Source organism: Phyllobates terribilis, unplaced genomic scaffold (assembly GCF_046119375.1).
Source record: "Phyllobates terribilis strain yellow unplaced genomic scaffold, ASM4611937v1 Scaffold_11__3_contigs__length_659146591, whole genome shotgun sequence".
NCBI classification, from domain to species: domain Eukaryota; kingdom Metazoa; phylum Chordata; class Amphibia; order Anura; family Dendrobatidae; genus Phyllobates; species Phyllobates terribilis.
Window position 1 is genome coordinate 326,385,195 of NW_027362771.1, and position 72,089 is coordinate 326,457,283.

The window sequence follows — 72,089 nt, forward strand, 5'->3', positions numbered from 1 at the left end:
TTATGGTCACCCTAGTTGTTTTAGTGGGGTCATGTGGATTAAGGTACCTGTCTTTAGGACTTGTGTTGATGATGAACCGCAAACATGCACTCCAGACTCGAGCGCAGACGTCATTTCTGGAAATTGAACCACAGATTACATACCAGGCACTTCTGGTATAGTGCTATTCATATACCTGTGATCTGTGTTGGTACAAGTGTGCGCTCCACAATGAAGCGCGCAAGTCACTTCCGTGTGCGCTATCGTTTTGATGCATGCGCTCACTGATCTATCTCAGCTGGGAGGGGCGATTCGAACTTCGGATCCCCGGTGACGTCACCGCAATTGCGCGAAGGCTCTGTATGACTGACCTCTAGGATCTTAAGTATCAGGCATGCGCAATAATGCCTGTGGGACAAGGGAACACAATAGGTAATATAGGACTCTCTATCATAGAGGCGTATGTGATTTATCTACACATTAACAAAGGGGGATATTTAAACCTGGTCTTGGACATTGTTCCACAGCCAGCTATCCTGCAGCAGCTTACATCATGCAGCTTCATTTATCCTGGGCATAGAATTCAGGCATCGGCCTACTGATGAACCTAAACAATTTTGGAAACGTGTCGAGGCAAAGCTTAAATGCAAGATAAGTTCATCAATTTTCTCTTGAGTATTTATATCTATATTTAATATTATCTTTATGCTAGGAATATCTTTGTACTAGACTAGGCAGTCACCTTTCCTATGTGCTTAGTTCACCTCTTAGGGCACAACAGGGACAGGAAGGGACAGCGGCCTTCGAGCGGGGGTGCCAAATACGCTATTAGGGTGCCAACCTCTGCGCTAGGCAGGATCAGACTAGAGCTGTATCAGGGCAATATAAGCCCATATCATTAATCCTCCTTAGGGAGGTTTGTCATTAATGAATACTGACAATAATAGTATTGGTTTTTAATACACGGGTATTGGTGTGTTTTAACTGAAAGAAATAAAAATATTGTTTTAGAGGATTTATATGTTCACATCATTACAATTCCTTCTTAGTATATCATTTATGTTAACTTTTAGAACATTCTCGGACACTCTGTGGCTGTTTATTTACTGTGGACTGGCTCCGTACCGTCCCTGGCCACATTCACTTGTCCACGTGTTTGTGGTTAGGCGGTCCTTCCCAGTAAATGAACTGGGGAGGGCACTGGTAATGTTCTGGGATTCACACTTGTGGAAGGACACTAGGAGAAATAGTGTTGGCTGGGGACCAAGTATAGACACCGGCCGCTGCCGTCATGAGGTTGTGGAAAGCTTCCGCCTCCATGAGCCTAAAAGGTAACATTTCAAGTGCAAGCAGTCCAGAAATGTGTCAGTTTAGAATTGCGGCCTGTGGTTGGGTGGGTGGTTGGCTGCATACTTGTGCTTGCATTCCAAGTAACAGAAAACTAAGGCGATGGATGGCCTCATCATCATCACAACCTGCAAAGGTTGGCGTTATGAACTCTCCTGATAGAGAAGCCAGGGCCCACCGGAGGGTTCTCCGGTTCTCTGGTGGGCCTGTCCAACCCTGCCAAGAAGCTGCCCTGACTAAGAAAAGTGTGTGGGAAGGTTCCTGGACACTGTATGTCTGTTTTTTTTACTGTGGACTGGCTCCATACCGTCCCTGGCCACATTCACTTGTCCACATGTTTGTGGTTTGGTGGTCCTTCCCAGTAAATGCACTGGTAATGTTCTGGGACCCACGCATGTGGAAGGCGGAGACGATACCGGGAGAAATAGTGTTGGCTGGGGACCGAGTATGAACACCCGACTGCCACCATGAGGATGTGGAAAGCTTCCGCCTCCACGAGCCCAAAAGGCAACATTTTAAGAGAAAGCAGTCCAAAAATGTGGCAGTTTAGTTTTGCGACCTGTGGGTGGGTGGTGGGCTGCATACTTGCGCTTGCATTCCAAAGACTATGGTAGGGACAACTGAATGCTGTGAAGGGACAAGGACGTGGATGGTGATGGTTGCAAGTCTGCAATGACAGGTGCAGGGGAGGAGGCATCTTCACATGCACCATGGACAGGGGATTGGCATGCACGCACAACAGCGGAAGAGGCAGTGGTTTCACCCGCAAACACTGTTTCTGCACCTTGGTGTTTGCCCCTGACCTGGTTGTGGTCAGGCTGGTAGTTTTGGTGCTCTTGCTGATGCGGGCCTAGCGGATGTTGCAAATGGCCTTTTGGGGGTTATCTGAACAATCTTTAAAAAAGGAGCAGTTGCCTGCCTTGTGTCTGTGGCCACCACACTGCTTGTTCCTGCCTGTTGTCGGGTGACCATGGCTGCTCAAATCGCTACATGAGATCTTCTGTTGCCCTGCTCGAAGCTGGCAGGTCGAGAGGCCCAAATCTAACTATGGAAAAGTGAACAACTCTTGGGGTAAACCTGGACCACATATCCAAGCTCTTTCCACTTCCGAGTGGACCGATCGAGAGGCCAGAATCTATAAATGGAAAGATTAACAAACCAGCTCTTCGGAGTATCCAAGTGTGGGATCAGTTGTCTTAGGGCACTCGGAATGGTGGGAGGGAGGAGGATCAGGGTGAGAAAGATGCCGACTCAGAGTAAAAATATCTCCCGGTTCCACACATTCCTCAACCACGAATCTACAAAAACACTAGTGCATGCTCTCATCATCTCCCTTCTCGACGACTGCAACCTCCTGCTCTGTGGCCTCCCTTCTAACACTCTTGCATTCCTCAAATCTATTCTAAACTTTGTTGCCCGACTAATCCACCTGTCCCCTCGCTATTCCTTGGCCTCTCCTCTTTGTCAATCCCTTCACTGGCTCCCCAATGCCCAGAGACTCTAGTTCAAAACCCTAACCTTGGCATGCAAAGCCATCCACAACCTGTCTCCTCCATACATCTGTGACCTAGTCTCTCGGTACTTACCTGCACGCAACCTCTGATCCTCACAAGATCTCCTTCTCTACTCCCCTCTTATCTTCTCTTCCCATAATCGCATACAAGATTTCTCCCATGCATCCCCCCTTCTCTGGAACTCTCTACCCCACCATTTTGGACTCTCACCTACTGTTGAAACCTTCAAAAAGCACCTGAAGACCCACTTCTTGCTACATGCGTACAACCTGCAGCAACCCTCACTCCACCATACCACTGCACGACCAGCTGTATCCTCACCTACTGTATCCTCACCCTTCCCTTGTAGAGTGTGAGCCCTCCTGGGCAGGGTCCTCTCCTCTCCTGTACCAGTCGCTGTCACATTTTTCTTCAAGATTATTGTAATTGTTTTTACGATGTATACCCTTTTTTCACATGTAAAGCGCCATGGAATAAATGGCGATAAAGTAATAATAATAATGTGGTCTAGATTCACATCTACTGAGACTGGATCATGTAGAACACAGGGTGGTGGTGGTGGCAAACTGACTGTAAGCTTTATCTGCTATCTAACCAACAACCTTTTCACACTGCTCTAGCTTCAATAGTGGTGTTCCGCGGCCCCCTAGAAATTGGGACAGGAAGGTAATTCGACATGACATGGGTGTTTGTTGTGCTCCCTCAACAGGTACAGTTTCATCTTGCCCACGGCCTCTGCATGCACTATCACCATCACCATACCGTCCACTTCCTGGTCCCTTGACACACTGCTTGCCCATTTTAAATGGAGTTTAAGATGTGTCACTTTGCCAAAAATGTCTGTATTATTACTGCAGTAATATAGGATCACGTCTGATGAGATAACCACAGTTTTAGGAAGTGTCCTGGGAGTCAGAGATACTTTCAGGGGTCTTCCCCATGCTGTTCCCATGTTTTTTCAGCACTGTATGAATGTGTCTGATCATGTCTCACACACCACATGGCCAGATAAGGTAGTAAAATGTTAAAATGACATTTCCCAGTGAATGCATTTTTCACAGTTGAAAGCAATGCAAAAGTGCAAAAACGCATCAAAAACGCTAAGTGTGAACATAGCCCAAGGTGTGGATGAGCATTTTTGTTTTTGGTTATTTATTTGCCTTATATACAAGTCATTACCCTGGAAAGGATGTTCCTTAACAATTTTCCCAGGAAAATCCATTTTGGTTTCATTTTTGTATGTTTTATCGTGAGTCCGTACAAGTGGCGTAATACCCCTGACAACATTGTTGACAGCAGTGACCTGGGAGTCAGAGATGCTTCCAGGGGTCTTCCCCATGCTGTTCCCATGTCATATGAGCACTGTTCCCATCGATTTGGGCAAGTGTTAGACACTCTGCAAACCGTCGGGGGGTGGGGGGAGGGGCGCAGAAATGCTCGAGTTTTTCATAGACTTACATTGGGCTTGTTGCTCGGACTGAGCACTTTAGCATTTCAATTTGCTCGACCCGAGCAACGAGTACGAGAAGATTTTAGTGCTCGCTCATCACTAATACTTTTATGTTCAGTTATCTAAATTAAAATTCATTGGTAATCTTAGAAGATATCTTTTTTTCTTAATGCTTTCACCCTTTTTTTTTTAATTCCAGCTCATAACCAATATGTGTTCTAGTGAAGATTATTACTCCCTTGTCAAGGGCATCAGAAATCTAGATTTCTCTGGGAGCAGTGTACCATGCAGTCTTCTTCTAACTGGTGATACCGCATTCCCCGTGGTAGTGAGTCCTGGTGGTAAGCATGTCCTTATTGCTGCCGCTAAGTACGGAAAAGGCCGAATCATAGTCATGGGTCATGAAACATATATGAATCATCCTCAATTCATGGATTTCCTGAAGAATGCAATATCCTGGCTGAAACCTTCCTCAGAAGCAGTAATTGGTGTTGACACGAATTTCAGCAGTTTGGAAAAGACACTCTCTGCATCTGGCCACAAAGTTGAAAAGACCACTGGTCTGAAGAAAGACTTAGGAGTTCATTGTACAGCTGGTTATGACGAGGCTCAGGCAGAGCACATTATCACATTTTTAAAAAAAGGAGGAGGTCTTCTTATTGGAGCTCAAGCCTGGCATTGGGCCTACAAGCACAAACCAGATAATGTCTTGTTTCATTTTCCTGGAAATAAGATAACTTCTGTTGCTGGAGTGTATTTTACAGATAGTTATGGAGAAAGAGGAAATGTTAATATTAGTGATCAAATGCCATTAACACCATGGTATAACGAGTGAGTACATACAGTTCAGAATGTTTCTAATAATGTAAAAATTGCAGTCTAATTTTAAATATCCTATTAAGGAATTGCTGTCTTGCTGTCTCACTTTCTCTCCACCTTCAGTCAGTCCGTGAAAATTGGACCACACTTGGATGCCATCGGATAGCACTCTTCTGATTTAAACTGTCATGTGCATGAGCCCTTACTGTCGTTCATTCTTACACACTTTCTCTTACTTTTTCCTTTGATCTCATTTTTTAGTTAAAGTGTCTGAGGAGCTCAGTGATTTCTCCCTCCTCCCCCTTATCGCCAGTTATCACATTAACTCAAAGTTAATGGAAATGGCCACTTTCGACTATAATGACCAATCATCGGATGGATTGATGAAATGAACTATTGATTATTTCAACCAACGAATTATCATAATCATTCAGAATCATGGTCAGACATGTTGAATTTTTTTTGGGCAATGATTCGCATTGACTACATCGAACAATGCCTTTGACCGATGTAATCAGAAGTGTGCACGGGCCGATAGCTGACCAACGATGGTCCGATTGACGATCGTTCATTCATCATTCTATTTCCTATGATCCTATTCGTTTTGTATATGTCAGTTTACAAAAACTGTTATAGCTACTAGTCTGTAGATATCTCACTAAATAGAAAAAAGAAATCAGGGGATATGAACATCTTATTCAAGATTGGTGCCTGTTTATGTACCAGATATATTGAGTTTAAATTTCTCATGTAAATGTGTTAAATATCTCATATTCCCTGCTGAAGTTTATTGTGATTTTCTTTTGATAGTGTGAACTTTTCAACTGACCTAAAGATTTTTCTGCAAGGCATAACCAGTTTGGACATCAGTGGAAGAAGTATTCCTTCAGAACTTTTGCTTCATGGACCTCTGACTTTTCCAGTTGGAATGACTGATGACTATCGATGCTTTATTGGTGCCGCCTTTTATGGCAGGGGACGTGTTGTTGTTGGGGGACATGAAGCATTTTTAGATAAACCTGAACTTAAGACTTTAGCAATAAATACAATTTCTTGGTTAGAGATGGGTAGAAAGGGAAAGATTGGTGTGAATAAAGAATTGGGAGCCCTTGCTGACATCTTACAGAAAGAAGGCTTACCTTGTGTAGTATCTGATTTGGTTCCTGGACTCAGTGTCTACTGCTGTGCATCTTACAGTGATGGGGAAGCAGAACAAATCCAGCAGTTTGTGGCAGAGGGAGGAAGTCTTCTTATCGCTGGTCAATCTTGGTATTGGTCTTACTCCAATCCAGATGTGGTTTCGCAATATCCAGGAAATAAAATCCTTAACAAATTTGGAATAAGTATTCTACCCAGTACAATTGATAGAAAATTGTATAAAGCACTTGATTTTGAGGCAGCAGCTAACACTTATCATTTCCTTCGAGCATTGTGTCATCTTTTGAGTGAACTTAAAAATGGGTCTGAGTTAAAACCACCTTTGAGTTACTGGCTGTCCCAGCTCAGAAAGGACGTGGCAAGTTTTTTGAAGTTATCAGCAAATCCTCTAATTTCATCAATAAGGCAAGAGCTTGCATATCTGGTTCAAGAAGTTAATTTACCAAATGTTGGTAAAGAACATCCAGTGAAAAATTGCTCCAAAGAAGCTTTTATCATGTGCTTGGCCCAAGAAGTCAGCTGTCTAGATGATCCAGCATTCTGCAATATTCCTTGCTTAGACAAAAACTGTTTAACAGTAGAAATTGATGCTACAAATTATGGTAATGTATCCTTCTAAGTCAAGTCATAAAAGCAAAAAAATATAGTTAACAATGTTGTAGCCTAGATTTGGCTTAAAGGTTACCATACACATTAGATGAAACTGGGCCACTGAGTGATCATTCATCAATGGCCCAAAATACATGATAGACTACATCAGCCAATATTGGATTTTTCCAGCCAATAATGCAGCTAGCATTGTTCACTGGCCAAAAAATACCAAAATGCCCAACTGGTGTTTTAAACAATTTCAAAGTTTGTTGGTCAGTTGCTGGCTGAGACGAATGATCATTTTACAGAAAAAAAGCTAATGATCATTTGCTATGGTCAAAATAAGTCAATTCATTCAATTTTATTCTAATGTGTATTGCCTCCATTAAGGTAAGTTCAGACCGCGCTTTGAAAACTTGATCCAGTCATGTCTGCAATCTGTGGACATGACTGTCTCTGTGTACCCGTCTGCACAAAGAACAAGCATAGAAGCTACACTAGTCTCAGTTGTAAAATAGACCGGACTAACATACCGTGCAATTTATTCCACATGGGCTAGGAGCCTGTGTGACCAATAACCCATGCACATTAGCACATAGGTTAACATTGGGTCCGTGTACTGTCTGTTTCACCACTGAAGTATACAGAGCAAAAAAACAGTTATATGAATGCAACCTTAGAGTGTAAAAATGATTTGTAAAATGTGCCAAATTTACTAAAGATGTTACACTTACATTTTGAAACAAGCAGAAAGTACCACGCACGTTGTGCATGGACATGACGTTCACTTAAGAAGACCGTGGTGCTCAGTAAAAAATTTCAGTCCCTTTTATCTTGTTCAAAAGAAGGAAACATGGCACTCACAGAATAGTCAATGAAATAGTCAGTAAGTGTTGTGGTTTCCTTCTTTTGATTAACAATTTTGATGTAAGTGTAAACCAGTCATAGGTGTCATAAGAGAGAGAAGCGTAGCTTGCCTAGTGAGTTACACAAAAAAATTTATCTCGCAATCCACTATTAAATGTCTGACTTATTTTCACTGATTTACAAATTCATGCATTCAATAGGGCTACAATTGCCTCAATGTTCTTGCAAAGCACAGAAAGACTATGGGCACACGTTGTCTTTAAGAAGCCCGGTGCACTTGCTGTGGTTTTCCTAGGTAAAATCACTTCAGGAAAAAGCAGGCAGTCTTTTTTTTCTGAAGCTGGCGGTCTTGCCATTAGTTTTGCAATGGCACTGCTGCTGGCATCTTCTTCTGTCGTCAGTAATTATCTTGGAGAAGCAAGTGTTGCTGCCTATTTATTTGGGAATGTATATAACACTATTTCCAAAAAACGTGGAGTTGATCATTCTAAAGTGAGAAAGATTATTCACCAGTGAAATACATTCAAGACAGTTGACAATCTCTTCCCAAGTCAACAAGATAAGACTGTGCAATGCTCAGAGAAAGGCTGTGTGCCCACGATGCGTTTTTGGTGCGTATTTGCAGCGCGTAAACGCTCCAGAAAAGCATTGCATACCTTATCCCATGACTTCCTATGACATTCTGCAAGTTCTGTGCACATGGTCCGTATTTTTTCTGCGCAGATTTTACTCACAGAAAAAATACGGACATGACCAATTCTTGTGCGTTTCTGCATGTGTATTTGCCTATACAATGCATTGGAAAAACGCATGGCAAATACGCGTCAAATACGCATGCGTTTTTCTGCCAAGGAGATGCTGAAATGCTCAGGAAAATTTCTGCTTCATTTCTGCATCGTGGGCACTAAGCCAAATTGCAAAAAAAACAACAAGAACTACAGGTTACATTCTCTGGATACACAGCCTTGGGCTTAGTGCCCATGATGCAGAAATTAAGCAGAAATTTTCCTGAGCATTTCTGCATCTCCTAGGCAGAAAAACGCATGCGTTTTTTACATGCGTTTTTGACGCGTATTTGCATGCACACAGTCTTAGCCTCAGTTAGCATGGCAAATATTTACGTTCATAACAGTACAATTGTACAAACATTGAACAGGTATGGCTTGTTTGGTAGGGTTGTTAGGAGAAACCCTCTTCTTTCTGTGAAAGAACAGAAGAGCATGGCTCAGGTTTGTAAAGTTGCTTTTGAACAAACCACAAGACTTCTGAAACAATGTGTCTTGGACAGATAAGAACAAAGTGGAGCTGTTTGGCAATATTGTCCGGCATCACGTTTTCGAAAACCAAGCACAGCATATCAGCACAAACTCCTCATACTAATTGTTCTGCATAGTGGTGGATGGGTGATGATTTGAGCTTATTTTTCAACTTCAGAAAACTGGAGAAACACAAGTGTTGAATATGGGCCATTTGAGTCAACCATAAACTGTATACCAAAGTGTTCTAGAGTCAAATGTTGAGGCCATTTATTCAAAAGCTAAAGCTTGGATTAAACTGGGTCATGAAACTGGACAATTATTCCAAGCACACCAGCAAATCTTCATCAGAATGGCTGAAAAATACCCAGTAAAGTGTAGGCCTCAATCTAACTGAAATGCTGTGGCGGGACCTTAAGAGAGCTGTGTAGAAGCAAATGCCCACAAACCTCAATGAACGTAAGTAACTTTGTTCTGGAGGAACTTTTGCTCTCACTTTACAATGTGAGAGACTGATAAGTCATACAGAAACTTCGCATTTTTGCTGTTAAAGCTAATTCTACAAGCTATTTATTCATAGGAAGTACTTCATTTTTCACACACTGCTTCAGTGTTTTAGTTTAGTTTTTTTTTGTAAATGAATAATGGCACTGTAATTTGACATGTACTGTTATTCATCAGAGTTTGTATTTACCTACTTTTAAGAACTTCAAAAGACTAGATTTTTGTGTATGACCAGATGGGTAAATCCATAGAATTTAATGAGGGTGTGCTTGGTTTCCCATAACTGTACTTTTCATTAAACTTATTATCATGACACTTTGTGTATATAGCTCCTAAATCAGTGCAGAAGATATTTCAGGACCAATAAGATTGTACTTAGTCTTTTCATATACAGTACAGACCAAAAGTTTGGACACACCATCTCATTTAAAGATTTTTCTGTATTTTCATGACTATGAAAATTGTACATTCACACTGAAGGCATCAAAACTATGACTGCTTTGCACACTCTTGGCATTCTCTTGATGAGCTTCAAGAGGTAGTCACCGGAAATGGTCTTCCAACAATCTTGAAGGAGTTCCCAGAGATGCTTAGCACTTGTTGGCCCTTTTGCCTTCACTCTGCGGTCCAGCTCACCCCAAACCATCTCGATTAGGTTTAGGTCTGGTGACTGTGGAGGCCAGGTCATCTGGCGTAGCACCCCATCACTCTCCTTCTTGGTCAAATAGCCCTTACACAGCCTGGAGGCATGTTTGGGGTCATTGTCCTGTTGAAAAATAAATGATGGTCCAACTAAACGCAAACCGGATGGAATAGCATGCCGCTGCAAGATGCTGTGGTAGCCATACTGGTTCAGTATGCTTTCAATTTTGAATAAATCCCCAACAGTGTCACCAGCAAAGCACCCCCACACCATCACACCTCCTCCTCCATGCTTCACGGTGGGAACCAGGCATGTAGAGTCCATCCGTTCACCTTTTCTGCGTCGCACAAAGACACTGTGGTTGGAACCAAAGATCTCAAATTTGGACTCATCAGACCAAAGCAAAGATTTCCACTGGTCTAATGTCCATTCCTTGTGTTCTTTAGCCCAAACAAGTCTCTTCTGCTTGTTGCCTATCCTTAGCAGTGGTTTCCTAGCAGCTATTTTACCATGAAGGCCTGCTGCACAAAGTCTCCTCTTAACAGTTGTTGAAGAGATGTGTGTGCTGCTAGAACTCTGTGTGGCATTGACCTGGTCTCTAATCTGAGCTGCTGTTAACCTGCGATTTCTGAGGCTGGTGACTCGGATAAACGTATCCTCAGAAGCGGAGGTGACTCTTGGTCTTCCTTTTCTGGGGCGGTCCTCATGTGAGCCACTTTCTTTGTAGCGCTTGATGGTTTTTGCAACTGCACTTGGGGACACTTTCAAAGTTTTCCCAATTTTTCGCACTGACTGACCTTCATTTCTTAAAGTAATGATGGCCACTCGTTTTTCTTAACTTAGCTGCTTTTTTCTTGCCATAATACAAATTCTAACAGTCTATTCAGTAGGAATATCAGCTGTTTATCCACCTGACTTCTGCACAACACAACTGATGGTCCCAACCCCATTTATAAGGCTGGAAATCCCACTTATTAAACCTGACAGGGCACACCTGTGAAGTGAAAACCACTTCCGGTGACTACCTCTTGAAGCTCATCAAGAGAATGCCAAGAGTGTGCAAAGCAGTCATCAAAGCAAAAGGTGGCTACTTTGAAGAACCTAGAATATAAGACATATTTTCAGTTGTTTCACACTTTTTTGTTAAGTATATAATTCCACATGTGTTAATTCATAGTGTTGATGCTTTCAGTGTGAATGTACAATTTTCATAGTCATGAAAATACAGAAAAATCTTTAAATGAGAAGGTATGTCCAAACTTTCGGTCTGTACTGTATATGTAGGGGTTCTTATTTTTTATTTAAAATTATTGCAAGCAATAAAAATGGTTTGTGATGATGGACATAGTCTTTAATCCCCAAAATTTTTTCTCATTTTGCCGCTCTGATTTTTAACAGCCATAATATTTTTTGATTTTTTCACTAAGCTGTATGAGGCTTTGTGCTATGCAGAACAAATTGTATTTTTTTTTAGCACGATTTTGAGGTACTACTTATTCATTAATATGTAATTTATATATTTTTTTGTGAATATAGAAAAAAATACTTTTAGATTACTGTTTCTTGTTTAGATTTTTTTAAAGTCCATGTCTTATACCAGATATAATTATTTACACTGTAACTGGGGCAATCATGCAAGCCCCACTTACAGAGGGAAAACAGCCCTCAGCGGTGACAAACACCACTTGCAGAGCTGATCTGGGTCTGAAACCAGCATCATGTGATCACAAGGTTCTATAGAATGCTGATGATTCTGTTCACTGCATAGCTCTAATTGAGTGCTATGTAGCCAACGAAGGACAAGGACAGAGCTGGTAATAAAATGAGTAAAATGTAAATGAATGAAATGAAAATGAGTGAAATGTAAACAACATCAAGCCCTTGCCCCTGGTCTTGTCACAACAACCATTAAGACATTGATTGATTTTGTTCCCGCATAGAGCAGTACATGTACAGTGCAGTGATCGGGCGAGCTCGCGCTGAACGCCGTCGCGATCACATGCATGTGTCAGCTCTACATGAGAGCTGACACCCCTCAGCACCGCCCAGCCCCTCAGCACCTGATGCCGCTGTCAATAGTGACAGTGACATCGCAGGGCATCGCAGAGGGAGTGGGTTCCCTCTGATTCCATCAACACAACGCGATGCGATCGCATTGTGTTGATGATCTCCATAGTTACCTCCGGTCTCAAGATGGCCATGGGGTCCTTCAGGGTCCTGCAGGAAGGTGGCCACTCAGCGCAGGAGCTGAGATGCCTCCTTCCTGCCTGTCAGATGCTGCTCTGATGCGCTGCAGTGCCGATGCATTGCAGAGCAACAGATCCGCGATCTGACAGTTTGAAAATGATTTCCCATCATGGGGCAATGTAAAAAAAGTTAATAAAAATTATAAAAAAATAAAAAAAATCACTAAATGAAGAAAAAATATTAATCCAATAAATATATTTATCTGTGTAAAAAAAAAAAGTACACATATTTGGTATCGCCGCTTCCGTAACAACCTGACCTATAAAACTGTTCCACTAGTTAACCCCTTCAGTGAAAACTGTAATAAAATAAAGGAAAAACAAGGCAAAAAACAATGCTTTATCATCATACCGCCAAACAAAAAGTGGAATAAAACACGATAAAAAATACTGCTGTAAATAAAAATGGTACCACTGAAAACGTCAACTTGTCCCGTAAAACACAAGCTGCCATACAGCTCTGTCAGCATAAAAATAAGAACGTTACAGCTGTCAGACTAAAGCAATGCCAAAATAATTATTTTTTCTATAAAATAATTTTTATTGTGAAAAAGTGGCAAAACATAAAAAAAGATATAAAAGTAATATCGCTGTAATTATACTGACCCGAAGAATAAAGCTGCCTTATCAATTTTACCACACGCGGAACGGCATAAAAAAAATCCCCAAAAAAACATTCCTGATTTGCTGTTTTTTGTTGTTCATTCTGCCTCCCAAAAAAACGCAATGGAAAGTGATCAAAAAATGTCACGTGCCCGAAAATGGTACCAAAAAAAAAAAAAACAAGCCCTCACATGACTCGTCGGCAGAAATATGGAGAAATTATAGCTATCAAAATATGGCGATGCAAAAACTTGTTTTAACAATAAAAAGCATCTTTTAGCGTGTGACAGCTGCCAAACATAAAAACCCAATATAAATCTGGTATTGCTATAATCGCACCGACCCGAAGAATGAAGTCGTCTAATCAATTACACTGCAAGAGGAACGGCGTAAAAAATAAATAAAACCAATTCTTCACCAGCTGTTGATCGGTTCTTTCTGCCTCCCAAATATCGCAGTAAGGCTCCGCTCACATTTATCCTGCACTCTGTGCTGAGCGCTTAAACCGTGGTTTCCGTGTAAATCTGGGAAATACGTGATTCAGACGGAACCCTATAATGAGGCAGATGGAGACACTGTGGACGCCATCTGGTCTATGTTCCGGCGGTGGATGTCTTCTTATTAGGTGTGCATAAAATTGCCGTCGGCCACAGTTTTGTGCACTTCTGAAAAGAAGGACACCGCTGAACGGAGGCCCGATGGAGTCTAGAGTAACTCTGCTGCTTCATTATAGTGAATAGATCCCTTTTCATTTTAACTATTATTTCACCTGAATAACGGCACTCGTAGATTTAGATGGAAACCCCCATATAAGTGCTTAGCTTACAGTGCAGGATAAACGTGATTTAAAATGTTATATAAAATGTCCCCAACAAAAGTTTCAACTCCATTCACAAAAAAGCAAGGCCCCACTCAAGCCGTGATCTGTTATCAAAAATATAGGGGCTTCCACATCACTGGTAGCACAAAGGCTATGGAAAAACTAAATAGCTCCTCGTCTTCCAAAAGAAATCCAGTGAATTCTGTGCTCCCAAATCCAAATGTCCCCCTGCCTTCTGAGCTCCAGTATGTGTCTAAATCACATTTAGCATCCACATGTTTGGTATTCCTGTAGCGATAAAAGCCTGCCTAATTTATGGGTGCATGTCTCCAGAAGAACGAGCTGGGCATAACTTACTGTTCACTACAACGTACTGGTCGCTATAGCGTAATGGTCACTACAACAGCAGTTTGTAATCTTCACTCAGCAACATCCACTGCTGCTTGTTTCTGGAAAACACCCATGGAGTCAAAATCATCACTAGACCTGTAGATTCACAAAGGGGTATAATTTTCAAAATAGGATCACTTGAGGGGGATTCTGCTCTGATATCACATAGGGGCTCTGTATACGGAGTCCGCAAACTATTATAGGAAAATCTGTGCTTCAGGAGGCAAAAAGTGCTCTGTACCCTCCGAGTCTTTCCATGTGGCTAAGTGGTACTTTACAGCCACATATGGGGTATTTCTACATTCAGCAGAAACTGTGGGACAAATTTTGGTGCCATTTTTATCCATTTCCCAGTGTGAAAATGTAAAATCTGGGGCTACGAGTAAAACAAAATTTTCGTGGTAAAAATGTAATTATTTTTCCTTCCCTGCCCAATGGTATAAAATTCTGTGACACACCTGTGGTGTCAATATGATCACTGCACCCCTAGATGAATTTATTGAGAGGTGTAGTTTGTAAAATGGGGTCACGTATGGGGGATTCAGCTGATCTGGCACCTCAGGGGCTGTACCAATGTGACATGGCACCCTGGAACCAGTCCAGCAAAATCTGAACTCCAATATGGCGCTTCTTCCCTTCCGAACTTTGCACTATGCCTCAAAATTAGTTTTCAACCACATATGGGGTATCTGCGTACTCAAAAGAAATTTTGGGGTCCATTTTCTCCTGTTACCCTTGTGAAAATGAAAAATTTTGTGCTAAAAAACATTCTTGCGGGAAAAAAGGTTTTGTTTTTGTTTATTTTTACGACTCAATGTTATAAACTTTTGTGAAGAACCTGAGGGTTCAAAGTACTCACAACACATCTAGATAAGTTCCCTGAGTGGTCTTGTTTCCAAAACGGTGACACTTGTTTGAGGTTTCCACTTACATTCAAAAAGTCAAATGGCACTTCTTCACTACCAAGCTCTGCCGGGCGCCCAAACAGTAGTTTTCCTCCACATATTGGGTATCTGCGTACTCAGGAGAAATTGCCAAATAAATTGTATGGTGCAATTTTTCCTGTTACCCTAGTAAAAATGCAAAATTTGGGGCTAAAAAAAACATTTTTGTGGAAAAATGTGATTTCTCAATTTTTACGGCTCAACGTCATAAACTTCTGTGAAGCACCTGGGGGTTCAAGGTGCTCACCACACATCTAGATAAGTTCCCTCCCTAAGGGGTCTAGTTTCCAAAATGGTGTCACTTGTGGGGGTTTTCCACTGTTTAGGCATATCAGGGGCTCTCCAAACGCGACATAGTGTCCGCTAATTTTTCAGCAAATTTTACATTCAAAAAGTCAAATGGCACGCCTTTAGTTCCAAGCCCTTCTGCGTGCCCAAACAGTAGTTTTCCCCCACCTGAAGGTTCAAGGTGCTCACTACACATCTAGATAAGTTCCCTGAGGGGTCTAGTTTCCAAAATCGTGTCACTTGTGGGGGGGTTTCCACTGTTTAGACACATCAGTGGCCTTCCAAACGCGACATGGCATCCGTTAATTATGCCAACAAATTTTACATTCAAAAAGTAAAATGGCGCTCATTCCCTTCCAAGCCCTGCCATACACCCAGTGGTTTACCCCCACATATTGGATATTGGTGTGCTCAGGAGAAGTTACACAACAAATTTTGGGGTCCATTTTCTCCTGTTTCTCTTGTGAAAGTAAAAAAAAAATCTGTCTAAAGTAAAATGTCTGTGAAAAAAAAAGTTAAATGTTTATTTTTTCCTTCCACATTCCATTAATTCCTGTGAAGCACCTGAAGAGTTAATAAACATCTTGAATGTGGTTTTGCGCACCTTTGGGGATGCAGTATTTAGAATGGTGTCACTTTTTGGTATTTTCTGTCATATAGACCCCTCAAAGTCACTTCAAATGTGATGTGGTCCCTAAAAAAATGGTTTTGCAAACTTTGTTGAAAAAACGAGAAATTGCTGGTCAACTTTTAACCCTTATAACTTCCTCACAAAAAAAATTTGGGTTCCAAAATTGCGCACGTGAGAAATGTTATTTATGAACTATTTTTTGTGACATGATTCTCTGATTTAAGGGCATAAAGATTTAAAGTTTCAAAATTGCATAATTTTAACAATTGTCTCCAAATTTCCAATTTTTTCACAAATAAACTTTAGATATATCAAAGATTTTTTTACCACTATCATGAAGTACAATATATCATGAAAAAACAATCTCAGAATCACCGGGGTCCGTTGAAGCATTCCAGAGTTATTACCTCATAAAGTGACACTGGTCAGAATTCAAAAATTGGCCTGGTCAGGAAGGTGAAAACAGGCTTCGGGGCAAAGGGGTTAAAGCAAGTACACCAGCCTCATTGGGTCTAAGAAATCAATTTAATAATTTATGAAGTTTTTATTGTGAAATCATATGACTAATTTACTTTAATTTTTCTAGAATTAAAATTTAGACCTTACATACAGCTTGCGAAGTATCCACGTTTGGTGAAGCATGCATCTTCACCATGAACCACAGAAAAGTTAAAATACTTGTATGCTTGCATGCATTATATTAAAGAGCAGAACATTTTAATTGAGTGTTTGTGGTGTTTAAATATTTTGTATCTAGGTGACGATGCATGGAGGAGTACAGGACTCTACCTGCCTCCTGGAAAACCAGGAACATTTATATTTCCAGCCTCAACTGTGGGAAAAGGTCTCCAGGTATCTGCCAACGCAGTTCTGTTTGTGCCCCAGCTTGAGAAGGTCATATTTAATTTTCAGTCCAGATTTTGTCCTGTCAAAGCAACATTTTTTTTGTAAAAATAAAACTGCTTGCAATGGACTTGCAAGCGTAGGTATAACGGCTTAACCCCATGGCCCAAGCTGATGCAGGAGAAATGGACTGTCACATCACATTTATTCAATTGAATAGACAACTATGTAATACCTTTATATTTACCTTTTGGTGTTAGAAAAAAAAGTGGCACTGCCCATTATATTAGGAAATATATATATATTTTTAACCAGACTAAGTTGGTAAATATCCCATTCAATATTGTGCTAAAATAACTTGTTTCAAAGCCATACTGGTTTACTTATTAGGTAAAACATTAGGAACATTACTTGTGTTATATCTGATAAAGAAGCAAGTACAACTATGAAATTCATTATTTTTAGGCTATGTGCCCACGTTGCATTTATGAAACAGAAAATTTCTGCTGCATAAATGCAAGTCCTCTCCCAGAAAAACGCATGCGGAATTCCGCACGCGTTTATCGCGCATTTTTCGCGCGTTTATCACGCGTTTTCCACATGCGGAATTGCCTTGCGTTTTTTATGCATTGGACAAAGGCAATTCCGCTTGCGGAAACGCAAAATTAAATGACATGCTGCGGATTTTTGAACGCGGCATAAACGCTGCGGAAAAATCCGCAGCATGTGCATAGAACTTGCGGAATCCCATTGGGGACCATGGGGTGCGGATATACATGCGTTTTTCAAGCGTTTACGCTGCGGAAATTCCGCAGCATATACGCTTGAAAAATGCTACGTGGGCACACAGCCTAACACAATAAAAGACAACTTTTTAATGAAATTGTTGCAGTCTAAATGGGGAAAAAAATCTCCAAATTCCCAGTCTTCTGATCACACCACGTCTGATTTAGAGCTGCTCTTTGTTACATAAAGTTATTGTTGTTATATAAAGTATATAGGGAGGCTATGGGGGCTCATACTGTATATACGGAGGCTATGGGGGTCTCATACTGTATATAGGGAGGCATGTAGTAGATACATCTGCAGGGTTATTGTGCCCTTAGTACACACTAGGGGCACAACTAATACTAATAGGTGTGTGTACTAAACTTTTTAACATCTAAACACAGTAACTTAATTGTTTTCCTCCAAACACAGTTAAAAACCTTTAATAATGTAAAGAATTAAGTAGAGTCTGTAAATTAGTGGAAAGTACAGTTTTATTCTCACCTATAGTCTTGTTTCAGGTGCAGGTTGGCTGCCATTCTGATGATCTGAGCTCAGCAAAAGACTTGTGTCGTGCTCCAGTGGTTGTACGTAGAAAAAATGTCGTTGATGAAAAGGTTGTGGTATCCAGTGTCTGGGGAGGACTCCTGTATATTATTGTCAAGGGGAAAAGTCAGCTAGGAATAGTTCCCATTACAGTCTATGGAGCAGAACCAGCACCAACATTTATAAAAGGTAAGTAATTTTAGTCTGCTTTACTTGTTATTTATGCTGCTTGTAATTACATGAGAGCCAGTGTTCTTACATTTTTCTTAAATATGATGATGGTTAGTAAAAGGCTATAAATAATAAGATAATTGCAATGAATATAATTATTTCTTACTTCTGGTAAATCATTCCACATGTTGCTATGTACACTGCTATTTATATGAATAAGAATAGGGTATCTGCGCTGGTCTTGGTAGGTTAGAGGTACTAAAAAGGTGATGTAGGCAAATAGATAAATAGATAAATATTTTATTAGATAATGAAAGGTTTTTATGAAAATCAATTAAATGGCATAAGAAATTTTTAAAGCAATATCTAAACTCATTTCAACAAATGCAATACATCTTTCTAGCCCCATAAACAATAATAATGTGAAATATTACTTTTCCATAGTCAGTTTTATTCAGTGGATAGCCACTTGGTGTGTATGCAAGTCAGAAATAAATAGAAATGTGCTCAAAGTTACCACAATGATCCAGTGACTCAATTTTTCCAGAGGAGAAATGCCAACCGTTGATAAAAAATGGCTCCTGGTGTCAATCATAAGCAAGAAACAGAACAAAAAAACATAGAAATGCATTCAACATACTAACAACGTGAGTTGTTTACACAAAGACATTTAATTTAAAGAGGACCTGTCAGGTTAAAAGTGACCCGTTTTTTTGACCCTTTTTTTTTCTATTATTTTATTCCGACTGCTCACCTGAGTATTCCCCCTTTTTTTTTTTTATTCCACCGTATGGTTCCAGAGATAAAGGCCTTTTTGTTTAGTGCTAATTTTTATGGTCTTTACTAAGGGGGCGTGCACTGCATCATTACCCTGTAAATAATAATTATTCTAAGTAGTGAAAATAATATTGCCATTTTAAATTTAAGTAAATAATTATTTTTTTCTTTCAGGCCAGACGAACCTTTCTAACTGGTTGGATACAATTTGCAAATACCCAGCTCCTTGGGCTGAACTAATAACAGACAATATTGTTTTGACTGTTCCCTCTGATGTGATCCGATCTTTGGATGATCCAGAAGCTTTGCTGTCCGAATGGGACAACATAATGAATGCAGTAGCTGAACTTGCTGCTATTCCTAAAAAATTTGCACGTCCTGAGAGAATTGTTGCAGATGTGCAAATTTCAGCAGGTAAGAGGATCTTTCTTTTAGGAACACATTCAAATGACATTTTGTAGCCTTGGTAAAGGTTAGTTCTAGTGATGAGCGAGCACTAAAATGCTCGGGTGCTCGAAGCTCGGGTCAAGCACATTGGAATACTCGGGTGCTCGACCCGAGCAACGAGCCCAATGTAAGTCTATGGGAAACTCGAGCATTTTTCTGGCGGTCCCCCCCGGCGGTCTGCAGAAGGTCAAAAATTGCCCAAATCGATGGGAACGGTGCTCAATTAAACGTCAGGCAGGCAGAATATATAGGCAGACAGGCAGGCAGGGTATATAGGAGGGTGCATAAAAAACATAGCAGGGCAATTGGAACACACTAGAGCCCTCCGATTTTCATGCACCCGTCTCTTTAAAAAAGCCGGCAATTCATCAGTGGCATACATCGGTACCCGACAATTTAGAACAGAAAGAATAGAGCATCACATAGATAGATATAAACATGTCAGTCACATAAATAATAAGTAGGGTGACTTTTCATCCTTCAGAGACACTGCAGAGCGCAAGCATGCCTGCGCTCTGCAGTGTCTATGAAGGATGACAAGCTGGATGGCAGCGTTCAGCTGCGATCCAGCCTGTCATCTCAATGCCATCCCAGCGTGGGAGAATTCTCCTGCGCTCAGCGCTTGAGCAGGAGAATTCTCCCACGCTGTCAATGACGTGCATGAGGTGAGCTGTGTTCATTGGACATGAGCTCACCTCATGCACGTCACTGACAGCGTGGGAGAATTCTCCTGCGCTCACCGCATGCGCAGGAGAATTCTCTCACGCTCACCGCATGCGCAGGAGAATTCTCCCACACTGTCAGTGACGTACATGAGGTGAGCTGATTTCATTGGACATGAACTTGGCTCATCTGGATGCCGTCACAGCCAGACACTGAGGAGCGCAAGCATGCCTGCGCTTCTCAGTGTCTGCGGCATGGCAAGCTGGATGGCAGCTTTCGGCTGCGATCCAGCCTGTCATGTGAATGTAGCAGAGCTGGAGCCGTCCTGGGAACCATGGAAAGGTAAGGATGAGGTTGGCTTCAGCTGGAATGGGCGTGATGGTAAGTATGGTTTAATTTAGAACATTAAAGGAATGTGTGTTTATTTCAATTAAAGGACTTTATTCTGGGTGTTTGTGTTTTTTTTAACTTTGACTATGGGGTTAGTAATGGGGGTGTCTTATAGACGCCTCTCCATTACTAACCTGGGCTTGATGTCAGCTGGCATTATAAGCTGACATTAACCCTAGCCCTATTACCCCACTGCCACCGCTACAGGGCAGTGGGAAGAGAGAGGTTAAGTGCCAGAATTGGCGCATCCTATGGATGCGCCATTTCTGGGGCAGCTGACGACTGGTGTTTCTAGCCTGGGAGGGGGCCAATATTCACGGCACCCTTCCTGGACTATTAATATCAGCCCCCTGCTGTCTGCCTAGCCTTTGCTTGGTTAGCCATTTTTTTGGGGGGTTTCCCATTTTAATAGCTGGTAAAGGCTAGGTATTCAGCTGGGGGCTGCTATTAGTAGCCTGGGAAGCTCCGTGGGTATTACCCCCTTCCCATGCTTCAAACATCTGACCCAGCCGTCTGCTTAACCTCCGCTAGAGACTAAAATTATGGGGAACCCCACGCCAATTTTTTTTTTAATAAATCCTTTATTTTAACACTAAATGACAAGTACAGTAACCAACACTGTCACTCTACTTATTATATATGTGACTGACAATGTTTCTATCTATCTAATCTATGTGTGATGCTCTATTGTTTCTGCACTAAATTGTCGGGTACCGATGTATGCCGCTGCTGAATTGCCGGCCGGCTTTTTTAAAGAGGCGGGTGCATGAAAACACTATTATTTTTTTTTTTAATAAATCCTTTATTTTAACACTAAATAACAAGTACAGTAACCAACACTGCCACTGTATTTATTATATATGTGACTGACATGTTTCTATCTATCTAATCTATGTGTGATGCTCTATTCTTTCTGTTCTAAATTGTCGGGTACCGGTGTATGCCGCTGCTGAATTGCCGGCTTTTCATGTTTCACTGTGAGCACTGTTCCCATCGATTTGGGCAACCACTGTAATGCCACAACCACCATGGCTGTGACATTACAGTGAGTGGCAGACAATCCCTGCATGATTGGTGCTCTAAATAGCGCCAAACATGCAGGACGGGGACCCGAGCTCCCGCCCGAGCATCTTGAAAGTACTCGGCGAGCTCCAAGCATCTCGAGTACTGAGATGCTCGGGCGAGTACCGAGCAGTGGCAAGCATGCTCGCTCATCACTAGTTAGTTCATATTAAACATAAAATTGATGCAAAACTTGTCGCCGTGGTGCCATTTTGTGCATCTCCCAAATATTAAAACACAGTTATACTTGCTTGTGTAAAGTCAAATTCTTTTAAAAGCAACAATAACTATCTGATTCAGTACTTCTTAAGAGGCGACAAGCTGAAGAAGTGGCGGTAAATATTTATGGCCCTATCCATTGAAGGTTGTGAATGTTGTGGAACTCTTAGTTGCTTCTGTAACTCCCTTAAAACACAATAGTGATAGCTGCCCACATATGCCATCACCTTGTCCCCTTTTGTCGGAGTGCTGAATATTGGAGCAGAAGATCTACATGAATGGGAGCACCAGAAGTCAAATCATCATCAATCAGCTGTACATATGTCAGAGGGAATAACGACTAACCCTTTTACCTAAGGTTATGTTCATGTTGCGTTTAATCCACATGTGACGTGGCTCCATCATGTTTTACATCTGACGCCCTGGAAAATGGGATTCAGGCATATGCAGCGATTGGGCCATTAACTGTAATGATGCAGATGCAGTCACTGTATGCTCAACAACATTTTTCGTGTATATCCCCCCTATTTTAGATGGACTCCTAGACGCAATAAACTACATTTTGGTGCCAGCCTTATATAGTTGTTTACTGCCAAAAATGATATTTGACAGAAAACAGTGACTCCCTCTGCATCATTGTACTATTTATCAGGAGGACTGTACTTCCTGCTGGGTTAAGCAAGTGACATTTAATGGAGAACTTTTGTTATCGCTGTTTTCTGTCATGCGATTTTCTTGTGTAAATACTGTTGAAAAAAAATCATTTAGCACATTGGCTTTTTCCTCATTCTCATCCACCATTTCATCCAGGCTATTTTTAAGGGGACCCACACATTTTTTAGTTTCTTACTATTTATGTAGTTAAAGAATATTTTGGGATTATTTTTACTTTCTCTGGCAATGAGTCTCTCTGTCTCAATCTTTGCTGCCTTGATTTGGTTTTTACAGAATTTATTTAATTTTCTGTATTTATTTAATGCCTCATCACTACCTGCTTGCTTTAGTTCTCTAAATGCTTTCTTTTTGTCACTTATTGCGCCCCTTACAGCTCTATTTAGCCATAGTGGTTTCCTCCTATTTCTAGCATGTTTATTCCCATGGGGTATATATTGTGCACAGGTCCTATTCAGGATGCTAATAAATGTCGCCAATTTGCTTTGTGTAGTTTTATGTCTCAGGTTATCGTCCCAGTTTATTGCACTAAGATCATCTCTCAACCGTTGGAAATTTGCCTTCCTGAAGTTTAGTGTCCTTGTAACCCCTCTACTACACATCTTATTAAAGGATACATGAAAACTTATTATTTTGTGATCACTATTACCCAAGTGACCCCCAACTCGTATATTTGATATGCGGTCTGGCCTGTTGGTTAATATTAGGTCTAGCAGTGCCCCCCTTCTTGTTGGGTCCTGAACCAGTTGTGAAAGGTAATTGTCTCTCATAGTTGTCAAAAACCTATTACCTTTGCTTGAACTACAGGTTTCTGTTCCCCTATGTATTTCAGGGTAGTTAAAGTCCCCCATAATAATGCCTTCTCCTTGAGTTGCTGCTTCATCTATTTGCTTTATGAGGATATTCTCGGCTGCTTCCATTATTTTTGGAAAATTATAACAAACCCCTATCAGTAAATTATGATCTTTTCCCCCTCCCCTTATGTCCACCCACAGGGACTCTAGATTTTCATTAGATTCACATATATTCTCACGCAAGATGGGTTTTAAGGATGATTTTACAAATAAACACACCCCCCCCCCCTCGCTTGTTTGTATGGTCATTTCTGAACAGACTATAGCCCTGTAAACCATGCCCCTTCTAAAAAGGACTCCTTCATACATAATACCCAAAAATCAGAAAAAAAAACAATTAAAAGGATAAATAGTCTTGAAAGATTGTATATAGTGATAGGATGATACATTTGACGCGCCCCCTGGGACATATTCCTTTTTGAGGGGAATACCCGGCACCGGATCAGATGGGGGGTTGTAGTCTCCGAGCGGCTGTGACCCGGCCCGTGCCCAGGGCGTCAAACTCAGTGTTATGTGGCAGTCCTACAGATGTTATTAAGAGTTCTTTTGTGTCGACTACGCCACCCGTTGTGATGCGGTCACTGTGGCCGCCGCTGCAGCAGGGTCCTCTGAGGCTGATGGTGGGTGCGCAGCTTGGTGAGATAACCCCCAACGGGAGGGGTATAGCCTCAGGGGGGACAGGTGCAGAGGATGGGGGTTGTGGTGGTGCGGTGCAGACGGCAATGAAGACAGAGTCGGGTTGTGCAGTTAAGGGTGTTTACTTACTGCAGATGTTGTACTGGTCACTCCAGCTTCGAGTGACCACCCGAGCCGTGCTGCGTCCACCAGGTCCTGGATCCAGCCAACCCCCAAACAAGTCCGGAGCGTGGCCCTGAGCTCTCCTTCTGTCCCGTTCTCTGGCCGTCCCCACCAGTGATCCACCTAGGTCCAGCTCCCTCGGGCCTTCTGTTGGGACACCCTTGGCCTTGGGTTCCCTGACCCTTCATGTGGTGTGCCTTCGGGATGGATGTGATGGGTGGCCGTGGCAGATGCTGCCCACGGCCTCCGGTCTCTGGCTAGGGTGTGTTTTCTGCCCCCGCCAGTTTGGGATCCGGTACCCTGTGCCGACTCTTCACCCGGGGATTTAAGTTGGGTTCTTGGAGTCCTCTTTTCTGTTTCCCCCTCTGGGTCTCTCTTCTCCTCTCTCACTCTGGGTCTCTCTTCTCCTCTGCTTGCTGACTTGTTCTCTGCATCTGACCCTGTTCTTAGTTGGTGCCCACCTTATATACACCCTCTATGTGTGAGCTCAGGTGACCAGCACCCAATGAGCTCCTATCTTTACCCAGGCTGCTCCCCCTATCTGCCCCTACACTACTTGGGATGTACCACCCCCCTCCCACTCCAGCCAGGAACAGACTCGGTCGTACCTGCACATTTCTAAGTGGGAGTACCGTCGGCCTGTTCCTCGGAAATGGGATGTATGTAGTGCATGCAGCCTACCGAGCTCAGTTCCACACTCCTTCCTTACCCGGGAGTGGAATATCACACCTCTGGGTTGAGGTGCAATACCCCTGTAGAAGCCGAATCCTCAGGGTGCTACATTCCCCCCTGGTAAATCACAGCACGTCCTCGGGCTGTAAGACATAAATAACACCAAAACATACATTTTTTTTTTTTTTCATGAACATATAAAACAACATATATTAGCAAATAAAACATTCTCGTCGCCTCTGGCTCCTCCTCCGGTCACTGTGCAACGTGTGACTGGGTAAAGTGCGACAGTCTCTCTGGAAAACTGGTTTTCCTATAAAACCGGTAGGGGGCGCTTTAGGACGCGCAACTATTTACAGGGGAAGTTGGCCGCTCTCAGTCCTCGGCCAGGTAAAGGGAAGGGAATGGCTGCTCACAGTCCTCAGCCTGTGGGATTACGGAATAACGGGTAAATAGTTCACTCATGCTGGTCCCAACGGGGACTATATATATGTAGCAACAGTTTCTTTGGTACCCGGTCGGGTAACTATTTACATCTACTGCTCTGCCGCACTCAACGGCGTCTTCCTCCTGCTCTTTGCTTGTAGCTGGTTGTAACTTCAGACCCGTCCGGGTCCTCTTGCTCCTCCTCCTCGCACCGCAACTCCTCCTCCGTCAGGCGGTGTACGTGGAGGGCGTAAGGTCCTTTGGCACACTTGTGCCGGGTGAAGGTGACCTCGTCTCCGATGTAGAGGTCACGACCTCTGTGCCCCTCCGGCAGATGGGACTCCACGTCTCTGCGCGTGACAAAGACGTCGCCGGGGGTGTTGTTGTCTCGGATGAAGCCCCACCCATGCTGCTGGTTGAACTTGATCACTGTCCCGATGGTGCGGGGACAATGCGCTGCACGGGGGTCCCTCCTGGTCCGGCTCTTCTGCTCGGCACTCCGTACTTGGGCCTGCTGTTCCCGGACCCGCCTCTCTCTCCGCTCCCTCGCAAACTCTTCGAGCTGCTGTCGGCAACACTCAGCACGCTCCGCTGCAGCTGCCCTGGTTTCCTGAGTGAACCCCATTAGGTCTTCTCCGGTGGGGTCCCACTCAAATTGGGCCTCTTCAAGCGGGGGCGAGATCCGTGCCACGGGCGTCGGAGCCGGAATCAGGGGCTCACACAAGGGCCCTAGTCTCTGCTGCCGTTCCAGCTCATGGAATTCTTCGGGCCAGATGAAGGGCCGCCCGTCCGGCCATGTGAGCTGGCTGAACAAGTCCTCCCCCAGGTGTGGCACCCTTGGTTTTACGGGCGCGGGCGCGGTGGTGGTGGCGCCCGGGTTGCCCAGGCCTTGCGGCCAGGCCTGGGGCACCTGGAAGGTGAAGGGCACCGTTAGGACGGCGGCGCCCTGGGCTACCTGGCCTTGCGGCCAGGCCGGAGGCTCCGCGGAGGTAGGGGGCGCTGTTGGTGATGCGGCGCCCGGGGGTACTAGGCCTTGCGACCAGGCTGGTGGTATTTCCTGCTTTGTCACGCTCCGGGTCGAGGCGCGTGACGTCACAGGGGTCGCTGCGGCGGCTTCCGGTCGGGGCTTAGTCCATAGCGGTGACATGGCGGCTACGGGCACAGCAGGGGGACTTTCGGGCTCTGCGACGGGGAGCTGGGGCAGGTGGGCGGTTTCCCGGCTTGGGGTATAGGCGTCCCCTTTACCTGCCTCCATGCGTTCGGCTCCCTTCTCGGCGCCGTCTCCGGCCTTGGGTCCTCCCGCGCCATCCTCAGAGGCGGTCTGTCTCCTCATCTTAGCTGGCGTGCTCCGGGTCTTGATTTGCTGGGCCATCTCTCGGCTCCACTCCGCCAATGTCTCTCGCTGTACCCGGGCCATCCTCCGTGCGAGGCCCTCCAGGGCAGTCTGTGCACACTCCCGGTCTCGGGGGAGCTGTGCAAGGACCTCCACTAGGCCTAGTGGGGTCGTGGTGTCCAGCAGGCTCCTGACCAACGGGTCGGTGCTGCTCTGCTCTTCTTCCAGCAGGCTCCTGGCCAGCGGGCCGGTGCTGCTCTGCTCTCTGGACATCTCCGGGTGAGCTTCTCTGCTACTCCTTGTTAGACTTCTTGCCTCCGGGTGCGCTCGCTCCAGACTGCTCCAGGCGGCACCCATCTTCGTTCTTTTCTTTCGTCTCCTCCCACTTTGAGGGCGGTCCCGGGGCAACTCGGTGACTGTCAGCTCCAGGGGTAGTTCTTTCACGCTGACAGACACCTCCAGCATCACAGTCTCTGTTGGTGGGGGCGGTTTCCACTTTTGGCGCCATTTTCTGTCCTGGCCCACGATGGGAGGCGGCCTCTTGCCCTCCTTTGGCACGCCCATAATGGCGTCCGCTGCTCTTCCAAGGCGGGAAATCTTCGGATTTGGCGGGAAGCGTCGCCCAGTGGCGGGAAACTCTGCAGATGGCGGGAACAAGCTGGAAATGGCGGACAATCGGCGGGAAACGACCTGTGATGGGGTCCGATGGCGTGGACCCTCCGGAACCGGCGGGAGACTTCTTTCTGAGGTAAACTTGCACTTTTCTTCAGGCACGCAGTACCCGGGTGTTGCGGTCACGTAATCCTGCCGACTACGCCAAAGTTGACGCGCCCCCTGGGACATATTCCTTTTTGAGGGGAATACCCGGCACCGGATCAGATGGGGGGTTGTAGTCTCCGAGCGGCTGTGACCCGGCCCGTGCCCAGGGCGTCAAACTCAGTGTTATGTGGCAGTCCTACAGATGTTATTAAGAGTTCTTTTGTGTCGACTACGCCACCCGTTGTGATGCGGTCACTGTGGCCGCCGCTGCAGCAGGGTCCGCTGAGGCTGATGGTGGGTGCGCAGCTTGGTGAGATAACCCCCAACGGGAGGGGTATAGCCTCAGGGGGGACAGGTGCAGAGGATGGGGGTTGTGGTGGTGCGGTGCAGACGGCAATGAAGACAGAGTCGGGTTGTGCAGTTAAGGGTGTTTACTTACTGCAGATGTTGTACTGGTCACTCCAGCTTCGAGTGACCACCCGAGCCGTGCTGCGTCCACCAGGTCCTGGATCCAGCCAACCCCCAAACAAGTCCGGAGCGTGGCCCTGAGCTCTCCTTCTGTCCCGTTCTCTGGCCGTCCCCACCAGTGATCCACCTAGGTCCAGCTCCCTCGGGCCTTCTGTTGGGACACCCTTGGCCTTGGGTTCCCTGACCCTTCATGTGGTGTGCCTTCGGGATGGATGTGATGGGTGGCCGTGGCAGATGCTGCCCACGGCCTCCGGTCTCTGGCTAGGGTGTGTTTTCTGCCCCCGCCAGTTTGGGATCCGGTACCCTGTGCCGACTCTTCACCCGGGGATTTAAGTTGGGTTCTTGGAGTCCTCTTTTCTGTTTCCCCCTCTGGGTCTCTCTTCTCCTCTCTCACTCTGGGTCTCTCTTCTCCTCTGCTTGCTGACTTGTTCTCTGCATCTGACCCTGTTCTTAGTTGGTGCCCACCTTATATACACCCTCTATGTGTGAGCTCAGGTGACCAGCACCCAATGAGCTCCTATCTTTACCCAGGCTGCTCCCCCTATCTGCCCCTACACTACTTGGGATGTACCACCCCCCTCCCACTCCAGCCAGGAACAGACTCGGTCGTACCTGCACATTTCTAAGTGGGAGTACCGTCGGCCTGTTCCTCGGAAATGGGATGTATGTAGTGCATGCAGCCTACCGAGCTCAGTTCCACACTCCTTCCTTACCCGGGAGTGGAATATCACACCTCTGGGTTGAGGTGCAATACCCCTGTAGCAGCCGAATCCTCAGGGTGCTACACATTCACTGTGAGGTATTCTATGAAGTTGTATATAGATATTGTTGCAGCAGCTTTGTATGTGAATGCAGTATAAGGCATGATGTGACATAAGAATATTGACGACAGCTCTGGGTGTGGCAGTAGTATAAGGAATGGCGCTGGGCTGGAGCCTGGAGGAATGAGGACTAGGAAGATAGTGTGGTAGTGCCGAGTGTAGATGTGGTGATTGGTTGACAATCACTGCTCCTTCCACCTCCTCCTCATAATATACTCCTTCCTTTCCTAGGCGAATTGGTTCCCATGTCTTACTGAGGCTGTGTTTCTGTGTTTGTACTGCATATGTCAATTCATGTGCGGTACAAGCTTGAGGGGGAGAAAAAATCGTGGATGGGGATTTTTTTTTCTGACAGACACCATGGACTGCTGAAGTACTGTCTGTAAATTTATGGATGTTGGCAATCCAGCCACAGTTTATTGCTACTTCCATTTAAATCAGTTTTCTTTCTGTTATTACATTATTTTATTATAGGATGGATGCACGCTGGGTACCCAGTCATGTGCCATATACCATCAGCAACTCCTATAACAGATCTTCAGCATATGAAGAATGGACTATGGGGGCCCATACACGAACTAGGGCACAATCAGCAACAGCGTGCTTGGGAATTCCCTCCTAACACTACAGAAGCAACATGCAACCTGTGGTCGGTATATTTACATGAAAATGTGCTGGGAATCCCAAGGGATAAGGCTCATCCTGATCTGGAACCAGAAAAAAGAGAAGCCCGTATTAGAGAGTATATGAAGAATGGGGCAAACTTGGCAGACTGGAATGTGTGGACCGCACTGGAGACTTATCTGCAGGTAGGACACAAAACCTACTACACTGTATGTGGATAATATCTTAATAAAATGTTTTTCCTTTCCCAATCATAAGATATGTCAAATAGTCCAACTTGAAAATGTAGGATGAGACTACAGAGTTTAATGTCTGTTAACATAGAGACATATTGGTCTGCAATTTTTTAATCAAGGCTATTGCAAAGTTGTAATTATTTTTTATTTTTTATTATGGCTACAATGGGACAAAAACAATTGGATGCAAAGGTTAAAAGCAATTTACCAACAATAAAACAAAGAATCTTTATTTCACCCTATTTCTTAATATGTTACCTCTTGGTCATGACATACTTAATACAGTAACATTGTATTTAATATGTCTCATGGAAAACCAATAAGTTGTGCTTTTGATGATGCTTGAGAACAGGAGCCTAAACTTCTTCAGTATTTGGTCATTATTTTACATCAGTATTTGCAAGCCAAAACCAGGAGAACAATCAGAGGAAAAGTAATAGAAACACGTCACCACTTCTGTATTTATCACCCACTCCTGGTTTTGGTTTACAAATACTGATGTAAAATAATGACCAAATATTGAACCTGTGAACATGGCCTTATTTTTCTCCAGCTTGAACAGGTCCTCCTTAAATCGGTCAACAGGTATTGCTACCCCATCTGAGAGCAGCATGATGTAGGAGCAGAGACCCTGATTCCAGAAATCCATCACTTACTTTACTGGTTGCTGCAGTTTTGATTAAAAACTGTTTTATCTGCTGCAAATTTACCAATTCTTTGAATGTTGAGCTCTGTATAACCCCACCACCACCACTGATTGGCAGCTTTCTGTGTACACTGTGCTTAAGTAGAAAGCTACCTATCAGTGGTGGGGGTGACTCGCCCCCTGGGCCGTGGGGCACCCGGAACCGGGCTTCAGTGCGATGATGGGGGTAGTAGTGGCAACCCGATTCTGTGGCTCAGGGTGGTCAGACCAAATGCTGTGGCAGTCTATTTGTAGAGTTATGAATGTCCGACTACGCCACCCGTGGATTGCAGTCCGGGATGACCGCCGCTGCTAGGCAGACCGCTGAGGCTGATGTTGGTGTGCAGCACAGGGGTAGGATAACTCCCCATGGGAAGAGTGTAGCCTCAGGGCAGTGTAGGTGAATGCTGGGGGTGATAGTGCAGGCTGCAATAGTAAGAGTTCAGAGTCCGCTTCAAACAGTCCAGGGTCTTTATTGTAGGTATTACTACTGACCCAACAGGAGTACCGGGTAGGAATGGGCCTGGGTGTCTGAGAGCATTCGGGCGAGCCCCACTGGTCAGGGTGAGTGTGAAGGCCTACCGTTCTCTCTCTGCCCTTGCTGACTATCCTCCTTTTCGTGGTGCAATAGCCCACATCCCTGAGCTGGCCGTGTACTTCGCCTGTATGGCTTGCGACTCGGGCCTTAAGTACCTTTTGCTTCTCCGTGCTGTACTGGTCCCTCTGTGTGGCGGAGCCTCCAGGCTTCTTAGGCCAAGGGACCTGAAATCCCTCACGGGTTGGTTCTCTGCTGCTGGGCTTGCAACCCTGACAGCCTCGGACCCCAATGTCCGTTAGTGTAGTTCTCTCAGCCAGGACCGGCTCTCGTCGTCCTCTGTCCCTGGCTCGCAGCTTCTCCTCTGCCTCACGGACTCCTCGGCTACAGCTGAACTGTCCCTCCTCTCTGGGACTAGTCTCAGTCCTGAGCTAGGTCGTCCAGTTCTCCCTAACCCTGCCCCCAGTACCAGCTTTTATAGGGGCAGCCAGCTCCCCCTGCTGGCCTGGGACAGGAGGTGCTGTATGCTAATTGTCCCTGACCAGGGAACCTCCCTCCTGCTCTCAGACACAGCCTTTAATATTTGTGGCATCCAGGCCTGGGGTGACACACGGGCATAGCTGGACAACCTGGCAGCAGGCCAAGTAGTCTTCAAGTGATAATCTCCCGCTAATAAAACAAAGTAGGAAGGTTTCTCTGTAAGGAGAAAAAGGAGACCAGCGACGCCGATCTAAGAGTAGCTGTTAAGGATAACAGAATCAATTCACCAAGTGTTTTGCTCACCTGGTATTCAGTATAATGAGGCTTCAATTGAAATCTTATGTCATAGGAAAATTTGGGGGCTCCAGTAATAGATTTTTATATTTCACGGGTATGCAGCACACAGTGGATAATTAGGAGAGATTTGAACAGCTCTCCTAAGGCAACATCAAGGATCACAGGTATCCAACTGAAAAATCAATGTGGCGCTTCCCAAAAAAATCTTTCAGATGTTTTCATCATATATATAAAAATAATTGTTATTCTAGGCAATCAATGAAGCACAACACGTTTCGGCTAATTTTTCACAATAGCCTTCTTCAACAGAAAAGAATCCTATTGGATTTACTGCCTGCAATGCCTTTACCCAGATGGGTTGAATGATGTGGTGGAGAAAATATAAGTTTTTAGTACTCATGATTTTATCTGATATTAATATAGTGAAACAATGCAGTGAATTTTAGATATTTTAATCTTATTTATATGCAAGTTTTTAAACAAAATAGGAAAAAAAACAACTTTTGGATGGGTGTGGTTATAGCAATTCTCTTTCTGTGAACAACCACTCCTACTAAACTTGATTGCCTTTATAATGGAAGAACTGTTGTTGTGTGTTGACCATGTTTTTTTGTGCTCTTGATTTTATTTTTTATATAACTGAAGAAGGCTATTGTGAAAAATTAGCTGAAATGCGTTGTTCTTTATTGATTGCCTAGAATAAAAAAATATTTTCATATATATATGATGAAAACACCTGAAAGATTTTTTGGGAAAGTGCCACATTGATTTTTCAGTTGGATACCTGTGATCCTTGCTAATAAAACAAAGATTTTATAAAAACTACACTAAGACCAGTAAGTAGCACAATAGAAGCTGTGGTCCTTCCTTGGAGTGGGGAATCTTCAGTGTATTCTTTAATAAACCAATTATCAATTCAGTTGTGTATATTTCATTCTTTGCAATCTTTTACTTTATTTGGAATAATTTGTGTTTTCTATTTCTTAGCTACAAGAGGGATTTGGTTGGGATCCCTTCAAGCGACTTTTCTTTGACTATCAGACCATGTCCAGTGTTGGCTCTGAGAAGACAGACAAGATGAATCTCTGGGCAGAAAAGTTCTCTCAAGTAATCAATAAAAACTTGTCCCCATTCTTCAAGACCTGGGGATGGCCCATTAATGAAACAACCAGTCAGAAATTGTCCACACTTCCTGCATGGAAAGAAGACCCCATGAAGACCTATCTATGTTGAGTCAAAGTAAATTCCTAAATAAAATTAGCATACTCACTTCATAACAAAATATTGCTTGAATTTCCAGGATTATTGTAGAAACTCATGATTACTGGAATAAAGGTTCCTTAACATTTTAAAGCAAGTGTATATGAGTACTTTTGATTTTAACAGGGATGAAATCATCATTACTCAGGCCCTTCAGTTATTTTTTATTTTAATTCTTTATTTATTGAAGATTACACAACATGCAAAACAGTAACCAAGTTGTGAAAGAAAGCTGTAGATAAATGCCATATAGACAAGGTCAGAAGACTAACAAGAATAATGTTACCAACAGAGTACCTTTGAGAATTTATAGGATATTTCAGAGAATACAGTCTGGAATGTCCAAAATGGTGTGAAAGAGGTTGGAACTGAATGAGACTAATAAGGAGGATCAGAAAAAAAATAACTGGAGTATAAGTTGGTATGCATGCAAAATAGGATCATGTTCACACTGGCCATTAAAGGGGTTGTCCACTACTATTGAAAATAGCCCAATGTATTTTTATGATGAAAAGAAGCTTCTTTGTAAATACCTTCCTCTGCTGTTTCTGCCTGTGAGTGGCGCTATCGCTGGCTGCTCACAGGCTGCATGTGACCCCCCGCTGACGTCACGTCAAGTGAGGCGTGACTCAGCGCTGGGGTCCCCGCGGTGGCTACTGGGTTGTGGGTGGGGTTACCCCCCGGGGCACACCCGGCATCCACCGCGCGCTTTCCCAGTGAATGAGGAGAGGGAGAGCGCACAGTGGATGCTGGGTGTGACGTGGGGAGTAACTCCGCCCACAACCCAGCATCCACCGTGGAACCCAGAAGAGGACACCCCCGGCTGCATCCGAAACCATGACGTGACATCAGCCGATGTCAGAGCCGGCTGCAGCCGGGGGTCACGTGATGCCTGGTGAGCGGTCAGCGATAGCGCCTCTCACAGACAGCAACAGCAGAGGAAGGTAATTACAATGAAGCTTCTATTCATCATAAAAATACATTGGGCTATTTTCAATAGTAGTGGTCAACCCCTTTAAACAGACAAAACCTAAGACAGAAGCAAAATAAACATATACCATGCTGTAAGTAAATAAGTAAAAGCAATAATGCATATAAATAACCTTGGGTACATAGTAAACACCGTTTTTGATTAACCCCTTAAGGACCGAGCCACTTTGTAGGTTAATGACCGGGCCAATTTTTTCAATTCTGACCAGTGTCACTTTATGAGGTAATACCTCTGGAACGCTTCAACGGATCCACCTGATTCTGAGACTGTTTTTTCAAGACATATTGACGCGCCCCCTGGGCCGTGGGGTACTTGGTAGCCGGGCTGGTCGATGCTGGGGGACGTCACAGTGGCAGTGACCCGGTCCGTGACCCAGGGCGGTCAATAAAAGGGGAAAAGTAAAAGGGGAATAAAGTTTTTAGGATAATAATGTTCGTGACGCCACTTGTGGTATGCGGCTATATGGGGCCGCCACTGCGGTGCAGATCCTCTGGCACTGATATTGACGCAGCAGAGTTGGTTCAGCTCTCCATAGGCAGAGCTTAGCTCCAGGGCAGTGTAAGATGATGTTATGAGGTAGATGTTGCTGGTGCTGTGTAGTACAAGGCTGGTGATGGCGCAGCAATAATTCCAGGACACAGTGGGGTTCAGTCTTCAGGTTTACTTACAGTTGTTCAAGACTCCAGGTTACCAAGGCCAGTGTGTAACCTCCCACGTTGTCCTGTGTTCACCAGGGAAGGGATTCAGCAAACTCTCAAGTCTCTCAGGAGTACTTAAACGGGACCCTGATCTATGTTCCTTTCTCGGTCATCTCCCCTGCTCTGGCACTCACCCTCCTGCCCTGCGCCTCTCAATTAGTGTCCCAAGCCGGTAGCCTCGGATTTTGTCGGGCGACGTGCAGTCCCCTGGACCCGCTGTGGCCACCTTTTCGGCGATGTAATTGTGGTGCTTGGCAGCTGCACCTTGCAAGTACAGTAGCCTCCGGTTATCTAGCTGAGCCTGATTATTCTCCACTAGTTTAGGGGCCGGTCCCCTCTGCGGCCTGATCCCTCTATGTCCGTGTAGATTAGGGCGAACGGGTGGCTTCCTGCACTCCCCGTGCCCCTGGGATCCCCTCTGTCTCTGGAGCCTTCCCTCTGCTCCCATCCTCTCTCTCTTTTTCTGTGGCCTCTTAGACTAGGCCCGCTCTCCTCTCTCCTCTCAACTCCTGCTCCAAGCACTGGAGCCAGGAGCCTGGACCTCCTACACTGCTCTCCTGAGCAGGACTGGCTCTTTCAAGATGGTTTCCTTTCTTCTTATACTCTTACTGAAGGTGCTCCCCTGATCTACTTCTGTGGCGCCCTGCTGTGCATGCTGCCACAGAACCCGGAAGGGTGCATGAATGGATTTCTCCACAAGAGGCCCTCACTACATGCAAACACCTCCACCTTCCACCTCATACCAGCAGAGGGAGCCCTGATAGGGATATAAAAAGGGAAGGTGGAGCCAGGCAGCTCAGTCTTAGATAGGGTTTAGTCTACAGTTAGTGTTCAGAGAGCAGCACGCCGGCTGCTGTGTGAGGCAAGCTAGGCCTCCAGCAGTACTGAAGCCTAGTGAGGGCCCCGAGCGTGGCCGAAGGCGAGAGGAAGGAAAAGAGTGGAACTAAGGGGGCAGAGGAGCATACCAGGCTCACCCCAGTATATTTACCGGACACCGGGTCCGAGCCTACAGGGACCCTTTACACCCAGTAGGGTTAACCGGAATTCCAGGAGGACTACAAGTCCCTGGCAAACCTGAAGCTAGACACGTACAGGACCAGGTACCACGAAGGCCCCGACGTCCAGGGAAAGTGGTCACCAACCAGAGGTCCTACTTCAGAGCAACAGGTAGAGAAAAAGCAAGACACATAAGCTAGGCCCAGTTGCAGGCTGGCCAGGAGCTTACACAGAGGCAGACATGGATCAGGAGGCCTTATACCCGCTCCCTGGGGAGAAGTCCAAAAGTGCGCCCTTCACCTAGAGTACCCTGGACCGTAATTAACAGCTGTACCAGTAAAGGTCACGAAGCAAAACCCCCTGTCTCCGTCCGTTACTCCTGCTGCGCCATCGTTCTCTACCTGCACCACAACGCCCAGCGCACCCACCATCTATCTATCTACACTGCCCTGAGGCCCGCTCCACCTGTGGGGAGCTGTACCATCTTAAGCTGTCTTGACACCTGCCTCAGAGGACTGCTGCAGTGCTGGTGACCTTCACCAGACACCACAGGTGGTGTCACGAATTTCTCTGAACTTTTATTAGTAATCGCTACCCCTTTTGTGCACTGTCCGCCCTGGGCCAGCTACTGTGATATATATATAGACTGTCCCCAAACAGTAAGGCCCACGGGGGCACGACACTTCCTCCACCCACATCCCACTACATGGTTCCCCCTCTCTTGGTTCCCCCCTTTCCAACCAGGGACAGGGCTCAGCAGTGGATTCGTGCATCTTGCCTCTCCTGCTGGTCTGGAATGGTGTAGTGTTGGATGCAGGTGGGTGGGTCTAGGGCAGTACTCCTTCCTTGCCTGAGAGTGGGGTACCACACCTCTGGGTGAGATCCAGTACCTCTGTGGTGACTGAACCCACAGGGGCACCACAATATTGTGCTTCATGATAGTGGTAAAATTTATTTAATATCACTTGCGTTTATTTGTAAAATAAACAGAAATTTGGCGAAAATTTTGCAATTTTCAAACTTTGAATTGTTATGCCCTGAAATCAGAGAGATATGTGCAGTGGCCGTAAGGGCCTAGGGTACTCGGTAGCCGGGCTGGCAGTCTTCCAGGCAGGTCATGGTGGCAGTGGCCCAGCTCCGTGGCCCTGGCCGAGCAGATGAAGGGAGTATTTACAGGGGATTCGTAGTCTTTCTGACGCCACTTGTGGTGCCTGGTCAGGGATGACCAGCGCTGCTGTTTGGACCCTTGAGGATAGATGGTATAGCAGCTGGGATGAAACACTTCCCATGGGTGAAGCGGGCCCCCAGGGATTGAGAAAGCTTATGATGACAGCAGTGATGATAGTCGCGGTGGTAGCACAGCTGCGCAGAAGAAGAAGACAGACACCAGGAATGCAGTCCGGTAACCTTTACTGCAGAGAAAGCTGTGGAGTCTGGGGCACTGGTCACTAGATCCAGGAGGGTCCGGTCAGCCTGGAAGCAATCGGAGTCCACCCCCTCAGGTGGGTTTGGAGGCCTGCATACTGAACTTTTCTGTTGCGGGCCCCTCTACCTGTGAGCTATCAGGTGGTCCCTTTTCTTCACTCCTGCCCTAAGCTCCGTACTAGCAGGCGGTGCGAACCTATAATGGGTACTTGGGTGCAGCTCCGGGCTCTAGTTATGCCGCTGTGGTGCCAGGTCTCTGCTTGTGGCCAGAAAACTTGCAGTCTCCTGTCCCCCAGATTCGGTTGCCGGGACATGCAATGCCCGTACAACCCAGGACTCTAGCATCCTTTACTCTGCTGCCTGGGGTGAGCTCTTCACTTGCTCTGCTCCCCAGAACTTTCTTCTTCTCTCTCTGCTGCTTTCTCCCCTTCTCCCTTCCCTCTCACACTCATTGACTAACTCATCCCCCCAGCCGGAAAAGGCAACTCCCCACAATAGGGTGTAGAGCTCCCCCTTCAGGTCAGGGATCAGAACCTGTGTGTGCATGTGGGGTTTACCTGATGTGGGGAGCTCCTCCTGCTTCCAAGCGTAATATCACCTCAGGTGAAGGAGGCAACACTAGTGTGGCAACCAGCCCATGGGGCGCAACATATGTCACACAAAATAGTTGATAAATAACATTTCCCACATGTTTACTTTACATCAGCACAATTTTGGAAGCAAAATTTTTTTTTGTTAGGAAGTTATAAGGGTTAAAAGTTGACCAGCGATTTCTCATTTTACCAACAAAATTTACAAAACCTTTTTTTTAGGGACCACATCACATTTGAAGTGACTTTGAGGTGTCTATATGACAGAAAATACCCCCAAAAGTGACACCATTCCAAAGACTTCACCCCTCAAGGAGCTCAAAACCACATTCAAGAAGTTTATTAACCCTTCAGATGCTTCACAGGAACTGAAGCAATGAGGAAGAAAAAAATTAACATTTAACTTTTTTTAACAAAAAAGTTAATTTAGACCAATTTTTTTTTATTTTCACAAGGGTAACAGGAGAAAATGGACCCCAAAAGTTGTTGTGAAATTTCTCCTGGGCACGCCGATACCCTATATGTGACGGAAAACCACTGTTTGGGCAGATGACAGGGTTCAGAAGGGAAGGAGCGCCATTTGACTTTTTTTTTCAAAATTTGCTGGAATAATTAGCGGACCCCATGTTGCGTTTGGGGAGCCCCTGATGTGTCTAAACAGCAGAAACCCCCCACAAGTGACCCCATTTTGGAAACAAGACCCCTCAATGAACTTATCTAGATGTGTGGTGAGCACTTTGAACCCCCAGGTGCTTCACAGAAGTTTATAACGTGAAAATAATCACAAAAAATTTCTTTTAGCCCCAAATTTTTTATTTTCACAAGGGTAACAGGAGAAAATTGACCTCTCATTTTGTTGTGCAATTTCTCCTGAGTACGAAAATACCCTACATGTAATTGGCAACTACTTTTGAGGCACAGTGCAAAGGTCAGAAAGGAAGGAGCACCATAGTATAGTACAGATTTTACTGTGAGGCTGCGTGCCCACGATGCGTTTTTCTTGCGTTTCCGCTGCGGAATTTCCACAGCGGAAATGCATCAAAAACGCTTGGTAATCCGCACCCCATGGTCCCCAATGGCATTCCGCAATGTCAATCCACATGCTGTGGATTTTTCCCAGCGTTTCTGCAGCGCTCATAAATCCGCAGCATGTTCATTAATTTTGCGGAAGCGCCGCCATTGACTTGCATTGAGACGCATATAATCCGTGTCTGTACATTTGTACACGCGGATTATATGCGTTTCAATGTGTGTATGGTACCCAGTTCTGGAGGAGAGAAGACTCTCATCCAGACCTGGGTACCATTGTACATGCAAAAAAAAGAATAAAATAATAAATAAAGTTTATATTCACCTGTCCGGCGGCTCCTGCAGCGCTTATCTTCCAGGACCTGAGATGACGTCGTGGTCATGTGACCGCAGGCTGTCTCGCGATAGCCCGGCAACCAGGAAGAAGCCAGGACGAGCGCGACAGTACACGCGGCGGCATCGGGGGTGAGTATAGCTTTATTTTTTTATTTTTACGATCACACTATATAAATCCATGCCGTTTGCATGGATTTATATAGTGTGACCTAGTTGTCAAGCACTTTCCAAGTGATGCTAATCGCCTGGAAAGTGTTTGTTAGTCCGCATGCGGAAACGCATGCGTTAACGCATGTGAATCCGCAAGTGGATCCGCATGTATTCTGCAGGAAAAACGCATGAACAATCCGCATGCATTTTTTCTGGCAAGGGAGATGCAGAAACGCTGCAGAAATGTTCTGCTTCATTTCTGCATCGTGGGCACATAGCCTTATGGTTTGAGGGTGCCATGACCCACTAGGAGATCCCCTGAGGTGCCAGAACAGCATATTCCCCCATAAATGACCCCATTTTACAAACTACACCTCTCAATGAACTCATCTAGGGGTGCAGTGATCATACTGACACCAAGGGCGTATCACAGAATTTTATTCCATTGGGCAGTGAGGAAAAAATAATTACATTTTTACAGCAAAAATTTTGTTTTAGCCCCAGATTTTACATTTTCACACTGGGATAATGGATAAAAATGGCACCAAAATTTGTCCCAGAATTTCTGCTGAATGTGGCAATACCTCATATGTGGCTGTACAGTACTGCTTAGCCATACTTCGACACTCGCTATTTGCCTCCTGGAGCGCAGATTTTCCTAGAATAGTTTGCGGACTTGATATACTGAGCCCCTAAATGCTAGAAGACCCAATCCCCCCTCAAGTGACCCCATTTTGGAAATTATACCCCTGCCAAACATGTGGGCACTAAATGTGGTTTAGACACACTGAGGTGCTCCAAAGGGAGGGAGGATTGGATTTGGGAGCGGAGAATTTTCTGAATTTCTTTTGGGGGGTGAGGAGCCATTTAGGTTTTCCAGAGGCTTTGTACTACAAGTAAAGTGGAAGCCCCCTATATTTCCATTAACACATGACAGACCTGAGTGGGGGCTTTTATGTGAAGCTTTTATTGGGAACATTTTACATAACATTTTAGATCACATTTATCCAGCGCTCTACGCTGAGCACTTTGGGGTTTCCATCTATCTCCGAATGACGTGATTCAGATGAAACCCCTGAGGGATCCATTCACTATAATGAGGCAGCAGAGTTACTCTGGACTCCGTCTGGCCTTCTGTTCAGCGCTATCTTTCTTTTAACCCTAGAACGCATACCTGGGGCCTCGCAGGCCCGCCCTGTTAATTGTTTTCTATTTTCTGCAAGATTACTTTAGTTAGAATTTTGAAACTCTAGGTATTCCTCAGGTATATAGTTGTTTGTCATTTTTGTTTGAGTTATTCCATGTTATTTGCACACGGGCCTAAAAGGCCCCAGGTATGTGAAAAAGTAGATTTTTATGGTCATGCGTTCTAGAGTTAAGAGGTGCACAAAACTGTGGCTGACCACGCTTTTATCCACTCCTGAAAATATGGACTCTGCCGAATCATAGGTCAGACGGCGTCCACAGTGCTTCCATCTGCCTCATTACAGGGAATCTTCCGTCAGGGGTTTCCATCTGAATCACTTATTTCCGAGATTTACACGGAAACCCCGGTGTAATGCAATACATTATACCTATATTGAAAGCTCCTGAGACCATGCTGTGTATTGGTCTCAGGAGCGTTCCGTAGCTTGGTGACCCGGGGGTTGTCATTATGACCCCAGGTCACCATGGCAACGGTCGGACCCCCGCGATGACGTCACAGGGGCGCCGACCTGAAAACAGAGGGAGCTCCCGTCCCTCTGCCTGCCTCCTGAACACACGTCTATGGTTTTAATACTAGAATACAATGTTTTCTAAGTACCCAATGTTATTTACATGCACTATTGCTTTTACTTATTTACTTACAGCAAGGTATATGTTTATTTTGTTTCTGTCTTAGGGTTTGTCTGTTTAATTTGGCCAATGTGAACATGCTCCTATTTTGCATCCATACCAACTTATACTTCAGTTCATTACTTTTTCTGTTTAATCTAAGGTTTCTACATTTAGTGCAGGTAAGGGTGTGGCCTCCCTTTCTTTGAGCTGGACATGACATTCAAATAGCTTCCCATTTTCTCTGTGTCCATGTTCTGGACCCGGTCCTGCTCAGCCCTTATTCACACAGACGTCAATATGACGCATGGTAAGGTTTTAATACTAGAGTTTAGGACCATCCCGAATTTGGGTACACCTTGATGCCGGTGGGATGGCTTCTACGCTTTTTTTGATCAAAAACTGTGTTTACTAAGTACCCAATGTTATTTATATGCATTACTGTTTTTCCTTATTTACTTACAGCAGGGTATATGTTTATTTTGTTTCTGTCTTAGTTTTTTTTTAATAAGGAGAAAGGTAGGGTGGAGATCAAAAGAAGATCAAAGGAAGGAACTGTGGCGCCCCTGAGGGTTCAGTCGCCACAGAGGTACTGCACCTCACCCAGAGGTGTGGTGTCTCCTTCTCTCAGGTAAGGATGGAGTACTGCCCGGAACCCCAACACCCACATTCAACACTACACTGCTCCAGGCCGGCTGGAAGGGCAAGATGCATGTGCACAGTGCTGAGCCCTGTCCCTGGCTGGAGTGGGGGAAACCCAGAGGTAGGGGGAACCAGTGGTGGGTGTGGGTGGAGGAAGTAGATTAGGGGAGCACCATAGAAGGAGGTATATAAAAAGGGAAGCGATCTTAGGGTGGCAGATCAGTCAGTGAGAGGAGAGAGTGAAGACAGTCAGGGAGCAGAGTCTCTTTAGGAGCTCTGCTCCACAAGTAGGGCCTAGTGCTAGAGGCCCAGGAGGGGAGCAAAGGAGGAAGGCTCTGTTCTATTGAAGGGATCCCAGGGTGTACGGCGAGTGCAGGACGGCACCCGTATGCCCCGAATCTGTCAGAAGACAGAGGGATCAGGCCGCAAGAAGGGGACCGGCCCCTGGACCAGCCGTGTTACTCCAGGTCTCGGCTGGAAAAACCGGAGGCTTCTGGCTTTTATAGTTCAGTTGCCAAAGCCTCATTCTAGTCTCTGTGAGGGTCAAGCAGGTCTGGGAACTCCAGTTAGACAGGAGGGACTTCAGAGCACCCGAGTGGGACAGTGAGTGGGGAAGCGCAGGGCAGGAGGGAGAAGACCTAGCGTGAAGTCGGTCTAGAGAGGAACACAAGAAAGCGGGGTTCCGTCAAGTGCTCCTAACCTACCTGAGGAAGAGCTGAACCCCTGGTCTGGTGAATGCAACGCGACGTGGGAGGCTGGCACCCGCGCAGTGTATCAGTGGAACGTACATGAGAACTGTGAGTAAAGACTCGGATGACTGCACCGCACTGCCTCCATCCATTAATTCAACTGCGCCATCTTTCCCCCTGCACTACAACGCCCAGCGCAACAAACAATACCTACACTGCCCTGGAGCTAGCTCTTCCTGTGGAGAGCCACACCATCCCTGCTGCAGTAACATCAGCTTCAGAGGACTGCTCCGCAGCGGCGGCTCCCTTTAGCCGCATTCCACAGGTGGCGTCATGAACACTTCCTAAAACTACAAACCCCTTGCAAATAACATTCCCCTTTTTGTTGACCGCCCTGGGCCATGGACCGGGCCAGCCACCGTGATATCCCCCACCAGCATCCATAGGCCCGGTTGCCGAGTACCCCACGGCTCTGGGGGCGCGTCAGAACCATCTGGTGGCGAGAGAAAGATAGATGAGGGGGAAAATTAGAATGCAAAGTAAATTAGGATGGCAGTGAAGTGGAATGTGCATTTTGAAAAGGAGGGGTTTGGGCTTTGTTACACCAAGGTGACCATATTTTAAAGAACTGTGAGTAAGTGTGAGATTATCAGCCAGAAAGATCCCAGCAAGAAAGTCGATGTAAGAAGTGGACTTTATTTATCCAGCCTGAATGAGTAGGGGGTGTTACTTGTTTCCAGTGTATGGGGATTAGGTGTTTTGCAGCTCCCAGCAAAAGTGCTAGCAAGTCATGTTTTTAGAAGTGTTTTGTAGGCTTAGATAGTAGGACTTTTGTGGGTGTCAGGGTATATATGTTTAATCAGTCCGAGCTCTCTCAAGGTCGATTAAATCTCAGTCCAGAATATTATTTTAGGCCACGTCTGCAAAACATGCGGGTCACATGCAGCCCGCTGAAGAATTTTGTGCGGCCCCCAGAGCTGTCCAGAAGATGCCACTCCATTCTTCCTCTAGCATCTTTTAGATGCAAATACATTTGAACACTTGGGTGCCGGGACAGGGGCAGATCAGCGCTTGTCAGTCCCGACCTGATGTACAACGGTGTGATGATGTAAGCAACGCTGCTGACGTTATCACACTGCTGCCAGCATCGCAGAGGCAATGGAGCAGAGATGTTGGGCACCAGTAAGCACTCCATGGGGGAGCTGAAGAGTAAATGTACTATTATTGTAGATGAGGGAGGAGGGGAGGGATGTGATACTATGAAGGACAAAAGGCTAATCCCTTCTGCAGTAGAGTCATTTCTGGATGGGGGAGAGGCTGTAGTACAAGATATTATAAACTATGTCAGAGGTCCTACCTGCAACTTGTAAGAACTTGGACCTCTTCTTTAGATGCAAGTTGTTGCAGAATTCTGTGATGATTTTATCCATTTTTGGTTTGATGGTATTCAATTCTTCTGTTGAAACAGTATTGGTAAGTTGTTGTTCAATTATACCAATGTGTGAGCTGATCTCTGAGATCCGCTTTTGTAAGAATTCGATGTGGAGGTATAAAGTAACAACGGCGTCTGAAGAAAAAAAAAAAGAGAACAGCTTAAATCAAAGAACACATTTATAAGGTTCCTGGATGTACAGTGGCAATAAAAACTTTGGGCACCCTTGGTCAAAATTACTGTTATTGTGAACAGTTAAGCAAATTGAAGAAGAAATGATCTCTAAAAGGGTGACAAATTTCCTTAGTATTTTAGGCAAAAAAAAATATATTTTCATGTTTTACATTTTAAAAATTACAAAAAGGAAAATGGGCTGATGCAAAAGTTTTGAGTGAGACAAGAATATTTCAATTCTTGTTGGAGGGATTTTCATCTTCCAGTTCTGTGAGGTTTCTGGGTCGTCTTGCATGCACTGCTATTTTCAGGTTTAGCAACAGATTTTAAATGATGTTCAGATCAGGGGACTGTGAGGGCCATTGTAAAACCTTCACCCTGCGCCACTTGAGGTAGTCTATTGTGGATTTTGGTTCATTATCCACTTGTAGAAAACATCCTCTTTTCAACTTCAACTTTTTTGCAGATGGTGTCAGGTTTGCATCAAGAATTAGTTGAAATCCAATTGAATCTATTCTCCCATCTACCCGTGAGATGTTCCCTGTGCCAAAGCATGATTGATCCACCCCCATGCTTCTGTGCCCTTTCTTCTCCACACATACCTTTTGATCATTGTGGCCAAAGAGTTCTATCTTAACCTCATCGGTCCACAGGACTTGCTTCCAAAATGCATCAGGCTTATTTAGATGTTCTTTTGCATACTTCTGATGCTGAATTTTATGGTGAGGATGCAGAAGAGGTTTTTTTCTGATGAATCTTCCATGAAGACCATATTTGTGCAGGTGTCTCTGAACAGTAGAACAATGTACCACAACTCCAGAGTCTGCTAAATCTTTCTGAAGGTCTTTTGGAGTCAAGCTGGGGTTCTGATTTGCCTCTCTAGCAATCCTACGAGCAGCTCTCACTGAAATTTTACTTGGTCTTCGAGACCTTATCTTGACCTCCACTGTTTCTGTTAACTGCCATTTCTTAATTGCATTTCAAACTGAGGAAAGGGCAACTTAAAAACGCTTTGCTATCTTCTTATAGCCTCCTGCTTTGTGGGTCTCCACCATTTTCATTTTCAGAGCGCTAGTCAGCTGCTTAGAAGAAACCTTGACTGCTGTTTTTTGGTACAAGGTTAGATGAGGCTGGGTTTTTTATAAATTACAGAACACATGACCAGACCCGTGGAGTCAGGGGTCCGCCTATACCTGCCTTGTCTGCAGCTGAATGTACTCTGGTGACCGCTGGCCTATCAGAGGTGGTAGCTGACATCGGCATGCCTGTTGCATAATGAGCATGACATCCCTGCAATGTGCCGCTTGCCCCCCCTACAATAATAACCATGGAGGAGAAAGAAGATGCTGCTTGCCACAGGAATGAGGAAAAGTGAGAGGAAATGTTTATTTTTTTGTGTTTAATTATGTTTGAGGAAAGCGCCAGAACGGGGATGTTATTACATACAGGGCCCACGACGGTGACATTTTTATGGGGCAGGTGTAGGTGGACTCTTGACTCCACAGGCCTGGTCGTGGTCACACACTCTGTGACTGCTATCATTGTGCCCCTGCAGGTGTTATATACAGGATAATATATGGCCAGTCGGTATAAGATCTGATGCGCGACAGTCATCACATATCATATATCAATACTGATGACCGAATCAATTCGCAGGATCCTGGTTCATCTTCCACATGGGTAGTCCATGGTCCCAGTCTGGGACCCTGCGGTCCTCATGACCTCCTCCCCCTTTTGATTTGCAGCCTGGAGCAACAACATTTTTGAAGCATGACACATACATGACATCAGGCCAGGCTACAAATTAAAGGAAAAGCTAAGTATGCCAGCAGGTAGGAGGAGGTTTGCAGGGCTCTAGTTCAGCAGCCACATAATACTGACCTGAACCTCCAAATCAGGGCCCAGCGAGTTGATTTACATTTTCCTATATTCTGTATGTGGTATACTATATGCACAGCCATTTGATGATTGTATATAGGATAATATGTGACTGGTATATCATATACTATGACCTTCTTCATTGTTGTGGAGTTTGTGTACATTGGTGACTTAGTTGAGCAAATATGTTTGAAAAAACCCCCCACAAAAAGACTATTTAGAGGTATAGTAACTATGTAGTATTGTGTCACCCTGGCCTGGATGCCACAAATGTATAATAAAGCTGTGTCTGAGAGCAAGGGGGAGGTTCTCTGGTCGAGGACCATTAGCATGCAATACCTCCTGTCCCAGGCCAGTAGGGGGAGCAGGCTGCCCCTATAAAAGCTGGAACTGGGGGCAGGGTTAGAGAGAACTGGACAACCTGTCTCTGGATTGAGAGGTGTCCCAGAGCAGGGACAGACAGTTGTGTTGCAGCCTAAGAGGCCGTGTGGCAGTAGGAGAGCCACGAGCCAGGGACAAGAGGCGAAGCGAGCCTGTACTGGCAGATAGAGAAACTAATCTACCAGACTTTGGTGTCTGAGGCTGTGAGGATTCCAAGTCCTACAGAAAATAACCAGTCCGCAGGGGATTGTATGTTCCCTGGCCTAAGAAGCCTGGAGGTTCCGCCACAGCAGAAGGGACCAGCAAAACCGTACCAGGCCGGGAGTAGAAAGGGACCCAAGTTGCAAGCCATACGGGCGAGAAGACACAGCAAGCTCAGGAACGTGGGCTATTACACCACGAGGGGGGAAATAGCCAGAGAGATTGCAGAGAGCACGGTAGGCCTACACCCTCACCCTGATCAGGGCCAGCTTCCCACTTGTTCTCAGACATCCAGGCCCCCCCCCTAGCCGGGACTGTTTTTGGGTCGTCTCACCTGTCCTAATAAAGACCCTGAACTGTTTAAGAGGCCTCCGTTTCCTGGCTATTGCGGTCGGAATCATCCCCTCCATCATCTATTATATACTGCCCTGGGGCCATACTCCTCCCGTGGGGAGTGGTACTATTCAGTGCTGCACATTTACATCTGCCCCAGCGGTCTGCACTGCAGCGGCGGTTAGCCCTGACCGCAATCCACGGGTGGTGTAGTCGGACATTGCAAAACATATAGAAGACTGCCACTGGTCTGACCACCCTGAGCCATTGACCGAGTTGCCACTACTACCCCCATTATTGCCCTGTTGCCCGGATCCGAGTGCCCCACGGCCCAGGGGGCGAGTCAGCTTTGGCGTAGTCGGCAGGATTGTGACCAACCCGCCACAAACGGGTATTGCGTACCTGAAAAAGACTGTACACGTACCTTAAAAGGACGTTTCCCGCCATCCGGAGCCGTTTCCCGCCATTTTCAGCCATCTCCCGCCATCTTCAGCAGCTTCCCGCCATCTTCAGCCGTTTTCCCGCCATCGGACGCCATCTGCAGGACGCCGCGTGGGAAGAAGAGGGGCGTGGACTTCCAAACCGCGCGAGACCTGAAGCTCTGCCCTACGCACCGACGCTGCGCAAGGTCCTGGAATGGAGCGAGAGCAACGCTGACGTCATCAGGACGCGACGCAAGGTCCTCGTCCGGAGCAGCACCAGCGGAGCTGCGGCCTACAGAAGAGGATCGTCGGAAGGTAGGCCACGCTTAACTAGGGGGGAGGAAGATGTCGGACGCGGAGGCGCCCACTACCACCAGCGCAGCTGCAGCAGCGGTGATGCCATTCTCCTTGCCTTACATCCCTGGAGCGGCCTGGCTGCCCAAGTATTCAGGGGAGCCCCATGCACTAACTGACTTTAAGGAAAGGCTGTATAGTTTATTCCAAGTTTACCCCCTGACAGAGGAACAGAAGATCAGCATACTGACAGGGCAGTTAACTGGCGCAGCCCAGCGGGAGGTAAAGTCATGGCCCGCTGAGGAGAAAAGAACTGTAAAGGACATTCTGGCCCGGCTGCGAGGTACCTTTCATACACGTACCTCCGCTGAAATTAAAATGCGGTTCTACGGATGTAAGCAGCGGGCACAGGACAGCATCAGAGACTATGCCCTAAATATGCAGGAAGCTTTGAGAGCCATCAAACAAGCTGACCCTGCCAGCGTGCAGGATACGGATAAGCTACTGACAGAACAGTTCATAGAAGGTCTGCTGTCTAGCGCCCACAGGACCCAGCTGTGCCTCATGTTCTTTCAGAACCCTGATCTGACCTTTGCCCGATTCAAGGACAGGGCCATAAGGGTGCTCCGTGAACCCGCAACAAGTGGCGCTATAAACCCCCGGCGCCCTGCTCTCACCTATCACCAGGAGGCAGCGCCCTCCTCTATGGACTCTGTGGGGGCCGATGCACAGGCCCTGAACCAAACCCTGTTGAAAGATCTGCACCACCAAGTCCAGGAGCTGACCAGGAGCGTCGCGGCGTTGACCAGGACCGTCCAGGCGTTACAAGTGGACCCGTCAAGACCCATCGAGTTGGCTTCAAGTCCGGAGGATGTCCCATGGCGTCGACAGAGGAGGACCCCGTCGTTCCGAGGGAGGCCCACAGACCGCTACGCAGAGGATGGACAGCCCATTTGCCGTCGATGCAACCAGCCCGGACACATTTCCAGGTACTGTAATTTAAACAGGTCCAACCTGGGGCAGAGGGCCAACCCCCAGGCATAAGATCACCAGGCCCTTACAATTGCCGTAATAAGTACGTTGGGGGGCGCCCGGTTTTACCCGTGGTGCTGGACGGTATCCCCATGAGCGCCTTGCTGGATACCGGGTCGCAAGTAACTACTATCCCTTATGTACTTTTTAAGCAGTATTGGACTGATGCTGATATAACACGGTATCCAAACAGTAACTTGAGCATCATCACCAGTAATGGCTTGCCCGTGTCGCAGATGGGGTTCAAGGAGATGACTAGAGATGAGCGTTGTTCGACTCGAACTGTTCGCCAATCTCAAATTCGAGCTGTTTTGGGCGGTGTTCGAGCCGTTCGGCGAACACGAACGATTTGAAAAAAATTCGGCTGTTCGAGGTTATGTTCGATAACTGTTCGTGCACCAAAATCATAACTGGATTTTTTCTCAGTAATGCTGAAAATTAATGTTAATACGCAGTTTGAGTGTACAGTGGGGCGGGGGGAGGGGCAGGGGATGGATCTCTGCAGGAATAATGAAGATCTCCATTTTTTTTTCTCTTTCCCGCATTTACAGTGGGGAGGTGCAATATGTCAGCTTATCAGCAGAGCACACACGGAGCGAACTGCTTTTTTTTCACACAAGCAAGGGCATGTGTCATTGGCAGTGTATGTCACATGTCCTTGCCCTATAAGACCCAGCCATTTTCCCCGTCGCCACCATTTTCTCACTGCTGCAGCTGCGTGTTAGACGGCACCGCTGTTGCTGTGTGCGCTATACCTTGTTAATTTAAAGCCAATTTTTCGCACAAATCTACAGATAGCTTGGGAGTAGGGAATAGTTGTGATTGCAGTCCTTTTAAGGACTAGGTTACAGCATTTCCTATGACTTTTATCAGGCAGGTCTGTGCTCTTAAATAGATAGGTTGGGAGTAAAGACTAATTGTAATTGCAGTCCTTTTCAGGACTAAGTTACATCAGTTCCTATCAGTTTTTGCCAGGCAGGTCTGTGCCAGAGCTGTGCAAGTTTTTTTCACAGCATTTGGCTAAATCTAGCAAAGCTAATCCTTTTTGGCCTATTGCAGAGTGTGTTAGTCAGTGGAGTAGCCTATCTGTGTTGCAAGCTGCACCACCCGTGTATAGAATACCAATTTTTTTACTGCACCTAGTGAAGTAAAACCTTTTGGGCATAGCATCATTCTATTAGTCCATCTATACTGACCTCCATAAGGTTGCAAATTGAATATATTTTTTTTCTGCATCTAGCTCTGAAAAAATATTTGGGTTTCAAGCAGTGTGTGGGACTTGTTCTATTAGTCCATCTATACTGACCTCCATCAGGTTGCAAAGTGAATATAATTTTTTTCTGCATCTAGCTCTGAAAAAATATTTGGGCTTCTAGCAGTGTGTGGGACTTGGTCTATTAGTCCATCTATACTGACCTCCATCAGGTTGCAAATTGAATATAATTTTTTTCTGCATCTAGCTCTGAAAAAATATTTGGGCTTCTAGCAGTGTGTGGGACTTGTTCTATTAGTCCATCTATACTGACCTCCATCAGGTTGCAAATTGAATATAATTTTTTCTGCATCTAGCTCTGAAAAAATATTTGCGCTTCTAGCAGTGTGTGGGACTTGTTCTATTAGTCCATCTATACTGACCTCCATCAGGTTGCAAATTGAATATTATTTTTTCTGCATCTAGCTCTGAAAAAATATTTGGGCTTCTAGCAGTGTGTGGAACTTGTTCTATTAGTCCATCTATACTGACCTCCATCAGGTTTAAAATTGAATCTAATTTTTTTCTGCATCTAGCTCTGAAAAAATATTTGGCCTTCTAGCAGTGTGTGGGACTTGTTCTATTAGTCCATCTATACTGACCTCCATCAGGTTGCAAATTGAATAAAAAAAAATTATGCATCTAGCTCTGAAAAAATATTTGGCCTTCTAGCAGTGTGTGGGACTTGTTCTATTAGTCCATCTATACTGACCTCCATCAGGTTGCAAATTGAATATAATTTTTTTCTGCATCTAGCTCTGAAAAATTATTTGGGCTTCTAGCAGTGTGTGGGACTCGGTCTATTAGTCCATCTATACTGACCTCCATCAGGTTGCAAATTGAATATAATTTTTTTCTGCATCTAGCTCTGAAAAAATATTTGAGCTTCTAGCAGTGTGTGGGACTTGTTCTATTAGTCCATCTATACTGACCTCCATCAGGTTTCAAATTGAATATAATTTTTTTCTGCATCTAGCTCTGAAAAAATATTTGGCCTTCTAGCAGTGTGTGGGACTTGTTCTATTAGTCCATCTATACTGACCTCCATCAGGTTGCAAATTGAATAAAAAAAATTTCTGCATCTAGCTCTGAAAAAATATTTGGCCTTCTAGCAGTGTGTGGGACTTGTTCTATTAGTCCATCTATACTGACCTCGATCAGGTTGCAAATTGAATATAATTTTTTTCTGCATCTAACCTAGACAATAGTTTTGGCCTAATACCACAGTTTGGCCACTCAGCTCTGCTCGGTCCCCATCCATTGTTTTGTTGTGCAAACAACTCCAGAGTTGTGAATTAGTTAACCACCAAAATGAGTGGAAAAAGGCCTGCTGCTGGTGGAAAGGGGAATAGGCGTGTTGGGAAGGGGAAAAAAGGTTGTGTCCGTGGGGTAGGTGTTAAAGCAGCAGTAACATCTGCAGAAGAAAGACCATCTTCCAGCCAAACTAAAATGTCTACTTCTTTTAGCGGACAATGTGATAAGATCCCTTTCTTACGGCCACGCCAATCGCTACAAATTCCAGATGAGGCACAAAAACAGCAGGTGCTTCAACGGATATCAAGTGCTCCTTTAAGTGGGCTCTCCTCCACATCAACTTCAACATCACAAATACTCCAGTCCTCAGAGGTGTCACCCCAATCGCACTTGCTTCCTCACAGCTCCCAAATCTCCAGCTGCCCGTCTGAGTATGAGGTAGAACAGATGGTTGAGTCTTCAGAGCTGTTTACTCATACTTTAGCCTGGGAATCAGAGGTCGGCTCCAGCGCTTCTGTGAATCCAGACGAGGAAATGATCTGCACTGATGCCCAGAATCTTTATGAGTCGGATCCAGGACCAGACGCAGAAGGTTCTGACCATAATGTAGACCATCATTCCCAAACTGTAACTCCTGTTGGTGGAGACAATGAGGAAGACGATGATGAGACTCAAATACCTGATTGGAGCGACAACTTTAGTTTTTTGTCAGGGCAGGAACAGGTTGGCTCTGAGGACGATGGGTGTGATAACACACAGGGTGATGATGATGAGGTTGGAGATCCCACTTACTGTCAACCCACAGTCAGCCAAGAGATGAGGTCAGCAGAGGAGCTGGAGGAGGATGCTAGTGACGACGAGGTCAGGTTGCGCCTTCCTGGACAGAGACGTAGTACTGGAAGCACGTCAACAACTGCATCCTCAAACACAACTCTGCCTCTGACCACAAGTCGTGGTGGCTCTTCAGGTCGCATGGGTGCTAAGCCTTGCATAGCCTGGGCATTTTTTCATATCGATAAAGATGACCCAACTCGTGTTATCTGTAACATTTTTCAACAAAAGCTAAGTAGAGGCCAAAAAATACATAGTTTGAGTACTTCATGCATGAACCGGCACATAGACATGAAGCATAAGTTGCAGTGGGAAGCTCACTGTGCTACAATGCGGCCTAGCCGGCCGGGCCAACCACCGTCTGCCCCATCTTGTGCATCTGCGGCCTCTTCATCCTCTGTGACTGGGGGCACAGCAGTCACACCTGTTTTGGGACGCAGACCTGCCACCTCTTTACCCGCAACAGCCAGCGTGATTGGCAGGTCATCATTTTCTTTGGATGTGGTAACACCAGCTGGTGTGGAGCGCTGTCCGACATCGATAGCACCACCTTTGGATCAAGGCAACCTAACATGTCCGCCTGCATCTTCCTCACAGACCGGCAGTTTGCCGGGGACACCCTTATCAACCCCGTCTAAGCACAATAGCCAGCCCTCGGTCCCTCAGATGTGGACAAGTAAAAGACCATTTCCTCCTAGCCATGAGAAAGCTAAGAGGTTGAATTTCACCATCTGCAAGCTCTTGGATACAGAAATGCTGCCTTTCCGCCTGGTGGACACAGAGGATTTTCGAGACCTTATGTCCGTCGCAGTGCCCCAGTACCATATGCCCAGTTGGCACTACTTCTCAAAGAAAGGTGTGCCTGCGCTCCACCAGCATGTCGCACACAACATCACCGCTTCTTTGAGAAACTCTGTGTGTGACAGGGTGCATTTCACCACAGACACTTGGACGAGTAGGCATGGACAGGGGCGTTACATGTCGCTGACTGGGCACTGGGTAACTATGGTGACAGCAGGACAAGGGGTTGCTGTCCAAGTCTTGCCGTCCCCACGAGTTGTGCGTCAATCCTCAAAGTTCTTCCACTGCTTCTGCCTCCTCAACCTCCTCTCGGTCCTCCACCTGCACCCAAAGCCTGTCTGGTCATGCCACAAGCTTTCTAACTGCGCAGAAGGGATCCTGCACACCTCCTTACTATGCTGGCAGTAGGGCTCAACGTCATCAGGAGGTTTTTACTTTGAAATGTCTGGGAAATGTGAGTTACACAGCTGAGGAGTTGTGGTCAGCTCTGGAGAACCAATTTCATGAATGGTTGTCTCCACTGGACCTGAAACCAGGGAAGGCCGTGTGCGACAATGCTGCAAACCTGGGTACGGCCCTTCGCCGTGGCAATGTCACACACGTGCCTTGTATGGCTCACGTGTTGAACCTGGTTGTCCAGCAATTTTTAGCCCACTATCCCGGACTAGATGGCCTTCTGCAGAGGGCGGTCGCTGTGTGCTCACTTCTGCCATTCGCATCCCGCAGCTCAGCGACTTACATCTCTACAGAAGTCATTGGGCCTGCCACTTCACCGGCTAAAATGCGATGTGCCTACCCGGTGGAATTCAACTCTGCACATGTTGCAGCGACTGTGGCAGCACCGACAAGCCCTGGTGCAATACGTTCTGACGTATAGCCTGGGCCAACGCGATCCAGAGGTGGGGCAAATCACGCTGGAGGAGTGATCTCAGATCAGGGACCTATGCACCCTTCTGCACAGTTTTGAAATGGCGACGAAGATGTTTAGTGCTGATGATGCCATTATCAGCATGACTATTCCGGTGATTTACATGCTGGAGCACATGTTAAACAGAATTCGGAGTCAGGTGGTGGCACAAGAGGAGGTGGAGGAAGTAGAGGAGGAGGAGTTGTATGCGGAAGGGCTAACATCTGCAAGGTCCAGACGGTCGGCAGCACCAAGGCGACAGGCATGTGAGGGTGGGGGGAGATGGTTTTACCAGGGCACATGGTAGCAGCCAAACTAGTGAAGGTGCAGGAGCCCAGGAAGAAGTGGAGGACAAACTGATGGAAGACTCATCAGATGAGGGAGACCTTGATCACATTTCTGTTGTGCAAGGTTGGGGGGAGAGGACAGAGGAAGGAAGCATGATTGTTACCTCGCCACCAACACAACAGGGACTTGGTGCTCCTGGATGCGCAAGACACATGAGTGCCTTCTTGCTGCACTACCTACAACATGACCCTCGAATTGTGAGAATTAGAAATAATCCTGACTACTGGGTTGCCACACTGTTAGATCCCCGGTACAAAAGTAAATTTGCAGAAATGATTCCTGCCATAGAAAGGGATGCACGCATGCAGGAGTATCAGCAGAGACTGTTGCAGAATCTTACATGTGCTTTTCCACAAAACACCAGTGGTGCACGTAGTGAATCTCACAGTTCCAACTTGCCAACCGTAGGACCGTCGAGTGTTCAGCACTCAAGCCGTAACAGAAACACAGTATCTGCTGGTAACATCAATTTTGCGGAATCATTTCACCACTTTTTTAGCCCATCCTTTGCAAGGCCACAGGAGACAAGAAGTCTGACACATAGTCAACGCCTAGAGACGATGGTACAGGAGTATCTCCAAGTAAACATTGAATCCATGACTGTGTCACTGGACCCTTGCTCTTTTTGGGCTTCCAATCTGGATAAATGGCCGGAGCTCGCCACTTACGCCTTGGAGATCTTGTCATGCCCCGCAGCCAGCATTCTGTCTGAACGTGTGTTCAGCGCTGCTGGTGGTGTGCTGACACATAAGTGCACACGGCTCTCCACTGATAATGTAGACAGACTCACGCTCATAAAGATGAACAAATCATGGATCCGAAACGACTTTTCTACCCCTGTGTCATCCTGGGGAGAGTAAAAGCTTGATGATTGGTTAAAATCACCTCACCAACCGTTTTAAGCTTTCAAATTACTAATCATATTTATCTGTATCTTGGCTGGAAAATAATTTGGGCTTTGTAGCAGTGTGCAGTACTGATTCTATTAGGCCATCTATACTAAGCTCCACCAGATTTAAAATTACTAATCATGTTTATCTGTATCTTGGCTGGAAAATAATTTAGGCTTTGTAGCAGTGTGCAGTACTGATTCTATTAGGCCATCTATACTAAGCTCCACCAGATTTAAAATTACTAATCATGTTTATCTGTATCTTGGCTGGAAAATAATTTGGGCTTTGTAGCAGTGTGCAGTACTGATTCTATTAGGCCATCTATACTAAGCTCCACCAGATTTAAAATTAATAATAATTTTTAGCTGCATCTAGCTCGGAAAATAATTTTGGGGCTCCGAGATGCGCAAGACACATAAGTGCCTTCTTGCTGCACTACCTGCAACATGACCCTCAGATTGTCAGAATTTGAAGTAATCCTGACTACTGGGTTGCCACACTCTTAGATCCCCCACACTCTTCGATCAACCTTTTCATTTTAATAAAGACCAAAAAAATGGTCATTTTTGAAATTATAAGCATTAGCAGGTTATTAGAAACTGAAATCAAACAGTTTTCAACTCAAAACTTTATTCTAGGTTATGTTACATTTGCACATAGGACCCCTTGTTCGAAAGGAGCTTCTGAACTCTCTCGTCCATTGAATTTGTCAGGTTTTGGATGGTTTCTGCTTCAATTGTTTTGCATGAGGACAGAATACCCTCCCAGAGCTGTTGCTTAGATGTGAACTGCCTCCCGCCATCATAGACACTCCTTTTGATGATGCTCCAGAGGTCCTGAATGGGGTAGAGGTCAGGGGAGCATTGGGGTCACACCATAAGTTTGTCCCCTTTTATGCCCATATCAGCCAGAGATGCAGATGTGTTATGTGCAGCATGAGACAGTGGATTATCATGCATGAAAATGATGTTGCTGTGGAATACACGGTTCTTCTTCTTGAACCATGGCAGGAAGTGCTGTTTGAGAAACCCCACATACATTATGGAGTTCATCTTTACCCCTTCAGGGATCCTAAAGGGGCCGACAATCTCTCTCCCCATGATTCCAGCCCAAAACATTACTCCACCTCCTCCTTGTTGGCGCTGTAGCCGTGTTTGCGTGGGGTGTCCATCAACCAGCCATCCTCCACTCCATCCATCTGGACCATCGAGCGTTGCACGGCACTCATCGGTGAACAAAACAGTTTTGAAGTCAGTCTTCATGTATTGTTTGGCCCACTGGAACCGTTTCTGCTTGTGTGCAGTGGATAGATGAGGTCGACAGGATGGCGTACGCACAGCTGCAAACCTCTGAAGGACCCTGCATCTTGTTGTTCGGGGGATGTTGGAGGCACCAGCAGCTTCAAAAACTTGTCTGCTGCTATGACAAGGCTTTTTTGCCACTGCTCTTTTAACCTGACGTAATTGCCTGTAGGAAAGAGTCCTCAATTTGCCCTTATCAGCACGCACACGTGTGTACTGTGAATCTGCTACATACTTCTTGATTGCCAAGACACTTCATCCTGATCATCGCACAATGTTGATTGTAGTCATGCCTTGACCTAAACACTCCACAATTTGTTGCTTTTCAGCAGCCGACACATCCTTTTTCTTTCCCATTTTGGCAGAAAATGTAGGCTGCTTAATAATGTGGGACAGCCTTCTTAAGTAGTCTTGCCTTTCATTGGACACACCTGCCAAACTAATTAGCACAGGTGTCTGCAATTGCTTACAGTGATATAAAGAGCCCTGACACACATCACCATCAATGAGTTTAACTGACAAACAAACAAATTCTTCCCTTATCACTCCTAAACACTTTTTGCATAATAATTTGGAACACAGTGTACATGTGCTTTTCCACAAAACACCAGTGGTTCACGTAGTGAATCTTACAGTTCTAACTTGCCAACCGTGGTCTGTATGGAGTTGTTCAATAAAGGGCCCAAAATTAAGATAACATAGACGGGAGAGGTCTCTATGAATAGGAATTCCTAAGTATTTGATACCCTGTGAGGGCCAGGCAAAGGGAATGTTGGACAGGAGGGAATCCTGTATGGATTTGGGGAGGGAGACATCGAGGGCCTCAGACTTTGCTGCATTGATTATAAAATTTGACCATGTAACAAAGTGATCTATTTCAGCCATAACAGCAGGGATGGATATATGTGATTGAGTGATATATACTAGGACATCATCAGCAAATAGAGAGCACTTGTACTCGGTGCCTCCCACCTCAATCCACCTAATATTGGGGTTATGGCGAATTGATGAGAGCAGGTGCTCCGTCACTAGGATGTATAAGAGAGGGGACAGAGGACATCCCTGCCTTGTCCCATTGGTGAATATGAAAGGTGATGAAAATGTTCTGACGCGCCCCCTGGGCCTTGGGACATCCGGAGCTGGACCCTTTTTGGGGGATGCTGGTGGTTGTAGTCTCCGTGGCTCCGTGGCGGCGACCCGGTTCCGTGGCTCAGGGCGGTCAAACCAGTGGCGGAACTATTTATGTGGTTTTGATGTTTAAATGTCCGACTACGCCACCTGTGGATTGCGGTCAGAGTGAACCGCCGCTGCAGGGCAGACTGCTGAGGCTGGTGTTGTGGGTGCAGCAGAGCGTAGCATAACTCCCCACGGGAGGAGTATAGCCTCAGGGCAGTGTATGCGGAGGATGGGGGTGATGGTGCAGGGCAGCAGCAGTAACGACACGGAGTCAGTGATGCAGTCCAGGGCCTTTACTCACAGTTCTTATTATCCAGACCACTTCTGCAGGTAACGGCTGCCCACGTCGTACTGTGCTCACCAGGTGAGGGGCTCAGACAACTCCCAGATAACTTTGGAGCGCTTCACAGGACCCCCTTTGTGTGTCCTTTGTCTGGCCTTTCTTACCAACCCTTCTGTCCGGCTGCCTCGGGCCTCCTCTTGGTAAACTTGGCGCCAGTTTCCCTGACCCTATGTGGTGCCTTCCTAGCGGGTGTAGCGAGGGGCTGCGCCACATAAAATGTCTCAGCCTCCGGTTTCTAGCTGAGGGTCGTTTCCCGCCTCCACTAGTTTCGGGGACCGGTCTCCCCCTTTGGCCTGACCCCTCCACGCAGGTGGATTCGGGCGTGCGGTGGCGACTCGCCCATCCGCACCCCTGGGATCCCTTCGTTCCTCGTTCCAGGAGCCTTCTCCGCTCCTCTTACTTCCTTCTCCCTCTTCCAGGCCTGGGCCTCTGTTACTAGGCCCGCCTCCGGAGCAGAGCTCATGCAGAGCCCCTGCTCCCTGCCACTTCTGCTCAGACTTCTCTGCACTGAGCTAAGATGGTGCCCACCTTTTATACTCCCTTCTCAATGCACCCAGGAACTGCTTCCTCCCTGCTCCTGCACTACAGGGTTCCCCTTCCTCAGTGTTCCCTCCCCCCACTCCAGCCAGGGAAAAGGACTGTCGTGCCCATCTCAGGGGCATATTGGTCGCCCTGTCCCATGGCAATGTGGTGTAATGCATGCAGGTGTCGGGTCCTGATCCACACTCCATCCTTACCTGAGAGTGTGATATCACACCCCTGGGTGAGGTGCAATACCTCTGTAGCAACCGAGCCCTCAGGGTGCTACAGTTCCATTTATCTTCGGCCTAGGTGACGCATTGCGATACAGGGCCGTGATTTTGGCTATAAAAGGGTCCCCTAGACCCCTACCCCAAGCTTTATAAGAGAATAATATATGGCGTGCCAGGAGACTCTATGGAATGCTTTCTCAGCATCCAACGAGAGTATCTAATTACAAATTTTTAACTGCATCTAGCCCAGGAAATACTTTGTGCCTAGTAGCAGTGTCTGCTAGTCAGCGGATTATCCCGGCTGTTAAGCAAGCTACACCACCTGTAGTTTGGACACTTAATTTTTTCAAAGGAAATGCTTCGGGACCACGGGATACTCAGTGAAGAGCATCAGGAGGCACCCCAAGGCATAGGGGCTGGGACTGGCGGTAGGACGCCTTGCGGTGGACAGCTGAGCTCGATCCTTATAAAAGCTTTTTAACTGCAGCAGCTTTAGTGGATGCTACTGGAGCTGGAATTACGCGGCTGCTGGCATGAGACTTGCCCTCCAATAGATCCTTGTAAAAGGATTTAAAGCGTATTCATTCAAATTAGAGAGACAATTTAAATTAAAAAGCTTAGAGCTGCCTCCACCACAGGGGGGCTCGCTCGACCCATGAGCTGACAGGCACCAGTATTGGGAGAGGGGGGCTGGCCATCAGGGTCCACCGCGGCTCTGGCACAAACCCGGCGACACGGAGGTGGCACGGGCAGGAACGGACTGGCCGTGTCGGCTTCTCACTTTTTTGATTTTAGAAGGGCATGACATGCCTATATCTGTGTCTCCCTCTCCTTTTACTCCTCCACCTCTTTTCTTTTCGCATGACTATATGTACTTGTCACTTTTCCATGTGTTAGTTTTGTCTTCTAAGCAGTTTGTCAGCTTTTGGACACATTTGAAGGTGTTTTCTATGTGTTTCTATGTGTTTTTGTTTGCCTGTCATTGGTTTTAACGGTGTTCGAAGGTGTTCGACGAACAGTTCGACGAACAGTTCGGCGAACACACGGGTGTTCGACGAACCGAACCGAACTCGAACACTACGGGGGTGGCTCAACACTAGAGATGACCATTAAGATTGGTAAAGTTGAACTGCCGGCACAGGGAGTGATTATTGTGGACATTGACCATCGTGAAAGTCACCCTAAAATAACTGTGGGTACTAATGTGATTGAAAATTGTCTTTCAGAGGTAATTGTAATTCTACAACAGGTGGCGGTGAATGCTAGTTCCAGCCAACAGAGAGTCCTCAGCAAAGAGATAAAAGCCCTGATGAGACGGCAGCAGGTAGAACTGTCTGGTGGTGAGATCGGTAGCGTAAGAATGAGTGACCCATTCCCCATTTCCATGCCTCCCAAAAGTGAAATGATGATCTGGTGTCGGACTGTAATCGGGTTGAGAGGTAGAGACTACCAAGCAATGGTAGAACCCGTGTACTCAGACAGCAGGCCCACCATTTTGACAGGCCGGGGGGCTGGTTGATGTCCGTCATGGGAGGGTGCCCGTTCGCATTCTCAACATTGGGGAGAGGGAGGTACACTTACCCAGGTACGCTACACTTGCCAAACTGTTTGCTGTCGAACACAAAGCTATCAGGGCCGTGGAGCCTTTGCCTCCATCTCCACAGGCGGAGGGTAATGGCTCCCAGAAACAAAAGGAGGACTGGTGCCAGAAACTCCATGTGGGTGCTGACTCCACTCCCTGCACCAAAAACAAGGAGTCTACCGGGTGGTTCAAGAGTACGAGAGAATATTTAGTAAGCACCCGCTAGACTTCGGCCGAGTAAAGGGAGTGGAACACCACATCCCCACGGGGAGCCACCCACCAATAAAGGAGAGGCACAGACCTGTACCCCCTGCACATTATCAGAAAGCAAAGGGCATGCTGAGGTAAATGAAAGAAGCTGGGGCCATTAGAGATAGCTGTAGCCCCTGGGCAGCCCCTAGGTTCTGGTAAAAAAGAAAGATGGCACCATGAGAATGTGCGTGGACTATAGACAAATCAACCGTATCACCCATAAAGACGCATATCCACTGCCTAGAATAGAGGAGTCTTTAGCTGCACTAAAATCAGCTAACTTCTTTTCTACTTTGGACCTTACTAGCGGGTACTGGCAGGTTCCTGTGGCAGAGGCTGACAAGGAGAAGACCGCCTTCACCACCCCGATGGGACTGAGCGAGTTCAACTGTATGCCCTTCGGGCTCTGCAACGCACCAGGGACCTTCCAGAGGCTGATGGAATGCTGTCTAGGGCACCGAAACTTTGAGATGGTCCTACTTTACCTGGACAACATGATCGTCTATTCGAAGACCTACGAGGACCATCTAAAACACCTGGCAGAGGTGTTCGAAGCCCTGGCAGGCTATGGCCTGAAGGTGAAACCATCAAAGTGTCACCTGTTGAAACCAAAGGTCCAGTACCTAGGGCACGTGGTAAGTGCAGAAGGAGTAGCCCCCGACCCTGACAAGGTCACAGTAATCAAGAGCTGGCCAAGCCCCTCAAACATCAAAGAAGTGAGGCAATTTCTCGGGTTGGTAGGCTACTACCGAAGGTTCATCCCCGGGTTCACTAAGATGGCAGCCCCTATGCAGGACCTCCTGATAGGACAGTCTAAGTCCAGAAGCCAAAAGCCACCCTTCAAGTGGGACAAGCCAGAAGAGGAGTTCTTCCGCCAGTTGAAGATGGCCCTCACAGGGGATGAGATCCTGGCCGTCGTAAAACCAACAGGGCAGAGAAAGGGTGATCGCGTATGCCAGCCGGAAGCTGAGGCCCACTGAAAGGAACCCGGAGAATTACAGCTCCTTCAAGCTAGAATTCTTGGCAGTGGTGTGGGCCATCACAGAACGGTTTAAGCATTACCTGGCCTGCGCAAAGTTCCCCGTGTACACAGACAACAACCCGTTGACACACCTGGACAATGCAAGACTAGGTGCCCTAGAGCAGCGGTGGATGGTGCGACTCTCGAATTATGACTTCACGATCAAGTACCAGACAGGCAGAACCAATGCCAACGCTGATGCCCTATCGAGAATGCCTCACTTACCTGACGGAGGCGAAGACCCAGAAGAGCTGGAGGAGGTAGAACTCCCTGCGTTTCACCGGCATGGAGCCACTCAATACTCCCACTGCGTGAAGAAGGAAGACTTAACAACCGTCATGATCAATCCCCTACCTCACCACAGCTGGGCCGAAACCCAAGATAGTTACCCTGCAATCTGCATGGTGAAAGACCTGTTGACCCGAGAAGACGCCCGTCTAGATCCGGATGCTCCAGAGGAAGCCAAGCAGCTATGGAAAGAGAAGAGCAAGCTGTTCCTCTATGAAGGTAAGCTGTGCAGAAGACTCGTCAACCACCGACCTGGCAAGTCGTGGTCCCAAGGCGAGATGCAGCTATGGTCCTGGAGGCTTACCATGACAGGGCGGGGCACTTCGGCTAGAAGAAACTGGAGTTCCTGATAAGAGGCCGGTTCTTCTGGATCGGCATGAGAGGGGCTGTGGAGAAGTGGTGCAGAGACTGTGGCCCTTGTAATCTAAGGAGGAAGGACCGCACCAGTCAGAAGACACCCTTGAGGCCCATTGTCACCCAGCAGCCTCTTGAGCTGGTAGCTCTGGACCACGTCAAATTGACTCCAAGTCGGTCAGGATACGTTTATGCCCTGACAATCGTGGACCACTATTCCCGATTTCTAGTGGTGGTCCCTGTAAAAGACTTGACAGCTCAAACGGCGGCCAGAGCCTTCCAGCAATACTTCTGCCGTCCACACGGGTATCCGGAACAGGTTCTGATAGACCAGGGTCCAGCGTTCGAGGATGAAATCTTCCAAGAGTTCTGCAACCTCTATGGCTGTAAAAAGATTCGGACAACGCCTTACCACACACAAACCAACGGGATGTGTGAGAAAATGAAGGAACGCAGCCTGTGGCCAGAAAAACTACCGGACCTGATAGACTTATACAACCATATCCCGGTGAATGCTACAAACTGCACCCCTGCTTACCTGATGCGAGCCAGACCAGGTAAGCTGCCCATAGACCTGGAGATGGGGGTCCTGACACCCGAGGACACCTCTCCAGACGCGGACTTGGATACGGAAAGGCGACTGCAGTACAAGAAGGTACAGGAGAGTGTGGAGAAGAGCCTGGCCCAGGTGAGGGAAAGGCAAGAGAGACTCTTTAACCAACACACCCCTGCTGGTCCTCTAGAACCTGGTGAACACTTAGGACAGGTGAGTATATGGATTTTTTATTCTATTCTTATTTTTACAGGTGGACATTGCGAGAGCAGACTACCACTAGCCTCATCATTGTCCCTGCTGGTGTTGATCGCAGTGCTGGCTGAGGACTATGATGAGGGCAGCGTCCTGTGCTTGTGAGCAGCGCTAACTGTACCGCTGATTTCCAAACGCCAGTACGTGTCACACGGATGGCATCCGTGTGCAGTACGTGTTTACGCGGACCCATTGACTTGAATGGGTTTGTGTGATCTGTGCTGCCGGCCAAAAACGGACATATCTACGTGTGGATCACATGGACACAAGGTCTGTGGAAACACACTGACATGTGCGCAGACATGTGCACTGACATGTGTCAGTGTCTCCGGTATGTGTGGAAACTGTCACCATACGTACCGGACACACTCACATGTGAAAGAGCCCTTAGGCCTGGGTATGACAGCCGTATGTTCTCTCATGTGAGAGAATCGGCCCAATTATGCTAATGACACTCGGCTCAAACCCTGTCAGAGTCAGATCCGAGTGTAATCTTACTGTGATCACACAAAAGAATTGCAGCACAGGTGTGGAGGAGACAGAGAATGTAATATCTCCATCTCTCCATTGTCTGTGGTTACAGTAATCGGACTGCACTCGGATGACATCTGCCAAGAGAGCAGATATTGGGTACAGGAAAAAAAAACAACTCAGCAAAACGCTGCATGAGAACATAGCCTAAGCTTCGTTTTGGTACCTCATCTGTGTAGTAGGCTTGCTGTTCTTACTGCTTCTATTTAATTAGTTTGGTTCTAGTACCATTTCTGTCTAATGAGCATCAGATCTTTGGTCAGGTTATTTCTGTCTAGAGTCTGATATATTAAACCAGCCTTAATGGTGAATTTCACATTGTTAATGCGATAAGAATGGTCCGCTGTTCATGGGCCACTGCTGTGTACTTTCTCCCCAGGCCAAAATTTGCCAGCCAGCCCTTGGATGTGACGCCCCCCTTGGGCCGTGGGGTACCCGGTGCCGGGCCGGTAAATGCTGGGGGATATGTCACAGTGGCGGTGACCCGGTCCGTGACCCAGGGCGGTCAATAAAAGGGGTTATGTATAGGGGATTTATAGAGTTCGTGACGCCACCTGTGGAATGCGGCTAAAGGGAGCCGCCTCTGTGGAGCAGGCCTCTGAAGCTGATGTTACTGCAGCAGGGATGGTGTGGCTCTCCAGAGAAAGAGCTAGCTCCAGGGCAGTGTGGATATTGCAGGTTGTGCTGGGCGTTGTAGTTCAGGGGTTGATGGCGCAGCAAGAAACACAGAGACAAGGAAGTGCAGTCCCAGGGTCTTTACTGGTGCTGATTAAACAAGCCGGGACTAGAGTACTGGCTAGAAGTGGAAGTCCGGGCAGCCTGGAAGCAAGTAAAGAATCCTCCTTGCCAGATGAATTTGGAGACCTTCCCTTTCCACTAAACTCTTTGGCCCTGCTGCTTGTAGCAGTGCGGTGGCCCTCGTCCCTGAGTGCGTCGTTTCTGTGCTCACCTGTATGGCAGGCAGCTCGGGCCTTGCTGGTGCGTCGCTCCCTCGTGGCGGTGCTGGACCCTGCTGTGCTGCTGAGCCTCCGGGCGTCTGATGGGGCCAGGAGACCTGCAATCTCCTACCCTCCGGTCTCTACTGCTGGGCCTTCGGTGCACCACAGCCTCGGACTCCGGTGTCCGGTTCTTCTGTGCTGGTTCATCTGGGGTGAGCTACCGCGCAGCTCCAGTCCCCAGCTCCTCTCTCCTCGACGTCCTCGCTTCAACTCCTCACACTAAGTCTAACTAACCCCGCCTCCAGATCCCAGTTGACAAGGGGAGTGGCTCCCCTTGTTGGTCTGGAGCCAGGAAAGTGTAGCATGTTTAGTATACCTGACTAGGGGACCCCTGCTTGCTTCCAGGCATGGAATTACCTCTTTTGAGGGAGGCAAAGCCATTGTGGCAACCAGACCCCTGCGGTGCCACATTCCCCCTAGTTAATTTCAGTACTCCCGGACTGAGGATACTTTTCAAAATTAACAACTAACAATTCACATGAGAAGATTATGACTGGTTATCAAAACATTACAAAATACTGTTAATAACATTCTTCAACAGGTTACAGTACATTCTGTAACCGGGTGTCCATTCTTCTTTAGTAAGGTGCAATTTTGAGCAACATGAGGGACCCGTCCGAAAACCCTCAACGTAGGCCCTGGGCGTGGCTGCAGGGCATAGATGATCCAGGTGTTGGACCACGTCTTCCGCCACGCCAAACGGGTTTTTGTTCTGAGGTCATTTGTTATAATCATAAAACCAATAAGGGGGCACTCTAATAAGTGCAACTATTTACAATGGAAAGTTCTTTGGTTATTCACCGTCCATAAGCTACAAGTCTTTATACCCTTACCAGGTAACTAAATGCACACATGACCAACTTTTGCAATTCACTTTGAAAACACAACTTTTCCGCTTTACCATTATGTGTAACTATATACAGCATACATTTTAGTTCTCTTATACTTTAATCCTTTACATTTTAGTTTCTCCAACGGGCAGGGAGCTGACCTTTAGTACTCCTGGTCGATCTACGTAGCGCACTGGTAGTCACTGCTCTACCCTGGTCCCTTGTGTCTACCCCTGGTGTGGTGGGTTCAGTGTGAACTACTCTACGGGTAGTCTGAGGTAACACTGGTAGGCTGGGTAATCTCCTACGAATTCTTTGGCTCACCATGGGTACGACAGGCTCACTGCTAGCAGAGGGTAGATTCTCCTGGTCTGCTGATGATGAAACCTCTGTCTCTGAGGCCGACTGGTCTTCCAGCTCTTCTTGGACTTCTGCAGCTTTCGTTTAGGCCGCTTGGAGAAAGGTAAGGACCGGTACTACAATTGCACTGTTCACCTGCGTCGAAGACCGGGGAAATTCTCCGAGTACTGTTTGGACCACTTCCTCCACTCCTTCTGTGGGCTGAGAGTTGTCTTGATCTTCTTCTGTGTGTTTTAACTGTTCAGGACAGATCTTCAAGTGGTCTCTTGAGACTGCCGCTGAAGATTCCCCTCCATCTTTGCTGATGAGGCACACTTTGGTGTTATCGTAGTTTGAGGGTAGGACGGTGTATGGCTCAACCTCCCACTGGTCATCTAATTTGTGGAGTCATCTCTTTCTCTTAAGTACCTGTTCTCCAGGTGATAAGGGAACGGCAGGTGCGTGCTGATTGTAAGTCTTCTCTTGCTTCTGTCTTGCCTGGGACAAACTTCTTTCAACACACTCTTGCACTTTGCGGTATTGTTGCTGCCGCTCGGTATCCCAATCCACATCTGGTGAAGTCGTCTCTGGTGTTAGGACTCCCATGTCCAAGTCAATGGGTAGCTTACCAGGTCTTGCTCTCATCAGGTAAGCGCGTGTACAGTTGGTGGAGTTCACCGGGATGTACTTATAGAGGTCCAACAAATCTGGTAACTTCTCTGGCCACCGGCTTCGTTCTTCAAGGGGCAACGTCTTCAACAGGTCTAATACCACCTGGTTCATTTTCTCACACAACCCATTGGTCTGGGGATGATACGGCGTTGTCCTTATTTTCGTGCAGCCATACAAGTTACAGAATTCTTGGAACACCTCTGCTTCAAAGGCTGGACCTTGGTCAGTAGGCACCCATTCAGGGTAACGGTGCGGGTGACAAAAGTGCTGTTGGAACGCTTTGGCTGCCGTCTGAGCCGTCTGGTCTTTTACTGGCACTACTACCAGGAACCGGGAGTGGTGGTCTACTATGGTTAGGGAGTAGACATAGCCTGACCTGCTTGGGGCTAGCTTCACGTGGTCCAAGGCTACCAGTTCTAGTGGCTGTTTGGTGATGATGGGCTGCAGGGGAGCCCTCTTGCTGTCACGATCTTTTCATCTCAGGTTGCATGGACCACATTCTCAACACCATCTCTAGATTTCTTTCCTTATGCCAGCCAAGTAGAATCGCTCACGTAGCAGGATTTCCAACTTCTTCCACCCGAAGTGTCCTGCTCCATCGTGGTACGCTTCTAAGACCATTGACGCATCCCGCCTCGGGACTACCACCTGCCAGACCAGTTCATGTGTCCGGGAGTTGATGCTTCTTCGACACAGCTTTCCTTCGTATATAAACAGTTTGCCCTTTTCCTTCCACAACTGTTGGGTCTCCTGTGAAGCATCTGGATCAGGGTGCAAGTCCGCTTGTGTCAGCTAATCCTTTACTAGGTGGACAGCCGGGTCATTATCCTGCGTTTCTGCCCATCCATTGTGGGGCAATGGGTTGAACGTGGCCTCTCTGTTGGCGGAGCGCTTGTCCCTTACACAGTGGAAGCACTGGGTCACCCGATGACGATGGAAAGCGGGTATCTCTATCTCCTCCAGCTCTTCGGGTCTTCTCCCCCATCTGGCACGTTAGGCATCCTGGACAGAAATCAGCATTTGCATTTTTATGCCCCGCCCGATACTTGATGGTGAACTCGTAGTTAGACAGTCGGGCCAATCATTGTTGCTCTAGGGCACCAAGCGTCGCAGTCTCCAGGTGCGTCAGAGGGTTATTGTCCATGAAGACTCTAAATTTGGAGGAGGCGAGATAGTGCTTGAAGCGCTCTGTTACAGCCCAGACTATGGCGAGAAACTCCAACTTGAAGGAACTGTAGTTGTCGGGGTTCCTTTCCGTGGGCCAGAGCTTCCTGCTGGCGTAGGCAATCACTCTCTCTCTGCCTTGCTGTACCTGGGACAGCACCGTTCCCAATCCCATGTTGCTGGCATCTATATGGAGTATAAAGGGTTGGCCATAGTCGGGGTAGGCCAGGACTTCGTCTCCGGTCAGAGCCATCTTCAGTTCGGTGAAGGATTCGTCTTCTGGTTTACCCCATTTGAACAGAGGTTTCGGGTTCTTGGCCTTCTTGGACTGGCCTACCAGGAGGTCCTGCATGGGTGCTGCTATCTTGGTGAAACACTTGATAAATCTTCTGTAGTAGCCTACCAGCCCGAGGAACTGCCGCACTTCCTTGATAATGGAGGGTCTTGGCCAGTCCTTGATCACGGTGACTTTTTCAGGGTCTGTCGCTACACCTTCGGCGCTTACCACATGACCTAGGTACTGCACCTTGGGCTTCAACAGGTGCCATTTGGACGGCTTTACCTTCAGGCCAAAACCAGATAGGGCTTCGAACACCTCGGCCAGGTGCTCCAGGTGGTCTTCATATGTCTTTGAGTAGACAATTACGTCGTCTAGGTACAGCAGGACAGTTTCAAAGTTCTTGCGTCCTAGGCAGCACTCCATTAACCGCTGGAAGGTTCCTGGAGCATTGCAGAGCCCGAATGGCATGCAGTTGAACTCGCTGAGGCCCATTGGTGTTGTAAACGCGGTCTTTTCTTTGTCCACCTCAGCCACGGGAACCTGCCAATACCCACTGGTGAGATCCAAAGTGGAGAAATAATAAGCAGATCTTAATGCAGCTAGTGACTCCTCAATTCTGGGTAATGGGTAGGCATCCTTATGTGTAATGCGGTTAATCTACCTGTAGTCAACACACATCCTCATTGTACCATCCTTCTTTCTCACGAGAACTAATGGAGCTGCCCAGGGGCTACAACTATCTCTGATCACCCCAGCCTCCTTCATCTCCCGTAACATTCCTTTGGCACATTGATAGTGAGCTGGGGGTACAGGCCGGTACCTCTCTTTAATGGGCGGATGATCTCCCGTGGGGATATGATGTTGGATCCCTTTTACCTGCCCAAAGTCTAATGGGTGTTTACTGAAGACCCGCTCATACTCTTGGACCACCCGGTATACTCCATGCTTTTGGTGCAAAGGGGTGGAGTCAGTGCCCACTTGTAGCTTCTGACACCAATCCTCCATCTGCCCCTTGGAGCCATTATTCTCCGCCGGTTTGGATGGAGGCAAGGGTTCCACTGTCTTTATTGAGTTGTTACTGACAGTGAATAACTTAGCAAGGGTAGCATAACGGGGTAAATGGACCTCTTTCTCCCCACAATTCAGGATGCGGATCGGCACTCTCCCCTTGCGGACATCGACTACCCCCCTGGCTGTCAAGATGGTGGGCCTACTGTCAGAGTATACGGATTCTACCAGGGCCTGATAATCTTGACCCCTGAAACCAATTGCGGCTCGACACCATATTAACATTTCGCTCCTAGGGGGCATTGCAATGGGGAATGGATCACTCATCCTGACACTGCCAATTTCCCCTCCAGACAGCTATACCTGTTGTCTTTTCATCAGGGCTCTGATCTCCTTCTGCAGAACTCGCTGCTGACTGGAACTGGCAGTCTCCGCGACATGTTGCAACAAAACAATAATTTCTCCAAGACAATTTTCAATCACATTAGTGCCTAAGGTTATCATGGGATGACTTTCTCTGCGATCAATATCAACAATAATCATTTCTTGTAATGGCAATTCTACTTTGCCAACTTTTATGGTCACCTCTTTATACCCCACCTGAGGCAAGGGCTGACCATTGCTGGCATAGATACTAAGATGTTCATCTGGACGGCAGGTAATATCTGAATCAGTCCAGTATTGCTTATAAAGGATATATGGCATCGTGGTCACCTGGGACCCAGTGTCCAGTAGTGCGTTCATGGGGATGCCATCAAGCACGACAGGTAGGACCGGTCGTCCTCCCACGTTCTTGTCTCGCCAGCTTTGTGAGCCTGGTCGCCTTACTCCTGGGGGTTGGCCCTCTACCCCAGCTGTTGCTCGTTTAAATTGCAGAATCTTGCGTAGTGTCCCGCCTTTTGACAGCGGCGGCAGATGGGTTGTCCGTCCTGGTCGTAGTTATCGCTGTTCCTCCCTCTGATAGGTGGAATTCTTCTCTGTCATCGCCACGGGACGTCATCTGGACTGGAAGCCAGCTGGATCTTCTTCTTTGGAGACACTTGCATGGCCTGCACAGTTTTGGTTAACGCGGCCACGCTTTTGGTAAGCTCCTGGACCTGAAGGCGCAGGTCTGCAGACGGATCATTGTCCAGAGTCTGCGCGTCAGCCTCCACAGGTTCTGGGGAAAAGGATGCCACCTCCTGGTGGTAGGTGATAGCTGGGCGCCGGTGGGATGCAGCGCCTCCTGGTGTTGATTCTCGCAGCACCCGGATGGCTCTGTCTTTAAATTGCGCAAAGTCCAGATCGGGGTTTTGCAGAGCCATAATGCGCAGCTGTGTCCTGTGAGCGCTGGACAGGAGCCCCTCAATAAACTGCTCAGTCAGCAATCTGTCCTCATCATGCATACTGTCAGGGTCTACCTGTTTGATGGCCCGCAGCGCCTCCTGCAGGTTTAGAGCATAGTCCCGTACACTGTCCTGCACCCTTAGTTTGCATCTGTAAAACTTCATTTTAATTTCTGCTGCGGTGCGGGTGTTATAGGTATCCTTTAACCGGGCCAATATTTCTTTTACAGTGCCTTTGTCTCTGCCCGGCCAGGACTTCACCTCTCTCTGGGCTGCACCGATTAGCTGGCCTATGAGGATGCTGACTTTTTGCTCCTCAGACAGGGGGTATACTTTAAACAAACTGCGCAGTCTCTCCTCAAAGTCATTCAGGGTGTGCGACTCCCCCGAGTACTGGGGCAATCACACCGCCCCCAGTATGTATGGCATTGATAATGGCATTACAGTGGATGCGGCTGAACCCTCCTCCATGTTGGGCATCTTCCTCCCCCCCTAGTGAAACTCAGCCAGGTCCTGGGCGTCTCCTCACGCCCCAGTATGCTGCTCTGCAGGCGGAAGGATCTCTTACCCGGCGGTTCCAGATCGGGGCCTCTTTCTTCCCCTCGGCGGGCGGCAAACCACGTGATCACACCGTTCAATAAAGTCTATGGCACACAGGACCCGGTTATACCGGGCTTCGTGAATCCTGTTCGTGACCCCAAGTATGACGCGCCCCCTGGGCCGTGGGGTACCCGGTGCCGGGCCCGTAAATGCTGGGGGATATGTCACAGTGGCGGTGACCCGGTCCGTGACCCAGGGCGGTCAATAAAAGGCGTTATGTATAGGGGATTTATAGAGTTCGTGACGCCACCTGTGGAATGCGGCTAAAGGGAGCCGCTGCTGCGGAACAGTCCTCTGAAGCTGATGTTACTGCAGCAGGGATGGTGTGGCTCTCCACAGGAAGAGCTAGCTCCAGGGCAGTGTGGATATTGCAGGTTGTGCTGGGCATTGTAGTGCAGGGGTTGATGGCGCAACAAGAAACACAGAGACAAGGAAGTGCAGTCCCAGGGTCTTTACTGGTGCTGATTAAACAAGCCGGGACTAGAGTACTGGCTAGAAGTGGAAGTCTGGGCAGCCTGGAAGCAAGTAAAGAATCCTCCTTGCCAGATGAAGTTGGAGGCCTTCCCTTTCCACTAAACTCTTTGGCCCTACTGCTTGTAGGGGTGCGGTGGCCCTTGTCCCTGAGTGCGGCGCTTCTGTGCTCACCCGTATGGCAGGCAGCTCGGGCCTTGCTGGTGCGTCACTCCCTCGTGGCGGTGCTGGACCCTGCGGTGCTGCTGAGCCTCCGAGCGTCTGATGGGGCCAGGAGACCTGCAATCTCCTGCCCTCCGGTCTCTACTGCTGGGCCTTCGGTGCCCCACAGCCTCGGACTCCGGTGTCCGGTTCTTCTGTGCTGGTTCATCTGGGGTGAGCTGCCGCGCAGCTCCAGTCCCCAGCTCCTCTCTCCTCGACGTCCTCGCTTTTACTCCTCACACTATGACTAACTAACCCCGCCCCCAGATCCCAGTTGCCAAGGGTAGGTGCTCCCCTTGCTGGTCTGGAGACAGGAAAGTGTTGCATGTTTAGTATACCTGACTAGGGGACCCCTGCTTGCTTCCAGGCATGGCATTACCTCTTTTGAGGGAGGCAAAGCCACTCTGGTAACCGGACTCCTGGGGTGCCACAGATGCATCACACTTACTTCTGGGCGGCAGGCCTCCACTGGCTCAAGGCTTTCCTCTCCTGGGACCTTTGCAGCAATCAATCCAGGGGACACGGAATTCGTAAAAACAGTCAAACATTTACTTGATAACTTGCAGTCTTTACAAACAGGGATAAAGGTTACGGCCCAAGGGGTACCGGACAAAACTTCAGCCCTGGTTCTCGGTATGAGTAGAGAATCCCTCTTGCTAACTTCCCTACCACTAGGAATGCTTCTTCACCACTAGCAGTACACCTGAATTCCACTACCCTCTGCCTCTGAGAGTTTAAGTCCATTTTCTCCTGCAGCTTAGCAGACTGAGAGTATCCAAAGGCCCTGACAGCCATCTTGAGGTTCTCAGGTCGACAAGTGGACTCACACAGAGGGTTTTTTTGGCAATCCACTGCCTCAAATTTCTAGGCCCACATTGTCCCTAGGGTTAGAACCCACCTGTTGGTTTTTTCATCTTGTGTTTTGCGGTCACGTGACCATCTGCCTTTATATTCCAGCTCCGCCTTTTTGGCTGTGCTGGACTTCAATGTTGTTTGACTGTTTTGCTAGCCAGGTGCTTCGGTGCCTATCTCTGTCAGTTCGCTTGGTCCTTTTGGGACCTCTAGTACCCTTTTGTCAGTTTATCTTTTTGTGTTCTGCAACAAGTTTCTCTGTTCAGGAGGTGTCCCATTTTTGTTCCAGTC

The 72,089-nt window shown here is 46.9% G+C and overlaps 1 pseudogene; it reads left to right on the plus strand.

Moving 5' to 3' along the window:
* The first annotated feature begins 4,459 nt into the window (after positions 1–4,459).
* Positions 4,460–32,829, plus strand: LOC141167266 (TRPM8 channel-associated factor homolog; annotated as a pseudogene).
* Positions 32,830–72,089: the final 39,260 nt, after the last annotated feature.